A 71915-nucleotide genomic window follows, 5' to 3' on the forward strand; every position below is an offset into this window, starting at 1 on the left:
TCTCTCAGGGCCGGTGCTACCATTACGCCAAGTTAGGCAGCTGCCTAGGTCGCAGACCTTAGAGGGGCACAGCCTGAGCCCTGAGACCCCACCAGGATGAGCCTCGTTGGAGCATGGCCCAAGGCACCACAGCTAGCTCCACCTCTCCACCCCGGCTCCTCCCACCATCGCTGCTTCTGCTGCTGTGGAGCGGGGTCATGTGCTTGGCTTGCTGCAGGGTCCCGGCCAGCGCGCAGCCTCTTGTCCCCTGCCATGCCATGGTGCAGTGGTATTTGTGCCAGTTGAGGTTTGCATTACATCAGGACAAAGCAACTAAGAGGAACCCGAACTTGGGGGGGGGGAGATCGTGCACACATGTCCACCATGGGCGCCAGCCAGAGCTGGTGGGAGGGAGAAATGTGTTTTTGCAGGCAGTGGTGTGGCCACACTGAGGTGTGAGTGGAGGTGTGGGGGGGCGTTCTCATTCCTTTTCCTTGGGGAAAAAACACAGAAAGTAAAACTTTGCCTATCCCTTCCCCTTGCCGCCCTTGCCTCCACATTGACCCGTGGGGTGAAGGCTGTGAAGCAATTCTGGGTCCCTTCTAGGCGTATCCAAGCCAGCATTGCATGTCCCGCCCCCCCTCATAAGACAAAATTTGCAAATAGCAGGCAATGCTTTGAAGGGGGCTCGCAACTGGCCCTGTGTGACACCCCCCCACCATTAATACTCTTTCCGTGGCTCAGCTTTCCCATCCTCTGTGCCAGAGGTCCTTCCCATTAATTCCTGTCTCTCATTGCCCCTTGCACAATTACGCTGTGTCGCCCGCGGAGCCTGCCCTTCACTGCAGGCGCTGGCACTGGGAAACGACACTTTGCAAATTGGTGCGATTTCAGAGGAAGGCAGCCGTGCATCTCTGGAGCACATGACTGGCTGGCAGGTGCCTTGTTGCGAACACACGAGGGCACTCATAGGGAGGTGATGATGTCTAATCCCCTTTCCCAGTGTCTGCCCACGGGCAAGTCATTTTTACTCTGCCTTACCTGAGTGCAGGGGAAACCACCTGGAGCAGAAGCATGCGTGGTTGTTTCCAAAAGTCAGGTCGCCAGATCCAGGGGACATTCCTGGGGATTTGGTGGGTGGGGCCCGGGGTGGGACCTCCGCAGAGTACATGGTCATAGAGTCTGTCTTCCAAAGCAGCGGTTTCCCCAAGGGAACTGATTTCTGTCAACTGGAGATCCATCGTAATTCCAGGAGATCTCCAGCCACCACCTGGAGATTGGCAACAGTATTCAAAAGGCACCTTTTACCAGCCAGGTTGTGCCTGCATCCTCCTGCCTTTGGTCTTCTATGGAACAAAGCCAGTTCGGTGCTGGGACCAGTGTTTGTGTGGTCTTCAGCCAAATGCTTTCAGGTGGGGCTTTTCACTGCTAACCCCCACTCCCTCCCCCCACTAGGAATTGGTGACAAAATTCGCTAAAAGGCACGCAAAATGAGATTCTGATGTGCCTGAAATGGAAAGATTAAAGAGACTTAAATTTCAACATCATAATTAAAAGGATTTTTCAAAATGCTTTGTGTTTTGTGTTTTTGAGAGAGAAAATCAGAGATTGTTTATTTGTTCTCACAATTAAAAAAAAAAGAAATTTGGAAATTTCAAATTTTGTGTTTTTCATTCTTCCTAAAATTGGTGGGGGGGGGGAGAAGGTAGCCTTGCCTAGTGTGCAAAAAAACCTGGCACCGGCCCTGGACTCTCTCTGTGTCGGCTGCCTCTGACATAGACTGACTGTTAGGTTTCTAATTTGTAACATGTGGATCTTAAAATTGTAATATGCTGATTTTGCTTGTTGGGGAAAGGAGCAGGACATAAGCTGAAATAACAACAACAGCAACAATAATAACAATAATAGGCTGCTGCAACCAAAACGACAAAAGGTCTTATGGCACCTTAAAGAGAGGCACATCTATTGTGGCAGAAGTTTCGTCCTTTCTCCTTACTTTCTTGAAGAATGATCAAATACAAAAACAGAATGACAAAACTGGTATGAATCTTGTGGTCAACAGATCATGCTGTATTCAAATTCTAACCTTTTTTTAATACAGTGCCCAACACACCCAAGAGGCCAAGAAACCTTCTGCCAAATCAGCAAAGCTCTGAATGGCTCCAACTGCACTGAACCTAAAGTGCAAGAACTACAGAGACTTTCACGACAAATGCAAGGGTTGATTATCCAGGGGAAACGCACATTCCCTGCCGATGGAAACAAAATAGAAAGAAAGGAGACTTCCTGTGTGCAGAAATGGTTGGGGGTGCCAACTAGATGGGCCAAAATTGATATTTCTCTAGCACCAGCCAGCCCAAGTAAGGACATGATCCAGCCAGAGGTCATTTCGGGGGGGATCGTGGGGGATCGCAGTTCCCCTGGGTGAGGTACGGGGGGCGGGGCACATGACGAAGTACTGCCCCCTGCTTCCGGCCACCCCGCTTCCGGCCATCATTCAGCCAGGAGGAGGCAGGAGAAGAGGCCCAGGGTCTCTTGGACAGATCCTGGGACCTCCACCCAACCCCTTGCATGCACCTCAACCTTCCTCTGTACCCCAGCCAGACCCAGAGCCAAAAGCCTCTGCAAAGAGGAAAAAAAGCGTCCTTTTAAAAGTCCCCCCCCCTCCCCGTTTCTTTTAGAAAGGCTCTCACTCTGTGCTTTTCTGCCAGAAGCTGATATGGAGACAGGCAGAACGAGAGGGCCCCACCCCTATGCCCCACAGAGGAAAGCTCTTTATGAACGTATAGGATGCACACACACACAGGGAAAAGGGTTTAAAAGTTCTATGTACAGACTCTGTAAATGCCAGCCCCCCAAAATTAGCGCAGACAGGTCCTCCTCCTCTCCCAGGACCCTCCACCCCCAGACAGAGAGGCAGATCCTGGAGCCCCCTCCCTCTCCCCCCCAGCAAGCAGTGGCCAAGAGGAAAAAAGCCCCATTTTTAAAACTGTGTTGTTCTGCAGCTTGCCAGGAAGTTCTGGCCACAGTGCCGAGAGGCTGAGCCCCCCTTCCCCCCACACACGGGAGCATAGGCTACAAAGTTTTAACAGAGCACACACACACACACACACAGGAAACTCTAGCTGTTGTTAACTCCAAACAGCCCCACACCAAGCAGCCCCACAGTTCTAGCAACAAGAGGGAAAAAGCTGAACCACACAGACCCCATAAATTTACTTACATTTCTATAGGTTAACCCCCCTAACAGCGTGCCAATAAAGAGAAAATCCTCCTGAGCAAAGAACTGTTTGTGTGTTTCCCCAGCGAGACAGTCTGAATGAGCTCTCTGGAGAAACCAGGAGGGAGGGCCAAGATTCCCCAGCCAATGGGAGCGCGTGCTTTTGCAACTACTGTGCAAATATCACGTCCTCATAGGCCAGCAGGCCCCCACCCTCCACCAATGGGAGCTGACAATCGGACTGTTAGCACGGCACACGCTGCCTGAGAGACAGACACAGAGAGAGCTTCCCCTCCCACCTCTCCTCCACCCCCTCCTTCTCCTTCCTCCCTCCCTGCGGGCTGTCACTCAGCCCCACACAGCTCCGTGAGACAGGCCCCTCCCCTCCTCCACGCCTCCCCCCTCTCCTCCCCCCCTTCCTGCAGCCGTCACGCCACCCTCCTCTCCTTCACCCTCCTCCTTCCCCCCCCTCACACTCAGCTCCTTTCCAAGAGGAGGAGGGAGGCTGTTGTAAAAAGATAAGAAGTCCCCCATCACCGTTTAAACTAGCCAGCCGCTCCTGTACATGAAACAGGGCAGACTGCGCCTGACCAAGAAAGCTCGACGAATGGTCAAAAAAATTCATTAGCACAAAGCAATTAGCCTTTCCAACCACAACTGGGGTTACAGGGCTCCTTTCCTAGGCAGTGTCATTTCCTAGTTCAACTATGAGGAAATGTGTAGCAAACATTATACTGGATGCCAACACCACCCTTCCACCTAGAGTTTCAGCGGAGGATGTTGGAAGCTCACAGACTGACAAGGGTACTTTCACATGTGATATTCTTTAAGTGCTTGGGAACATCAGATCTCCCAGACAAACATGTTTGCTACATTAAAGTTTGTTCTTTGACGTTTTCTCTCTGATAAACTGAATTATAGGATAGATACAGATGACTTTTCACCTAGTAGTAACTTACCATGGTGTGAGTATAAGGGCATGTTAAATAAAATCAGCCATCTGCACTGTCTGCCGAGGGATAAGAGAAATCACTGTTACCACACATCAAGTGCAAATGTGTGGTAAAATGGCTTTCTTGACTCATCTCTGAAAAGTGCCAGATACCTATTTGTATTTTTGATACCTATTTGTATTTTTGATACCTATTAACATTTCCATGACATTTTGTTGCTTGAACTTATTTATTTTTCTTCTATTTAAATAAATGATATTTAATATTGTATAAAATTTTGTGGTCAAGATCAGAAAGCAAATCTGTGCTTAAGTGTAACAATGCAGTCAAATTAAGCATATATTTAATGTTCTTCCTTGAGGGAGATTTTCTCAAACTAATATCCATAAGAGTTATGCCTAGTATTTAATATTTAAGTTATCTTTTGTGCTTATGACATTGGCATTTACTCTCCTGCTACCTCATTGTCATATTGTTGTTATTCTTTCTGTAAACGTTTCTGATTTAATACTCACCTAGAATTTAATACACACATTTGTATAACCACTGATTTGGATGTCTTTTTGTTCTTGCTATTGTTGTTGTTTTGCTGTGTCCATGACGATGAAAGCTTAAACCTGTTACAGTTATGAAGCACAAAATAAAACTAGGAGAAAGACATTCTGGAAGTTTATTTTAACATATGCTTCAATACACTGCATTCAGCACAAGTTTATAAGCAGCTCAAATGGGACTTTAAAAATTGTATTGAACTAGGTGGTCTGCCTGAAATAGGTTTGCCAATTGCCTGGCGAGGGGGAAATGCCCAGCCCTTTTAGTACAGGCTTTATTTAGAGGTTTTATTTACAATGTGATACTATGAAAAACTTCACCTGCCCATTTCCACTCATTACAGGACATTACAGGGACAGGACATTTAATCCAGGCCTGTTGGCAACCCTGACCTAAAATCACATCAGTATTTGATTTTGGGCAAAATGCCTATACCTCCTTGTCTGGACCAAGGACAATCCCTCTCCTCAGGTGCTGAACTCACAACCACCTGGGGCTTTTGGCATTCTCACCAGGTCCTGGTCCTTTATTTAGGCTCTTTTACATCTGGGTTCCCTTTGAGGATGCAACAGACGCTCAGTGGATACTCCTAAAACAGCAGATTAAAAATACCTCTGTATTTATTTGAGTCTCTCAAATAACAAAGAGTGTTTGCTTGGCAGAAACCACTCACAGATTACAGCAATGGCAAAAACAACAACACGGTACTTGCGCTGGGCGGAGGCTGAGCCTGAAGCATTAACTCCTTGCTGGCTTCCTTCACTGGGGTAGTCTTCCAACCTGGCTTTCTCACCTGAAGGCTTAAGAAAGAGAGTCCACTCCAAGGGGAACAGTCCTCAGCATTCCGGCTTAAAGTCCTAGAGGCCTCAACCTCTGTCCTCTCTGGTGTGGCTGCCGCCCCCTTTAGGTAGCCCCCTTCAGCCAATCAGGGCGTAGTTAGATTAATTTCTATTGTTAGCTGGCAACCAGATAAAGGTGTCTTCTGCCAGCTGGTGAAGGCCGCCAGATGCTTTTAATTAATGCTCGGCCCAAGCAGGCTGCAACTAAACTGTGAAAACGTACAGCTTGCTGGCACTTAATGGAAGCCTCAAAATCTATAAGTCCTAACCCTTACACCTCCCCCACTCCATCGACACGGCCAAAGCCCGTGGCGGTGGAGTCACCCAGCAATGAAGCATAACATCCAAATACAAAGCATCCAAATACATACATAAACCAAGTAATAATACATGCAATGTAACAAAGTTAATTATGACAATAAAATTAAAAACCATTAAGAGGCAAAGTTAAACATAACATTTTTAGCAGTACGAGACTGGGAATACATAATCAGCATGGCAACACAAAAGTTTTCTGGCCTCTATAAAGAATCGTCTAAGGTGCTGTTATCTCACTTCCCTTTAGCTTAGACAACGCTGAAGAAGAATCTTGGGAAGGGTTAGGGGCCGGCTCTCCCCGAATACTGTGAGATTACTTTCATCCATTATTGCATGGAAACAGTTCGGCTGGGATGATCTGGGCATAACCTTTCACAGCCCATTGTAAAACTTGGTGATTGAACATATTGTTGGGTAAGCAGATTTTCATAGCACTCACTGTGCCCTTCAAAATGACAGAACGCTTTTACTTGCATAGTAGGTGTTCTTGCACTGCACCTTGCCTCTTCTTTCCCTTTTCAGAAAGCCCCCAGAGCCTCTCCCCTTTTCCTGCCACCGTCCCTCCTTCCCAGCCACCGGTCAGCCTACCTTTATCTGCCCCCCTCCCCCATCTTCAGCTCTTCCTCCTTCCCTCACTCGATCCTTCCCTCTCCTTGAGAAACAGGGTCCTGTGCCAGCCACCAGACTAGGCCAGGCCCAGCTGCGTGGTGTTGGCCGGAGGGCTGGTCTGGTCCCAGCTTAGGGTTGCCAGGTCCCTTCATCGCACTGGCAGGGGAATTTGGGGCCATTACAGAAGTGTGTGGGAACGCTGCACGATGTGCTGAAGTCACCCAGAAGTGACATCAGCTTGCTGGTGACATCGGGGGTGATGCTCTGCTATTTGGGCAAAACTGCATGGTAACAACAGCCTCAAACCACAGAGTTTTGCCCCAAAAACAGAGCATTGCCCTCCCCGACATCACTGATGTACTGACGTCACTTCCAGATGACATCAGTGCATCATGCATGGCATTGGGGGGGGTATTTCCTCCCACCAACCAGCTGGCCAGTGGTGGGCAGGAGCCCACAAAAAGGGGAGGATCCCCTGCCTCCACCTGGGGAATGGTATCCCTATCCCAGCTGTATAGTGAGTGTTAAATAGTGGCTTCCATGGATGAACAGACTCCCAGTCTAGTGATCAGCTCTACTTTATTCAGTGATTTCAGCCGGAACAAGACCGTAGACCAGAGCCTCAGCTCGGTTATATTGCCTGCAATGTCCATACCCCAACACACCCCACTCCCAACGACAGGCTATTGACAAAACTTTATATCTTAATTGGTTACTGCCAGAATCCTGTGGGTCTATTGTTATTCGGCTCCAAGCTCACCCTGTCTCTGGCAGCACAGTCCTGCAATGTTTCAGTCCCAATACATAACAGTGAGAAACCCCCAAGGACTTGTGGGGGGGCACCTCACTTTTGTTGGAAGTGAAGGACTTCAGGCTGTTTCTTAGCTTCAGACTCCACTGGGGGACTACAGAGATGAAAAGTGATGGATCGTTCAGGACCCATTCATCACATCCTTTCTACTGCTCTGCTGCTATCTTTTTGATGCGTAGATTGCTACTCTTAGGGAATCTTCCTTCTCGCCAATTTCTCCCCCACTCTCTCTCTCTCCATCTTACAACCATGAGAGCAGGACATGCTTCCTGCACCTCCATCCATCCTAGCTTGTTAGACTACATTAGAATCCTAGCTCTCCTCTATCCTGTCTAGAATGGAGTTCCTTACAATAAAGGACTCAGATTTGTTTGGTAAGATATCTTTATTTTCTACAGTAGCACACACAAACCAGGTAATTCAGCTGTGCCTTGTGCCTTGAGCACTCTTCTAATCTAATATTCCATCAGATTCCCTCTTCATGCCCCTCCCCACACTATTTCCTGTTTTTCCACTTCCTGGCCGCCCCCATGTCCCCACCTTTCTCTGTTTTGTTTTCTCCTTCCCACCCACCAACCAACAAACCTTCCTTCTGCCCACTATCAGCTATGTTTATTATTTGTTTATTTCATTTGTACCCCACCTTTCCCCACAATCTAGACCTAGCTAGAGGGAACATGCATATTACTCCCATTGTACAGTCACTCAACTGGCTGCCCATCATTTACCGGACTCAATTTAAAATATTGGCTATTGCATACAAAGCCCTTCATGACCTTGGACCTTCATATTGGCCATTACACACATGGCCCTTCATGGTCTTGGACCTTCATATTTGGGAGTCTGCCTGTCTCCCTATTCACCATTGCCCACAGCATCTTCACTCGTCTGAGCAGGGTCTTCTGGAGGCACCAACCTGCAAATGGGCAAAATCAACAACTGCCTGTACACAGTGCCTTCTCCATTGTGGCCCCCACCTTATGGAATGGGCCGCCTGAGGAGGTCAGGAAGGCTCCCACTCACCTGGCTTTCCACAAACTATGCAAAACTGAATTACTCAAGAGAGCTTTCCTACGCAGGTAATAGAGTTGCACTGTACTAAATTATTCACAACGTTACTTAGACAAATTATTAGAGACTGTGGTCTATAGTACTATCCTTAGTTTACTGAAACTAGGATCCTACTCTGTAATTTTTGCATAATTTAATGTGTCATGTTGAGACTTCTGCTTTGCTTCAGTTTGGTTTTTAGATTTCTGATTGGTTCCACAGCCCTCATTCTATAGTGTTTTTATTGGATACCCCATCCTGTCCATCTGTGTAATTCACCTTGAGCCCAAGTAAGAAAGGTGGACTAATAAATGACATAAATAAAAATAAAAAGCTGCTTGCATAATTTCCTTTCATGTTTATACTTACAACAATGCTGTGAGGTAGGTTAGGTGGAGTACATGTCACCAGCCAAATATCACCCACCAAGCTTCTTTTTTTTTTGTTATAAGATTTTATTGATTTTCCCAATACTACGGGTCATGGGGAAGGGATACTAATACCCTGTCTCTAAATCTAATGGAAACAGGGATTTTATTTATTTATTTTTATTTAATTTTCGACTTATATATTGCTCGGACCCCGGAGGGTCTCTGAGCGGTTTACATATAGCTTTATACCTGACTAGGGCCACATTTTTGTATGGGGGGGTGATAACCTACCAGCACCCCAGCAGCGGGCTCGGTTGTTGTTCAGTTCCTGGCGGGCTCTTTGGCGCTTCAACTCCTGGCGCCCAGAACATGTCTTAATCCACGGCTCCTTTCAGTGGGCTTCATCCGGTGCTCGGCAGCGTGCCAGCCGCAGCTTCGTCTCTGTCCCGCTGGCTCCACTGCGCGTGCCGCGCCGCGTCACCACCACACACCATGACTCCGTCTCCATCTCCGCCGTGCACACTCGCTGGATCGCCAGGGTCATTCTGCCGCTGCCACCGCTCCTGCTGCACGTCCTCGTAAGGAGGGGTGCCTCCTGCCACCTAGGGGCAGGTACCCATTTTATCTACTTGCATTTTTCTTACACGCTTTCGAACCGCTGGGTGGACAGGAGCTGGGACTAGGGCCGGGAGCTCACTCTGGCCACGGTGGGTCTCGAACAGCTGTAATGGCTGTTTGCTGTTGTTACAGCAGGCTAACTGCCTGCGCCACCGCTCCCTGTTTGGATTGGAATAATACATTGAAACTACTGGAATTGGGGACAGGACCCTAAAATCTTAAGTCTACATGTTCTAATAGGGAGATGGGAGGGAGAACTAACATGGTGATGTGATCTGGATTACATAGATATATAGCTCTCTCACCTAATATTACATGATTGTGGTTTTATATAAAAGTTATGCACAAAGATAATAAGAATCTGCTTTAGTTGGCTATTTTGCAACTAAATATAAACAATCATCTTAATTTTAGAGTCTTTTCTTCTTGTGTTTCTTTGATCTTCGGGGTTTGGGAGTGGCTTCTCCTTTCTCTGATTCTGACATCTCTGAAGAGTTGAAAGAGTTGGAACTAGTGCTTGATGAATCCTGTGAATAGGATTCTCCTTCATCTTCTTCTTCCTCCTCATTAGTTTTTGTCTTCTTTTCTTTCTTACTTTGCATGGGGTTTAAATATTGGTCCATAATTTTTTTTGCCTTAGGAACAGAGTCAATCTTAATTCTTTTATCCTTGTATTTAAAACTCACTCCTTCGGGGAATGCCAATCGATAGGGTATTTCCTTTTTTTGTAGAGCAAGAGTGAATTCCCTATAAAGTTTCCTTCCTTCAAATGGCAGGTGTGTGTGATGTGGCCGGCCTTCCTGCAACTCTGACATGTGGCATCCCTGAAGAAGCAGGAGCGTTGTTTGTGGGTGTCCCCGCAGCTGATGAAGAGCATTGGTGCGATGGTCTTGGCGTTGTGGCCCTGGTGCAAACCCGATGAGGCAGATGGGTGACACATCAGGGGCTGAGGAAATGATGGCCTGGTGCACTGTGGTGGCATGGCAATCGGTCTTCTGGTTGCCAGCCTCCAGGGATTTCTTGAACACCACAGCCTCCTGGATCACTTTTTGGAGATTTCTGTCCTCTTGGCCAATGAGCTTGCGATGGAGCTTCTTGTCCCAGAGCCCGAACACAAAACTGTCAAGGAGGGCTTCTTCGATGTTCTGAAACTTGCATCGAAGAGCCAGTCGGCACAGGGCAGTGACATAGGCAGGCAGGTGGTCAGGCAAGGGGCAATGAGAGGCAGGAATTAATGGGGAGTACCTCTGGCATGGAGGATGGGAAAGCTGAGTGACGAAAAGTATATTAATGTCAGGGGGTATCACATGGGGCCAGCTGCGCACCCCTTCAAAGCATCACCTGCTATTTGCAAATTTTGTCTTACGGGGGGGGGGATGCAATGTTGGCTTGGATAAATCTAGAAGGGAACCAGAATTGTTTCACAGCCTTCACCCTGTGGGTCAATGTGGAGGCAAGGGCGACAAGGGGAAAGGATAGGTAAAATTTTACTTTCTACATTTTCTTTCTGAGCAAAAGGAACAAGCACGCCCCCCGCGCCTCCACTTGGACCTTAGTGTGGCCACAGCATTTCCTGCAAAAACACATTTCTCCCTCCCACCAGCTCTGGCTGGCGCCCACGGTGGACATGTGCACACCAGGCCCGTAACTAGCACGGGGACCATGGGGCATGGGGACCTCGTGTTTCTTCTGGGCCACCTCCCTCCCGGGCTGTCCCTGAAGTGCCTCAACTTGCCACCTGCGTGCTGCGCTACCTCCAACCTGGCTGCCTGACAACTGAGCTCCTTGGACACTCCAGAGAAGTGGAATCCTTCATCCCCAGAGCTACCTTCTGACACTCCCCTCCCCTTTAAACTCAGCCAAATTGCCGCCAGCTCCTGCTGGCTTCTCTTCCTCACCATCCACCCTCTTAGCCACAGGACTGGTCTCTGTACTCCAGCCCATGTGCGCCTGCTTTAAAAACTGCCTGCCTCCCACCACCACCACCCAAGTCCCCCCAACAAGCCCCACAGGGGTTTTTCTAAGGGAACCATGGAGAGCGTGTGCCAGAGGCGCCGAGGGGCAGCCCTTTACTTGCATTCTGAGCGCGCGCTCCCTCCCAGCTTCCATGACCTTCATGACTGGAGGTGACATGCTGGGCGGTGGGGGGAGTGGAGGATGCCCCCCGCCACCACCTCCGTCGACCACCCCCCACCCGCCTCGTCCTCTCACCTGGCGAAGTGGCCAAGAGAGCATGTGGCCTGCCACCGCCGAAGGGTTACCTGGAACTTTTGATTAAATTAGCTGCCCCCCCCATGGCCCCCTCCTAAAAAAGTCCCTAGCTACAGGGCTGGTGCACACAATCTCCCCCCCCCCAAGTTCAGGTCCCTCTTAGTTGCTTTGTCCTGACGTAATGCAAGCCTCACCTGGCACAAACACCACTGCACTGGGGCCTGGCAGGGGACAGGCAGTTGTGCACTTGCCAGGGCCCTGCTGCAAGCCAGGTACATGACCCTGCTCCACAGCAGCAGCAATGGTGGGAGGAGCCAGGGTGGGTAAGCGGGCCTGGCTGCGGCACCTTGGGCCATGCTCCGGCGAGGCTCATCGTCCTGGCGGGGGCTTGGGCTGTGCCCCTCTGAGGTCTGCGCCCTATGCAGCTGCCTAACTTGGCCTAATGGTAGCACTGGCCCTGAACGTGTTTCTGTCTGCATGCTGAGAACAGATGGAATCACTTGGTGCTCTTTTTTTAACAATGGCTGAGATAAATTTACGATGGTTCACAAGGCATATCGTATTGGAAGTCAAAGTTGGTCATTATTGCCTTTTGTAGGCAGTGTCAAAGTTGGTTGTTATTGCCTTGTATAAGCAGTGTTTCCCCAGGTCGTTTCCATCCTGTTGATAAATCCCTCTCCTCCACTGAAATTAGGTATTCAGAAAGGTGTGAACAGTTACCTTGGCCCTTGCAAAATCCAGAAGCAGCAGCAAAATCCATGACATTGCTGCTAGTAAGACCCATGGGTCTTCCAACATTAGCATCAACAATCTCTCTTCCTTCTCCTACTAATAGATAATTTATTCACTAGCATTCCAGGTTTTACTTTGATTGGAAACAAAATGTGTAAATTCTTTCATGTGTGTGTTTTTAAATGGTTTCACTTGCTAGATTCCTGATTGAATTATTCTGCCTTTCTGTGAGAGCACCTTTTGTATCAATGAGGTAGATGAGCTCTTTGCTTTGGGGAAATAGGTGGGGCTGAGAGAGCTCTCCCAAGAACAGCTCTGAAAGAACTTATGACTGACCCAAGGTCACACCAGCAGCTGCATGTGGAGGAGTGGAAATCAAACCCGGTTCTCTCAGATTAGAGTCCACGCTCCTAACCACTACACCAAAATGGCTCTTTTATTAACCCTTTCCCAGCCAAAATAAACCTCAGTTTTTACACATTCCTCTCTGCATACCTGCCCAGAGACCATATGGTTGGGCTGGCGTCTATTAGTATAAGAATGGCTGTCCTGTTAACCATTGCAGCTTGGGATTTAAAAGGAATTGAGCAAGAAAAAAATGGTTCAACCTTTTGACAAGACTACCTGCCCAGACAGGTTAAACGTATCCTCTGAGTATTCGCAAGCTCAAATTCAACATCCACATAGAAAAGGGGATTTCGTTCTTTCTTTTTTTTACAGATTCCTATGGTGAAATGTCATTATACCACAGTGCTGGCTCTCAGAAAGGCTTTAGATCTCAAACATACTTTAGAAGAAGAGATTGGATTTATATCTCGTCCTTCACCTGGAGTCTCAGAGCGGCTTACAAACTCCTTTCCCTTCCCCTCCCCACAACAGACACCCTGTGAGGTGGGTGGGGCTGAGAGAACTCCGACAGAAACTGCTCTTTTTCAAGGACAGCTGTGCCAGAGCTTGTGACTGACCCAAGGTCACATCAGCAGGTGCAAGTGGAGGAGTGGGGAACCAAACCCGGTTCTCCCAGATTAGAGACTGCACACGTAACCACTTCACCAAACTGGCTCTCAGTCATTTAACCTCTCAGTCATTTAACATGCATTGGAGCTAACTTTCTTGGCTATGAATTAGGTCAGCTGATTTCCATAAATGTCTTCTAGTGTTTCTCTTAAAAGGTGACTACACAACTGTAATATGAATTGCAAGCTGAAGATCCCACGTATGTGCTTCTGTTTATGCATAAGGCAACATGTGGACTGTAGATTAATAATTAGAATAAGTAATTTTATCTGGAATTCTCTTGTATAATGCGTGAGCTGGAAAACTCCTGGCTGAAATCTCACCGCAGCCCTAAATTCAGCAGGTGGCCTTGAAGAAACCCTCATTCCCTCAGCATTGAGCATAATAAATACTAATATTATCAATTCACTTTTTCATGGTAATCTTTATAGCAGCCTAAGAAAGTCAGATAATAGTTTAAACATTCTAAACAATAGCAATGCTGTTCCCTAACATGAAACTCTCAAATAGACCTCCCATTTGCCTACCCAGGGTACATAATTACCAGCCCCCAGTCCCAGGTTCCTGGCCCTGAGAAACTAAGGAGCAGGAGGGAAAAAATGCAGTCTACATAGTGACACTCTAAGAATTCCCCCTAGTATCTATGGTGGAGACTATGAGAGGCAGCCTAAACCATCACCCAGAAGTGACATCACATCCTCTTCAAACTCCATCCTCTTCAGGCACCACCCCTAAAATCTCCCATTGCTTGCCATGGCAGTGTTGGGAACCCCACTCTCAAACCATGCAATGTGTGCATGTCATAGTTCAAGAAATTTCTTATACAATTTATGCATTTTTTGAAGTGAGAATATCTACTCTGAGGTACAGCAATATTATCAACAACAAATCAACCTGAAGAGTAAACAGGTTAACTGTTTTTTTAAAAAGTTGGTTAAACAACATTTGCCTTATTCCTTAATCATCCTTTGTCAAATTGTCATTAGATGCAAGCAAAAGTACTGATAAGCATGATTCAATATATGTGTTATGACAAATGTTTACTAATTGCTGATATTTTCTTCCTCCTCACCATAATGCATTCATTACACTAACCGGTCACTGTCAATCAGATACCCAATGTGAATAATTGTGGTTATTTTCAGAAAGTCCACAGTAGTTGTTTGTTTGTGTGTGCGTGTGTGTGCACATATAACTCTAAGCAGTTACAGTCTTCTAAACCCATTGACTTAGAAGGGTGCAACTGTGCATAGGATGGCACAGTAAGATGCAGATAAAGCAAGTTACTGTAGTGCATTCACCACTTGCCTGACTTCAGTAAGTTACTTCTGCTGTGTTCTCCATGTTGGATACTTTTCAAAGAGAACTCGCAAGAGTGTAGCTAGCAATGGACGCACTGGGGGGGGATACACTGGGAATTCATGGTTTTTATTTCTGGGCTTCAACAAGTTTAACAAGGGATATTATACCACTATGTACACACACAACATAAGGAATACAATTTGTATACAACTTACAACAAAAATGTTAACTCTAAAATGTTAGCAAAACAATAAATAGGGTCAAATTGTACACTGGCCATTTTCTTCCCTTATATACAGAATTGATGGCGTGGACAGGTGACCAGCTGCTCTAGTTGAGCAGCATAAGAGTACAGCATAACCAATTGCAAAGGCACTGAGCGAACAATTTTCCTTCTGCTTCTAGCAACCCAAGAACCAGACAAATATTTTGTTTGTCACTATAACAATAATTTAAAGAGGGAACATCATCTTCAGGCCAGTTGTCCTGAATTTACTTGGAAGGGGTAGGGGTGGGAGAGAGAACTAGGACATGCATCACGTATGAGCTGTAGCAATTGTGCCGCCATGTTCGTTCACTGGATCCCATTTTGCAAACTTTTGCTCCCTTGTCTGCTTCACAGCAAGCCAGAGCCAGCGGCAGACTCTCCCAGAAGGGCATGGTAGTGTATAAGACAAAATTAGACTGCAAGGCATGTAGGCAGGGTGTGCATGAAGAAGCAGACCACATGTTATGATCGGTACTGTATTGGCAATAATCTGTCACTGCAGCCATCAATACACAGCAAAATATATCAAACAAGCAAACACTGTGATTAAAAATGACAATGACATTTAATAAATCTTATGAACATCAAAATATATTACAAATGAAACTTTTACAACATTACTAAGGAAATTCTAACATTCTCAAGGAAAAGTCCACCATCCTCAATGAGCACCTGGTTATAAACTCATTTCACCAATCTTCCTCAGGAGTAATCCTATTATATTGAAAGGAGTCAGGCTATTTGATAAGAGAGCATTTGTCAGCCTATTTAAAAAGAAGGCTTGTAGCCGGGTAGAAAAGAGGACAAAAGAGGTCTGAAGTGCCACTCCTATAAACAACTAGAGAGCAATTGAGCCAGCAACTTGAGATAGAGAGCAATTGTTAGCCAATTGAAAAAAAAGAAGGCTTCTAGTCAGATAAAAAAAGAGGACAAGTTGCTACTACTAGAAATTAATTAACTGGCTTGCTCCTAATTCAAACACTTGAAATGGAACTAGAAGATAATTTGAAGAAAGTAAAAAAGAAGTTAAACTGTAACAATTTGAAAATGGAACCAGAAGATAATCTGAAGAAAGTAAAAAAAGAAGTTAAACTGTAGCAAGAGGCTGACTCCTTTCAATAATAGGATTACTCCTGAGGAAGATTGGTGAAATGAGTTTATAACCAGGTGCTCATTGAGGATGATGGACTTTTCCTTGAAAATGTTAGAATTTCCTTAGCAATATTGTAAAAGTTTCATTTGTAATATAATTTGATGTTTGTAAGATTTATTAAATGTCATCATTTTCATCACAGTGTTTGCTTCTTTGATATATTTCCTTGCAACTGTGATCCCCTTTTTTGGTTTAATCAATACACAGCAGCCAGCCTATTAAAGCTCAACATGGGCAACACAAGAGGAAGACAAGGTTCAGACTGTCATTCTTAAGGCTATGCCTAAAAGCAGAATTTCCCCCCCAAAGTCAAAATAAAACCAGCATGTTGTTATAGATGGTGTCTAAGACCAAATAAAAAGTCCAGGTAGAAATAAACTAAAAGCCATATAAATATTCCACATGGAAAAAAAGATCTGCCTGCTAAGTTTATGCTTTCAAAAAAAAGTAAATCATTTAATACCCCAAACTTTGCTTATAAGAAAAAATGCTAAGCAAATAATTCCAGTTGAATTGAAGGAAAATGAATGCAATCAGTATTTTCCTTGCTTATCTATTAGGTATCACATTTCTTCAACACCATTATAAAATGTATATTTTAGCACACAGTCAGCATGCTCAATGTGTCTCTCCATATTGTGGAGCCACCACTGGGCAGCCAGATAGCCAGATCATTTTATATGGAGATCTTAAACTCTGATGAGGACAATTACAAAAGTATACTAAGTAGAAGAAAAAGCCCTCAGGTATTCCTAGCCCAGCAGGTAGATTAGGAATGTATTCTGTATCAAATAACAGCATCAGTTCTGGATGGTGATCTACCTCCAAATACTGCAATGAAATCCAGGAGCAGACAAACCATATAGGTTCTCAGGCTACCTGCTAGAAAATGCCATTGTACCTTGCCATGATGGAGCGTACTTCAGCTTTGAGGTCTGTTCACTCTTCTGAAGAGTTACTAAAAACTGAATATTCTGAGCAATGTCACAGCAAGATTAGTTTTAAATTCTATGAGGTTAATGTTTTCATCACCGAATGTAGATTGAACATGGAATCAAAATATTTAATTAAATGTTTAGTGGTTTCATGACCAGGTACCATAAGATATACAAGTTGTAAGCTAGCACATTTTTTGTGTTCAGATCCAATGCTAAGTTTCAAAGCTACTCCTACCTTTATCCTGGCTCTCAATAGAAAGGACAGCAAACTTGAATTATTAGTCCACTGATGCTCAAAAGGACATTTAATTTGCCCATGTACTTGCTTTAAAAATTATTCAAGTATTCCTTAGCTGAAATTATTGTATTTATGAAAGCAACAATGACAAATTAATTCAATCTTTTTCATAGCATAACCAGATCCCCCTTTTGTTTGGAGCATTTAATATCATATCATCAGTGTTTTTTTTACCATTCAAGTCACACAGTCAACTTATGTTAACACTAGAGAGTTAACATTACAGAGTGCATTTTAATCACCACATCATGTACATGTAACAAAAAGACTACATGTAAAATATTGTGTGAGACAATGCAGTTTCAGATCCTCAATAAGAGGCTGGGTTTCGAAAATAAACAGGAAAGTCCATAAATGGGTAGAAGGATGAGTAAAGAAGCACCCTTAAGTGGGAAAGGAAAATATTACTGATGAGTGAGTACCAATGCACTGAGCTGTTTTACTAGTGCAATCCCACTGCTTGTTTTATAAACAGTCCTGATAACAGCAGATAAGGCAAGTTCTTGACATCTTAGGAAATGCTAGTGTTCCTCCACCGAAACTACACAGTAGAATAACATGGCACTGGGCTTGTTTAGAACATTTCCCAGCTCAGCCTTGTGGTTTGAGTGTAAAAAGAATCAAGTATTTGCTCTAAAATGGCATTACCCTTAAAAATACTCGTTTGAGCTTTCTGCAACCTGATAGCATTTCACTTTCAAGGCTCAAGTGCTGAGTAATATGCAACAGCAGCACACAACAGCAGATGCTCTCGTGGGAAGCCAGGAGAAACTTATTTACCAGGAATATGACAGGTTCAACAATTTAAAAAATATAATTTCCAGTCAAATGAAGTCTCAGAAAGCTAGTTAATAACTGGCAGAGGGAAGAAGGGTGATTGTTGATCATGGTACCCAGATGCCTCAATGATCCCACTGTAAGCAAGATCCCCCAAATTCCTCTCAGGAACCGGAAGTCACTTACATGGCTTCTCTCTCTGCCTCTACATAACATATGAACAAAGCCTCAAATCAAACCGAACATGGCTCCTCTTGGGGTCTTTCAGCACTGAATTTAGGAGCCTGCTGAGAACAAAAATCTCCCTCCCCACTCCTGCAAAAAGAACACCAGTAGTCTGCTGAAGTGACAAGACATTTTACCAGAGCAAGGGAACAATGGATCCAAGCCACAATGTACTGCTCCTGTGCAACCTTAATAGGAGCTTTTAGGTCCACATTTAAATGAATGGAAGTTATACAGCAGCAATGTTAAGTAGATTGTTCCCATAATCAAGTATGGCCTCCTTTGAAGGAGAACACATACTCCAAATAATTCCCTGCCCTCTGGACATGGGTCAGCCCAGAGCCACCAACACATGCAACAGTATGAAGGCCTAGATGCATCAGGGAATTTTCACGTGTGTTAAGTGGGGGTACCACCTCATGCTATTCCTGGGGATTCCCAGTGTCCCAAGAGCAGCATTTCGGGGGGCATTTTGGGCTGCAACAAGAGAGGGGAGGCAGGGAAGTCACAAGCCATAGAGAGAAATCCCTTCCAACGACAGAAGTGTCCTTGGAGATCTAAGCCAAAGTCTATGCATAGGAACAGCCTATGCTAAAGGAATGGAAAATTAGACATATAGGTATTTGTGGAGAATGTTTAGGGAATTCAGAGAACTCCACAAATCTGTAATAACCACTCTTTGCAAAAAAGAGTGAAGTCTGTAACAGTACAACGTGAAACAATGCAAATGGCAATATACAAAGCAAAAGAGGACTCTCAGGATGTGAGGTTCCATTTGTCTACTTACAACAAGGCTAATGTGATTAAAATAGTCACTCACAAAAATGTCTTCTTCCTACACATTTCATTTTTACACAGGTTACATCCCAGCAGCTTCTCTTGAACAAAATCTGGAGCACCATCAGTCACAGTGACAAGCTCACAATCACCATACAGCTTAGAATGAATGTATTATGTTACGATAACAGAGGACGTAAGGGCAGATGTGTTTTGTGTAATATCCATGTCACAAATGATAGCCTTCATAGCGACTTCTCCGTCAACTCCACCTTAAACCTCTCCAGAAATAAGGATCTGTAGATTTTGGCCAAGTATTAAGCCACACGCTGATAATTATTGCAATACCACCATCTTTACTGAAGCAATGAATCAATCACAGCTCCTGGCTTTGCAGAACGTTTTCTGTAGGGGAAAGAGGAAAACTTAAGTCTAAGTTTATATAACTTATAAGCACAAGAGAGATGGTAATGCTTTTCAAATCAAACATGAACAAAAGATGTGAGCAAAAAGAAGAGAAGAAGAAGAGACTGGATTTATACCCCGCCCTTTTACTCTGTATGCTCATAATTTTTTTTTGTTATAACCATATGTATGTGGCTGGTCTAGCAACCGTAATAAATTCTACTACTACTACCCTGCCCTTCACTACTCGAAGGAGTCTCAGAGTGGCTTACAATCCGTTTACCTTCCCCTCCCCACAACAAACACCCTGTGAGGTAGTTGGGGCTGAGAGAGCTCCCTTGAGAACTGCCCTTGAGAGAACAGTTCTGAGAGAACTTATAACTGACCCAAGGTCACACCAGCAGCTGCATGTAGAGGAGTGGGGAATTAAACCCAGTTCTCCTTGGTTAGAGTCAGCATTCCTTAGTTCAAGTGATTGCAGGAGAAATCTCTAAAGAAGCCTCTTCAAAAGGTGTGTGTAGTTATCATGTGACAAAGAAGAACGTGCACACTCTGAACTGATAAAATTATTGCTCCTACAGCTTGAGTGCTGTATTCAGGATAGGTGCACGGCATAAGTAAGACCCAAACCAACACTAGGTAAGGATGAGGGTGTGGGTGGAAGAGTAGCAAAGAGAGCCAGTGGCATGGGGGGGCCCACAATCACCGTCACTGGAGATAGGCAGCTACAGTGTGTGCGCACGTGTGTGTGTGGGGGGGTAAACAGACTGGTTCAAGTGAAGGGGAGTGAAGCACTTGACTGGCTCTACCCAGACCATCCATTATGCTTTGGACTGGCCCTTGGCACTATCCACTTCACATTTTATACATTCTAGTGACCTAGAAGAATAGACAGGCAGTTGGTTTCTTTTTAAAATTCTAAGACTGCCTTTCTGCCACAGATAATTAAAACATGAATCATTCCATGTTTTAGCTAACTCAAATTAGCTTTAAAAAGTGTCGTTGTCTACAATAGGAATAATCCAGCCTGCTATGGGTCAGTAGTGCCACAAGACACAGTCTTCAAGGATGTAAACATGCAAGATTTGTTCATATGCAGAGGAAAAAAATTATTCCACCTGTGATGTCAGAATGTGTTGGCACAGGTCCTTACTGGAATACCATGGACAGCACATATTCAACCTGTGCTGTGCCAGCTCCACTGGTTCCAGGTGGAGTACTGAATCAGGTTCAAGGTTCTGGTACTACTGACCCTTAATGCCCTAAACGGTCAAGAACCTATGTTTCTTCTGGACCGCTTCCTCTGGTAACCCCTCCAAAGAGTATTACGCTCTGCAGAGAAAAATCTACTGGTGATCCGCAGCCCGAAAGAGATCCAGCTGTCCTCAATCAGAGCCAGGGCCAAAAAGGCCCTGGCTCCGACCTGGTGGAACTCTCTGCCAAATAACATCCATGCTCTGCAGGACCTAATGCAGTTCTGCAGGGCTTGCAAGGTAGAAATGTTCCACCAGGCCTTTGGTGGAGGACAGCGATGTGTTCCACCTCATCTGGCACTCCATCTCCCCTGTTTTCTGCCCTCCCACAAGGCAGTGGTGCAATTTGAAGTTTTTAGCACCATCTGGTTATGTGTTAACTGTGTATTATTTTATTGTGCTGAACTGTTTTTATTAATTTATTAATGTGTTTTATGTTGTTCACCGCCCCGAGCCTTGTGTATACAGTGGAGGGTAGTCTAAAAGTTTAATTTATAAATATTTATAGATTATCTTCATCAGCATCTCTGCTTTTATGGTGGTCAATGCAGCTTTCATCTAGGGTGGGACCACAAAGTTAAAAACAAAGTAATATATAATTTCTTTGATGTCAGAATCCACCTAGCAGGAACTTTCTCTTGGCAATATTGCAAAAGGGATGCACATGGAATTCTTGCTGACAGTGAAGAAAACGGGGATGGGACAAGCAAGCAACAGCTCCCTCTGGGCGAAAAATGGTATTTCACTTCTAACCTCCTGCCAGTTTTGGGCCTCGATCTTCCTTTTGAAGTCCTTGGTCTCTCAAGCTTCATCAGAGACTGTCTCAAGCTTTCTTCAGTGTAAGCTAGATACACATGGGAAAGGTCCACCTCAAATGGCTGAATGGGGGAGCAAACAAACATTGTGAGCAGCACATCACATGTCAAGCCAAATACATCCAAAGTTATGAAATTAAAAGGTAACTGCAACAAAATTGGACCACATTTGTTGTACATTTGCAAAATGGGCACTTACATCTTTTTCTTTTTTATCTGGCACAGGAGTCTGTTTTCTCATGTTATTTCCTGTGTATGCCACACATTTCTTAAAAAGAAAAAAGTAAGACGTCAATTGAGTACTGCACTACTCTAAAGGCCTTTATTTTGAGAGACTGATGGCAATGGTTAAACACCCAAACAGATGGGAAAACTGCTAGTTAAAGTTTCCCACCTTTTTGTTGCTTTATTGGGGGGGGGGGCTGATTCAGTACCTGCTCTAACACTTCCTTTGCTAATTCCAGATTCTGACAGATGTTTTTTCTTCTAATCTTTTCATTATCACAATTTTGTGGGTTGCAACACTGATTACGGGAAACACAACAAGCAATCTTCAAAAGACAAACTTGCCTTAATATGGAAAATAAAGCAAAGGCAGCAAATTAACAGTGCCATCCTAACCAGACAGTGGGTAGCCATTTTAATTTGTAGTAAAACAAAATCTGAATCTAGTAACAACTTAAAGCATCTTACACAACATTTTCCAGGGTGAAACCTTTCATGAGACAGTTTACTTCATCAGATAATTTTTGTATCTGACAGAGTGAGCTTTGTCTATGAAAGTTTATACCCTGGACACCTGTTGGTCTTTAAGGTACTACTGCACTCAAATTTTGCTCATTCTAAACAGAGCTACACCCATTAAAGTAAATGGGAATAAGGAGGGTATAACTCTGATTAGGATAGCAAAGTAAGAGTTTCTGCAAGAAAGGTGGACTATATACAAAGTAAACTAATGAAGTCACACACTGCTTCCCCAGCAGCTGCTCGCTGACCCTGTCATTTTAATTACCTGCAATTAATTAAGAAAATATAGGATGTTGAGCTGCAAGTTCAAAATTAGTAGAGAGCAGCTAAAGGATCAGCTCCTCACTTCTCCATTACACAAAGCAGAATGAGTGGGGATCTCTCACCAATTTAAGGTGAGGTAGTCTGTGTTCGAAAGCAAGAAATTGCAAGTAGATAAATAGGTACCGCTTTGGTGGGAAGGTAACAGCGTTCCGTGCGCTTCGGCATCTAGTCATGCCAGTCCATGGACCACAGAAACATCTTTGGACAGTGCAGGCTCTTCGGCTTGGAAACGGAAATGAGCATCACACCCTAGAGTCAGATTTGACTGGCTTTCGAGCAAGGGAAACCTTTACCTTTACTTAGTCTGTGTTCCAAATTTGTTCAATACAAATTAAGGCTATCATCCTATACCAGGGGTGGCCAAACTTGTTCAGCGTAAGAGCCAAATAGAATAAATGTCAGATGTTTGAGAGCCACAAAACATGAACAAATATTACACGCACGTTTTTATTTAAAAACATGCAAATTTGCTTTTTTATTAACATTAAATAAGACTGCCAAAAATAAAAACAAAAGGGGTAAAAACACATATTGATAATGATATTTATTTGTCCAATGATATTTATTTGTTTGCTAATGATATTTATTTGTCTAAGAGAGAGAGAAAAAGAGAGAGGTGGAAAGAAAGGATGAAAGAGGTGGAAAGAAAGAGAGAGAGAAACAAAGAAAGCAAATAGGAGGGAGGGAGAAAAAGTGTGCCTCCCCTTTGCTTCCCCAACTGCCCTGTCGGGAGCCGCACAATATGTGTGAAAGAGCCACATGTGACTCCTGAGCCGCAGTTTGGCCACCCCTGTCCTATACTGTGTAGTTGAGAGCAAGCTGCATTAACAAATAAAAATTGAGCTGAAGTAGTAAAGGATGTTTCACCTAGCAGAAATGCCACATGTTTTATAGATGATAATGAAAAACCAAACACACAATGAACTGGATCCTACAGTTCAATGGACACTTCTGCTGGCAACACAGACTGCACTGATGTAAGAGGCTGCTTTCAACTAACTGCTTTCTCCTCTTCTGTTTTACACAGCTTTTCATATGACATAGTTTTTTAATCCACACAGAAGTCCTAACCACTGGCATTGCCTTTTTGGTGCTCATCATCAGCTGCTGAGGGAAAGGGAAAGCAGGAAAGATCTGCCTCTGCCCAGGCCTTCTCTGGTACTGCACAGGATTCAACCCAACGTCTTTACAGAAGCACTACTTTCACAACAGACAGCTGCTGTTTTTGCATCTTGCAATACATCTTGGGAAGCATTGGCAAAGTCATACAGATGTTTTTATCCAGCATCGAAGATAAACCTTCAGGGAGCACTGAAACTCTACATCACCTGGCTCCCTTGTTAGAGCTGTGCTTACGTACCAACTGCCATTCTCCAATGTCTTCATTCCAGTGAACATAGTTTTCAATCATTTCCTTGAAAGCAATGAGAAAAAAACCCTAAATTCACATCCTTGCTCCTCACTACGAAAAAAGGTAGCTTTTATAACCACATAAACCCATTTCTAACAGGACAGCTAAAGCCAACTGTAACAAGTCTGTCATACCCTACCACCTTTTCTGCTTCCCACGGCTGATAAGGTTGGGTCAGTATTTATGCTACAGGAGACAGGTGGTGGTTGAACCCTTCCCCATCCCCATCCCCCTAGCCCTATTCCATTTTGCTTATGCACTGTTTGAATTCAGGACATTGTGTGGGAAATAAACATATTACACAGTTGAACATTACAGAACCAGGGCTATTTTTGGGCAGGAACGCACAGGAACGGAGTTCCGGCTGGCTTCCAAGTTGGCCACGCCCAGCATGAACGTATTAGCATAATAGGCCACACCCAACAGCAGAAACTCATTAGGATTGGCTACATTAGGGGTGTGTGGTCTAACATGCAAAGGAGTTCCTGCTACAAAAAAGCCCTGGGTTTGAACAACAAACACGGTAAACAGAATAACAAGCAAAAGGTGGGTGTGGCTGGATGAGCACACGTCTGGTAACATGGGTGTGTGGCATAATATGCCAATGAGCTGTGCTGTCATGGGTGTGGCCTAATATGCTAATGAGTTTCTGCTGTTGGGTGTGGCCTATTATGCTAATGAGTTCCTGCTGGGCTTTTTCTACAAAAAGAGCCCTGACAGAAACTATGATTCTCTCTTAGGGAATTACTGGCTGTTACTGAGAAAATATATCAGGACAAGGACATTTCAGTATTACTGAGTCTTTTGAAATGAAAATGGGCTTCCTTGATTTTTGCACCTGATAGTCTTGAGGTATAAAGTTGTCTATGATGAGCATTTGAAGACGAAGCTCCCTGCTGAGCTGTCGAATGTTCTCCAGTAAGCCTTCAATTTCTCTCTGATGTTCCTGTTGCAGATCTGCCATCTATGAATACAGAAACAAGCCTCAAACAATCTACATCTAGAATCTGCTGATAAGAATTTTAGAATATCGCTGATCAAGATTCTTTTCCCCTGCACGTTAAATTTGTGGTAAAAATACATCAAGATTATCCCTTCAGTTTTACATACAGAATGTTACTGTTATGTTCAGAACCGGCCCTGCAGACTTCTGTCTGTTTAACTCTCCATCAGTGGCCAATTGGGTTATTTTCTACAGGTACTTTCATAAAGTCCACTTCGCAGGCCTGGAAAGAGGTAATGATAAAGGACTGCTACTGTGCTACTCTGCACCTATGATACTGGCTGTTCTAACACTGCATATGCTGCAAAATGTTAGAGTATCCTAGACAAATTAGATCCCACTTGACACACACACAAATGAACTGGTTTCTATAAAGTGAAGTGCAATGTATCAAAAAAGCACCAACAATTTCTCATCGCCAACCATTAAGCAAGTCCATGTAATCGTACTTGCACATGCCCCCCGCTTGCTGACTTTTTCCTGCTATTTCCCCCCCCCCCCAGATCCGGTTTCAATTGTAACCTCTTCAGGGTAGGGAATCTCTTTTTTAAAATACTCATCCTATCCAACAATAGCACCATGTACACCAGTGGAACCATATAAAGAAGTCAATATTTAAGAAGTGCATTGTTAGCATTGTCCAGTAAACAGATACGGTATTCATGCCAACTTATGTAACCCTGTATATCCACAGAGAATAAATCCTTGGTGGTAAATGTGCACATGTACGATCATATAGCAGTTCCCTTTTCACATTACTACGAAACAGCACAATAAACCATGCAGCAAGGAAGGCCTCCACTTTCATCTGCTTGCAGCCCTGACTTGGATAGCACAGGCCCGATCTCATCAGATCTCAGAAGCTAAGCAGGGTCAGCTCTGGTTAGTACTTGGGTGGGAGACCACACAGAAGTCCAGGGTCACTATGCAGGGGCAGGCAATGGCAAACCACCTCTTTTAGTCTCTTGCCTTGAAAACCCTATAGGATCACCATACGTCAGCTGCAACTGGACAGTACTTTCCACCACCGTCTGCTTACAACAGTACTTGGAAAGAGGGTTGCTCAGTTCCTGTCATGAAGAATCATGCTTAATTTCTTTTGAGACTGACCTCTGACTTTGCAGCCATTAGCATAGTCCAGACTTTCTTCAGCTTCTTGGTTTTCCCTTGTGCTTCCTCCTGAAGGCTGGTGTACTTCTCCTCTATGTCCAAACGTTCTTGCTATTTGAAAATCATTAAAAAGGGCCATATTAAAATACTTGGGCTCACTGTGGTACACGAGGACCAAAGCATTCTGCTGACATGCTAGTAAAAGGACACTCTGTAGCATGGACATTTGCAACTGTTTTTATAAGACATGATGCTTTTACAGTGTCTTCTGCTGTAGAAGCGTATGCCAAGAAGCCTATGCTAGTAGGGAAAACCCTGTTTCATCTTTCAGGCATCATCACACTAAAAGATTAGTCATAGTCTCTCATCTCTCATTTTAAACATGTATAATTTTCCGTAAGAAAGCAGTCAGAAGTATTGCAGATAGTTTAAATTGCACCTCTTTCTCCTCAAGTTCCTTACGGAGCTGCTCAGCTCTTTTCCTTCGTTCCTCAAGCTCCATGTTAGATTCTTCTAGAAGTTTCTCCTGTTCCTCTGCTTTTGCCAGCAAATCCACACCTCCCACTATCACTTTCTTCTCCAGGGCTGACAACTTCTCTAGGAGAGACTGATGTTCTTGCCTGGACAGAAAAATTAAGAAACAGGGAAATAAATAGGGTTCCTGTGAACCAGGATTCTAGAAACTCCAACTTAACTTGAGCTACATACACAGTGCTTTCCTAATGTCCCCAAGTGATATTAAACTGGAAGGAAATACAAGGAAGATCTGAGTTTGGTCATTAGTTCTCTATTAACTCCAGCCACACAGAGCAGGGCCTATTTTTTGGCAATTCATTCTATCTGCTGAACACCACTCAAGGCAAAGAGGTAGTCTTGCCCTCTGCTCTCGAAAAAACTCTCCTACTAGTTTGCATTAAGCTTGACAGCAAAGAATAGCAAAGAGGTTCAGCCTAAATGTCCCAAGTTCTACCCCACTCATTTCTTATGTCCTCAGCATTTTCTTTAAAAAGAAAAAAAAAAACCTGGGCAGCCTGAAAATATCTCAGATAACAAAGTCCCATTGTTAATTCTTATCTCTCACATTACAAACTGATGTTTGACAAGGCCAAATATACATTTGTGGCATAGGGATACTGCACATGCCTAAAAGGTTGTATGTAGGCATGGAGTGCATGCCTGGAATGTGTTCTTGAATACCTATAGAGTGTGGGAGATGGCTTCCTTTTCTTTCCCCATTTGCTAGGCAGGAATAATGATGTAGTTTGTGTATGTGGGCAAAGGGGATGTTTCTATATTGTGAGATGTGTGCACTTGTGTTTGGAAGCATCTGAAGTACTTTTGGGGCCTCTAGATATGAGAGCCATCAAGACTGGAAGCATTCAAAACATACACTATTTGACTTACAAACCATGTAGTCTACATGTCAGAAGTATATTGCCCAACACCTTCTGGAAAATTCCAAGGACCTGTCACTAGGCAGGCTTTAATGGTCAGAACAAGCCTTAGCTAGTGTGTCTACCGAAAATTAATCACTAGCGATTTCTGCCACCTTGAGGTTTCATATTCCAGTTTCAGGAACACTCACTGTGCTTTGAGAAGGTCCTTCTCTCGCTTCTCAAGTTCAGCCCTGGCTTTGTTTCGTTCTTCCTCTTCCATGTCAAGCTTTGTTTCAAGCGCTTTCCTCTCCTCATCAATTTTGGCTTGCATCTCCATCATCTTGTCAGGAGAAACCTTCTTCTTTCCTTTCAGGGGAGTTTTGGGCAAGTTTAAATAACTAAAAACACAGTATATACTAATAACACAATCTAACTAAGGTTGCCAACTCTGGATATATTAGGGGGTGGAGCCTGGGGAGGGACAATGCTGTAGAGTCCACCCTCCAAAGCAGCCATTTGATCCTGGGGTTCCTACCCCTATTGCTTGAAAATCAATTGTAATAGCAGGAGATCTGCAGGTCCCACCTGGAGGAGGGCAATCCCAAATCTAACACAACATTATTCTAATAATGCATTCTCAAATGAGGTTGTTTCTTTCATAAGGGGGAAGAGGATCAAAAGGATTACTGTTACTATTGGAACTTGGCAGCCATAAGAATTTAAAAGTCTATCACACAATCCTGTGATACATCTCAGTTCTGCCAAATGCGTTTCTGGTGGTTTACTAGCAATAATACATTTGATCAATGCCCTTAGTAAGGAACCCACATAAGAATTTTTTATCTGACAGCCCTACAGAAATTCTAATTTGTTTACAGACATATGTGAGACTGAAGGAATATGGAAACAACATGTGCTAGTACAAAAAAATTGTAATACAAATATATTATACAGTAATAAGGGCAATTTGATTGATACCACAATTACTGACACATACAAGATTATCTGGAAATGAACCAACTGGCAGAACATACACGCACAGCACTGTAAAACAATGAGTCAGCACTGTAAAACAAAACAAAAAAAACAGAAGTTGTATAGCACTAGAAAAATACACTACTGCATGAAAGAATACATTAAATGCTGAAAGAAAAATGAGTAAAATCTATCAAGCAATATGCAAAGCCAAAAGAAGAGCTGATTAGAGATAGGATAAAAGGGGAAAATAGATATTTTTGTTTTCCCCCGTTTTGCTCTTTCCCATATTACATTCTGATGCTTCTAGGCCAGAGACAGAATGATAACCTCTGTAGCTGGGGAAAAAATCATGTATTGCCTTTTTATAGGGAAGTCCCTTATAATGTCCTTGCTCTGTCTCACATGGCTATATCTGCTTAACGTAAAACTTTATTTTAGGAGTGTACTCTGCGTTGAGTTCCAGACTGTACTGAATTCATCACCTTAAGGCTGTCAAGTTATTTTGTATTACATATCAGTTCTGAAGTAGCTTGATAGGGAGAAAGCTATGCATTCTGAACAAACCCTTAGGCAAAATTCTTTATACTGTATTAGATGGAGTGCAAATCAAACACACCAACCTGCTTGATCTTGCATTTTAAGAGGCAAACAAATCGCAGAGGCAGCACACGCACAAAGAGGAAGGGGATGGGGAAGGAAGAAAGAAAAAAATATTATTGCTGATTTGTGTTTTTTTTTAAAAGAAACAAAAGTAAAAATTTTAATCTAAATCTTTGTGAACACAGATAAGAGAAAAGAAAACTAGCAAATTAAAACACCAAAATGCAAGATTAAATGTCCGCATTGCTGTTTCATTTCTATCTTGAAACAGGATAAGCATCCCACACTGATACGGTTTATCTGATATTCAGATCATTGCAGGCTAACACTGCTTTCCTGTACAATGTTATGCCAGTTCTACTCATGCCCTAAGAAACATCCAAGAAACATCCACTGGCCCTAGAATAAAACTAGATGGTTCACAGTGGTCAATTTGTCACACATTCAATTAAGCTTGCCTGGTGTTTGATTTAATTTGACAGGTCAAAGGTTGGCATCTCATACTATTAATCACATATGTTTGTATTTATTTTCTTTCTTTTTCTGTCATCAAGTCACAGCTGACTTATGGTGATCCTGTGGGGTTTTCAAGGCAAGAGAAGTTCAGAGGTGGTTTGCCTATGCCCACCTCCACATCACAACCCCAGGATTTCTTGGAGGTCTAGCATCCAAATACTAGCCAGGGCCGACCCTTTTTAGCTTCCAAGAACTGACTAGATTGGGCCAGCCTGTGCTACCCATGTCAGGACTTCTTCATTTAAAGGAGAGGATGTTCAAAAATCGTTAATGTCAATTTGCTAACAGATTCATTTAAAAAAGAGAGAGAACTTAGATGCTTCCAGAGAAGAAAAGTGCCAAATTTTTAACAGGTGTCGTCAAAGGGGGCAGGGGATGCAATGGAAACATGCAACATGCACAAAAAAGGTTGTCACATGGGGAAAAACATTTTTGTTGCAATTTGAAGGCCCAATCCGTGTTGCAGTCATTTCAAACTGGATTTAATTTAAAGAACAGTCAAGTGTTCTCCAGTTTGGAGCATTCCGTTGCTCAACATGCTATTCCACCTAACCACCCTAATGTCATGACCAAAAGAACATTTGTTTCAAGCGGTTCATGGAGTGCCTAATCAAGCCTCTAAGACAGAATTACAAATCAGTGACATTTATGTGCTTGTGAGAGATAAAATGCTGTAATCCAGCCGTTCCAATGTGCCCAATGAAACCCACAGACACACAGGCTCTCCCCCATGCACTTCTATAACAGAGAAATGCCTAGAATGCAGGCTAGGAATGTCACTGCACATCTCCAGAGTCCTTGCTTAGACTCTGGGCCCTGACAATGGGATCAGAAGTCATCTATTGCTTATCCACAAGAATCTGAATTATTTGCATTAGGCAGATACCATCTAACTCCTTTCCCAGATCTACAGCTAAAAAAAGATTGTGAACTTCCTATTATAATATACATTATATAATAAGCATTATGCTAATAGGTTAGCTCAGCAATAATACACGAAAAACAGGAACCAATTCTGTTCTTTTCCTTGGCTTTCTACACAAGCAGCACACTAATGTGCCTTCTGTTGTCCTGAAATCAGCTAACACTGAGCCTCTAAAACACACATTTTTGTTTTTAAAGTTTGAAACAGCAAAGGAGAAAGCATGCTTTACTCAGTAAAAGGAGGAGAGGGGAATCCATGTGTCACTCTGAACAAAATTAATGTAGGGGCAAGGAGCAAAATGCAGCATCAAAAGAACAAGTGCACAGGTTATGGAAAGGCCAAAGCTTCACTGGATGACTTAAGCACTCCCACTCACTAGTGAAGGATTTATCCAGAGGCTTCTCTATGACAGAGCATGTGGAGTCTGAACTACTGCTGCTGCTACTGCCTGGAAAACAGAGAAGTGGGCCCCATGGAAAACTCAGAAGAGAAGAAAGAAGATGAAGAAACACACAGCCAAGCATCAGTTTGAAAAGACAGGAAGCAAAAAGATCCAGCAGACTCGTTGAAATAAATCTCATTCTCATACCTTCCTTAAAATGCTTTTCTGTACAACCACCATACTGGGTAAATAGAACAGCATGCATGCTGACTGGTTAATAAGTGGTCCAAGTTGTTTTTTTAGTGTGAAATCACAGCAGACAACTGACAATTGTCTTGGTCTCAGTGGGGGGGAAATGCAGCTGGTTGTATCTTCCTTCCACAAATAGTCCATGCATGGTTTAATAATAACTGACCTGGCACCCAAAACTATTTTAACTGTGACTAGCTCGATCCTAACAATTCCACTGGGAAGAAATCTGGAGGAAAAGGAAAGCTCCTTTTCTGAATACAAATCAGGGAACTCTTCAAAAAGCAGCAGCATATTTGCCGTGAGATAGACATCCATTTTGATTAACATGGTCTGTCTGTCACTTCAAGCCCTACTAATACCCCCTACCTCCCACCCAAGCAATTCAGTGCATCTTCTGGTCCTGAATACCTGCTGCTGTTGTCACTATAGTTATTAGAGCCCTCCAACAGTCATTTTCTTTAAACTAGACTCCTGCTACCCCTATCCACATCAAAGACGATGATGGGTATATAACGTTGAAGGACACTGCCTCCAAATGGCTTGATATACCTTTTATTATAGCACGGGGAATGGAATAAATTGTCCCATAAAAACCTAACCAAATTAATGATGGTCTTCTGAGCTGGCATCTCAGACAATAACTGGTAGCTGTTGTTCACAGTCAACAACAAAAGGAACCAAAATAAATTGCTAACTAATGCAAGCCACACTCTTGTCTTCATTCCACCAAGTACAACGCAGGCTCTTAAGGTCTCAACAACTAGTACTTTGCTCTGAATCTGGAGCATAACTGGACAGGCAGAAGCTGCTTCTCTGAATTCAGATCATGGCAACTCTCAGGATTGTTTTTATCTACCACTGTACCAAAAAGAATCCACATAAGAAAGATGAGACCTGAGACCTACAGACTACCACAGTAACATGCCAACCTAAGCAGTAGACATAAATCCCATTCAAACGTCTAGTAGAACAGTAAATGCATAGCCCTGCTAATAATAGCCCTGATTTAAACAGACATGGTATAGGACTTTAGACAGTGACATTAAGAGAGGTCCTCACTCACAGACTCCTCATCACATGTACACATAATATATACTGTTCAGCTTTGATATTCAAATGAACTATAGTGGTGTTCTTTAGTGGGTCCAATATCCAATCTGCAGCTAGGTCCCATGTTCAAGTAACTGCAGACTCTCCATGTTTGAGATTCTCTTCTATCTGCTATAAGGGGTGCAGATGAGAACAAGTACATACAGGAGCCCCAAAGCCCATTCCTGACACCACCACAAACAGAGACCTATCAAAAGAAAATAGTTTCTTCATTCCACCTGCATGTAATTACTTCAAAATTCACATAGTAAGAGAACTATGCCTTCATACCAGTTCTTTTCAAAGGATATTTTTAAAAGAAATATCCAGATACCATGCCAAATCAGGGTGCACTCTTTAAATGAATTTCAGGCTTACATACATTTAGGCTGAACTGAAGGAATTTTCCCCATCTGACAAAATAAGTGAAAGTCAATGAATGGTCCAGCTGACTTTTTCCTTTAGAGAAATTATTCTTAGAAGCAACATGAAAGAAGACTCACTACAATGTTCTCTTCCAAAAGAAAGATGCACAACAAATCTTCACTTGCAAACCATGTATGAATGTCAGTTATGGGAATCAGCTCAGCTACAAAAATAAGATCTAGGCACTAGCACCAACACTCATTCATTGAATTAAGCCCCACTGACTACAGTGGAATTTGCTTTCAAGTAACATCCCTAACACTGGGACGTGTGCTCAAAGGCATAGCCATCTAGTCCAGGTGATCTGAAATATAGGAACAAATCTGCAGCCATCTAGATACAAAAATAGCCAGACAATATAGGCCTTCACTGATATCCGTTTCTAGTCCAATTAATGTGACATTACTGGATTCATAACCCACACCCTCCATTCCCATGTCATCTGAAAAAACATCTTAATATACCAATGTAGTCATGAACTATGAACAGCCTTGCTGTCATTTGGGACTCACTGTATTACAGAAAAAAAAAATTACCACCAGCTACCCAAGTGGAAGCAGATCTGAATTGTTTTCTTCTTTTTAGTGCAACTTATCAACCTAAACCAAATCTCTCCAGGAAAGTCTTTTTCTAATTTCGCCAGAATAACTGCAGAAAGCTCTACCACTATGAAGGCAATATAGTTAAAATGGGGAAAATCACAACTGTTTTTAACCATCTTACCCCTTCGTTTCTTTCTCTTTTCTCCATCCTCTCCAATTTCTCCATCATCATCTTCATCATCATCTTCAGAGCCACTTGATTCAGAGCCAGAGATCTCTTCCCCTATGGTATAATTGGGTTTATTATAGATACACAGGCCTTCCAGCAACTGTTCATTTGCATAATTTTATTGCATTAGATCCACAGACTTTGTGGGCTAATTTAAAGCACCCTGAACAATTCCAAGGGCTCACAAAATAGGGCTGCAAAGAACCCAGGCAGATTCTGCTGAGGAAATCAAGGGGGAAAGCCAGACATAGTTTACGAGGGTAGATATACGTAACCCTGATCTAGATCACTGTTATCCACCTCAACTTCAATTTAGTGTACCTCTTTTTCATCTTCAATTGTAACTGGCAAGCAAACTAAGAGTGAGGAATGAGAGGTGACACAATCCAATGTTAGATTCAAGCAGGGGTCGTTTGGGGCCAGAGCGCGCCAGAGCACCGCTCCGGGAGCCCAGGAGCAGGCACAAATGGCGGTGGCGGCAAGCCCCGCCCCCAATCTCCTTCTGTTTAGAGTCACGCCGCAGCAGCAGCGCTATCCCTCCATTGTATTCTATGGCCCCACAGAATACAATGGAGAGATCGTGCCGCTACTGTGGTGCTACTCCAGAGAGAAGGGGTTTAAAGTTTAAACCCCTTCTCTCTTCGCTCCCCCCCCCCAGTCCGCCTTGGTAGGCAGGCTGGAAAAGCAAACGGGGGGCATCTTCAAAAGCCTCCCCTTCCCCAGCCAGCCCGCCAAGGTGGGCTGGGGGAGGGAAGCGCAGTGGTGGCGCGATCTCTCCATTCTATTGTATGGAGAGCACTAGGGAGCACATGTCAGTCGTCCTCTTGCCCCTGCCGCCCAAAGGACTCCACATGGCGTGGGCCCTCCCACCTCTGCAGCGTAGTTTGCTGCTCTGCTCGCCCTCGCCTTAACACACGAAGGACTAGGACGGGACGCATGCGGACCTTGGGTAAGTTGAGAGTGGCGATGTCGCCACTGGAGCAGTGAGGCCACAGGCCAGTGGCTGGCCACCAGCAGCAAAAGGATCCTGCTGCCTGTGCCCCTGGGCCTCCACCGCCCACTCGCCTACGGTCTGCTGCCCCCGCCCACCCGCCTCCAGGTCCCACACAGTTCCCAGCCCAGCTAAAGCAACCGCCGTCCTCCCGGGCCCCTGGGCCGCCTGCCCGCCTCCCAGTCCCACACAGTTCCAGCCTGGCTAAATCACCCAGGCGACGCCCTCCCGGGCCCCTGCTGGGCCTACCCGCCTACCCATCTTCCAATCCCACGGGTCTCGGTCCCAGCCCAGCGGGTCCCGCTGAGGGGCTTTCCCAGTGCGGTGGAGTCACCGCGCTGGAAACAGAATGAGGCGGCTTCAGCTGCAGGTAAGACAAGCGGAGCCAGATGGGGCTGAATGGACCTCTCACTCGCTTTCTTCTTAGCAGGGTTACACACACACACACACGCTTATTGGTTTGCTTGCTGAAGTTTGATTTATTTATAACATTTATTAGCAGCTTTCCCTCTTCGCGGAACTCAAGGCAGCTTACTCGTTATGGTTTTTTGGATGAGGTGGAGAGAGATGTGCTGGCCCTGTGGGCGAAATTTCTTTTGTGATCTGGTTACAGGGTTGATTTCTTTTATAAAATTTGTTGAGCTGCGACAAAGCTGTTGGTCAGATCGGGTTACACTTCCCATTTGCAAGTGCCTATGGCAAGCTCCATCTCTTTCCCCCCATATATATTCACCTCCTTCCTCAGAGTTATGGGGGGGGGGGAGAATCCAAAGCCAAGTTTGGAGCCAATTTTCTCTTCCGCTTCGAAACCTGCACCAAAGCTGCCAGCAGCAGATCTGCCCAGTGACTACTGACACAATGCGGAGTCCCTCTTTCTGATTTGGAGAGAAATTCCCCCCTCGGCCAATCCTGGCTCTCGCCCCACATTCCTCCCCGCCTGACTCACTTGAAAGCCGGTTGCCCGCAGAAATGGACTTGTGGCTGCAGAGGGAGGTTGTCGTGTTGGGAAGTGTGTATGGCTCAGTGGTAGAGAATGAGCTTTACATGCAGAAGGTTTAAGGTTCAATGCTTGGTGTTTCCAATTGGAAAGTCTAGGTAGTAGGTGATGTGAAAGATCTGAACCTGAGACCCTGGAGAGTTGGCTTTCAGTTAGAGTAGATAATAGTGCCTTTGACAGACCAGTGGTCTGGTTAGGTATAAGACAGGCTCATATGTGGTGTTCTGATTTTAAGGTCTGCAGTTACTGTATTGTGTGGAGGGGGATCAAGACAGGTAGTTGTGTTAGTCTGTCTGTAGCAGTAGAAAAGAGTAAGAGTCCAGTAGCACCTTAAAGATTAATAAAATCATGAAAGCTCATACCCTGCCATAAATTTTGTTAGTCTGGACTCTACTGGACTCTTGCTCTTTTCAACTGTGTTATGTGTGTGGAGGTCCACATGACTGATGTTTTGTGGTGTCTGCATATACAACTCCAACTGAGTTAACAAGGAATTAGACTTGTTAGAAAGGGTAGGTAATTAGCAAAAATACAGAAGGAAAATTTATTGTATAATAATAATATTAAAGAGACTTAAATTTCAGCATCACAATTAACAGGATTTTTCAAAATTTGTGATTTGTGTTTTTCTGTTTGAGAGAAAATCAGAGATTGTATTACTTGTTCTCACAATTAAAAAAAAAGAAATTAGCAATTTCAAATTTTGTGTTTTTCATTCTTCCTAAAATGCATTTATGTTTGAAAACTGGTGGGTTCAGGGGGGGGGGGTGTGTGTGTGCAGAAGGTATCCTCGCCTAGTGTGCAAAAAAACCTGGTACTGGCCCGGGGGGGGTGGGGGAAGCGAAAGAAGGGGTTTAAAGATTAAACCCCTTCTCTCTGGAGTCATGCCGCAGCTGGGGAAGGGAAGGGGAGGCTTTTGAAGATGCCTCCCCCCCTTTTTGCTTCCCTTTCTGACATCACTTCCAGTGAAGTCAGGGGGTGTGGCATATGCTAATGAGCTATTATGCTAATAGTTTATTAGGTATGCTAATGAGCTCCTGCAGCTCTTTTTCTACAAAATGCCCCCTGGGTTCAAGTACCATCTAACAGGTATATCTAAACACCTCTTGGGTTTAAAACGTTAAATATTTAAGCTACCGGAATGTCTGTGTATGGAAAGCTCTGAATGCATTTGAGAACATTTAAAAGAAATGCCAGTCCTCGTTGCTAATCTCCGTCAAAAGAAAGGACCGGAGAGAAACAGGAAAATCAAACAAGGACTCAGGGATTACCTTCCTCCAACTTTTTCTTAAGCTCCTCAATTTCTTTTTGAAACTGGCGAAGCAAGGCATCTTTAGGGTCCTCGTTGATTCTAGCCTTGTTCTTGATGTTCTTGGCACGGTTGGCGTATCTCAGAGTGCTAATGGTCTCATCATAATTGTAGTCTGCAGGGCCAATGTTTGCACACTGAGAGATACATGAAAAAGTTACACACGTCAGTTTACAGAAACAAGGACAGGAGGAGGACAAGGACAAAATGATGACGAGAAACTGTTACTGCAAGCAACTTTGTCTCCTAAACCCATTAGACTGGATGTGGCTAGCCCATTACCAGAAAAGGACGTACCTACAAATATTAATATTTAACATATGAATAACATGCCATGCAATTCTTTAAAATAAATCATTTCATCACAAAACAGTCATGAGCTGTCTTTCAGACACACTTATTTTCAACTCTCCCCCAACCCCCATTGCTATTGTATCCCATTATTACCATCATGGTTTTGGAGTTACCACCAAGGGAATCTTGTAATAGTCGCGTCAATTTAGAGTTACGGTAAGGCACATGAGTACTCTTTCCGTCCACCAATGCAGAAATCACATTTCCAAGGGTGGAGAGAGAAAGATTAATTTTTGTAGCTTCCTTTAGTCGCTGCCCAGTGGCTCCAGTTTTTGCTTGCCTTTCTGATCCCTACAAGAGACAGAGAGTACCTTTACAAGGGATGGAAAACGCTTTCTACAAACAACAGCATAGGGCATGTTATGGAACATGTGCAGCAAAGCATCTGGAAAGAGAAATAAAGTGGTTGCCAGACTGAATAACAGAAAGGAAGAGGAAAAGCTCTGATTAATCAAAAAGTACATACTAAATATGGTCTACAGCATCTTTTACAACTGGACAGGAAAAGGAACGACCAAAGACATTTTGCCACCTCAAGCCAGCTGCATTGCACAAGTTGGTAGCTGCACTTCAGCAATATTGCAATGAACCTGGGGAGCTCCTCTCAGATTCTGTACTACTTCATTAATTTCCCCAAACCTAGTTGCCTCATTATAGTGCCACTTGGTCTGCTTGTATGATTGGACCAGTCCGGCACAGAAAGGAGAAAGGAGAAGAGCTACTGCACTACAGGAAGACAGGACAAAACAGCCATTTTTTATTTAAAGCTCCCAACCCTCACTGATGAAGGGATAAGCAGACAGACCACAACAGCTGTGTATTCTAGAGACTCATATGTTAGGAGTCACACTCAAGTTCTACCAAGTTTTTTAATCTCATGACCAATGGTTGCCACAAGCAACTGGACATTTCAGCTGCCCTAAAGGACCAATCACATTTTCCCTTAGATCATCACAGTACACTATTCCTTCTTCCTCAGTTGTTTGTACTGAGAAATAAGTAGTGTAATTACTGTCTTGCAAAACTTAAGGAGACTACTCATCCATAGCTATGTTCTGAATTCATGGTTTAAAAATATGTCCTGTTTGGCAAATAAAAGTGGTTTACTTAGATGCTAAAGTCTTAAAATTTATAGATGGGCCTGTGTGGATGTACCTAGGTTTGTATGCACCTGATTTTTATTCTCTGCCAATTGAGCTCCCCCCACAATGCAAGTTATGGCATTTCATCTCCTGTGCTAAGACACTGGCCAGGACAGATGCATTAGAAATGTATACCAGAACTTACCGCAAGATCTACTAGATGCAGCTTTCCCATGCGCACATGTATATTCCCATCAATGCCCTTTTCGCTGCACTCAATTGTGATTGTAAAGATAGCATGGGAACGGGAACTGTGTTCATTCATATTAGTGGCACCAACAGACCCTATGTAGACAGAAAAGCCAAAGTAACTTTAACCTTTAACAGTGACATGTATTGGGCCAATGAAGAAACACTGCTCTAAATCTCACTGGAGCAAATGCTAAACTTTGCACAGCTTATAATTAAATGCAATATTTTAAACACATTTATTGTTGTCTTTAGACCTTATTTTTTTAAAATCAAAGTTATATGTAATAATTACTGTTTCCTTATTACTTCAAGCTACCATCCTATATATATGGACCTGCGGTGGCTCAAGTGGTTAAGACGCTGAACTGCAGGCTGTGGAAGGTCAGTAGTTCAGCGGTTCGAGACCCGAGTGTGCCGCATGATGGAGTGAGCTCCCGTCTCTAGTTCCAGCTCCTGCCAACCTAGCAGTTCGAAAGCAAGAAATTGCAAATAGATAAATAGGTACCACTTTGGTGGGAAGGTAACAGCGTTCCGTGCGCCTTGGTGTTTAGTCATGCCGGCCACGTGACCACGGAAACGTCTTCGGACAGCGCTGGCTCTTTGGCTTTGAAACGGAGATGAGCACTGCAACCCTAGAGTTGGATTCGACTGGCTTTCGAGCAAGGGAACCTTTACCTTTACCTTTACCATCCTATATAGCTTTTATTGCTTTAAGGTGCTGCCTGGGAGAGTACAAGAAATAACTGGGGGGAGAAAGAGAAAAATTGTATAAGGTGGAGCAGTAAAATTGTTTGCTGGCACTCTTACTGCACAGTTTGTGGGTCAGCCTTGCATATATTCATGCAACAGGCCATAAATCGATTTAGATCTAGCTCCCATCCTATACACTACAGATGTACAGAATTCAAATATCAAGAATCCACTTCAACGTCATCTAACTCACAAGCTTCAAATACATGGGAAATTTGTCAGAGTGAACTGCAGTGAAATTCGATCTGCATACAGCCTAGATACTTGACAGTTAGTTAAAAACCTATCTGAAACAGAATAATAAAACCTTTAATAAAGAACTTAAACTTGTGATTTTAGAAACATTGCTACTCAGATCCACCTCCCACTCCAATATAGGGGCCCAGGCAGCTCATTAAAATACTACAGAATAAATCAAGCTATAGTAAACAGTTAAACGTCCACTGAATTATCCATACAGCAGTCCTACAATAAAAGCTGAAACTTAATGACTGTTAACCAATGGCCCTCTTCAATAAACCCACCATGGCTGCGGTCACATGGAGCAGTAGCCACGCTACTGCGACGGAAGATAGGCGGATTTTCTGGGCGCAATCTCACCGCCACATCTGGGAAGCGTAGAGCTCCCGTGGCAAACCCGAGGCTTCCCTCCAAAGATGCGCGGTTAAAAACTAGTACCTCGGAGGTACTAGTTTCCGGAAACCGCGGGGCAAGGGCGGGCGTCTGATCGCGGTTCTGGTGGCATCCGGCGCCCGCCCATGCCCCATTGCGAAAAGGTTTTTTTTTCCTCGAAGTCTCCAGGGATGCGCACAAGCACCCAATGGGGCATGCGCATACTTCAGGTTAAAAAAACCCAACACAATCCTGTTTGCCGCACCGCTTCTTTGGCGCGTTGTGTGATCGGCACCTCCCCCCTAACCACGGGACCTCGACAGGACCACGAGGGGACACCTGATCGTGCAGCTGCGCGTTATTTAGCTGCGGGGCAAACAGCCACGCCTCCCCCCCCGCAATATCCGACCCGTGTGACCGGGGCCCATGTATGCTTTCCTGAAGATGGAGCTAGTGAACACCTGATTGTTTTTTTCTATTGTTTTTTTCTTCTCATACAGCCCAGTTAAAAGAGTCAATGTCACACACAGGAGACAGAGTACTAGATGAAAATAGAAAGTCATGCTCGAAGACCTGGTTAGTCATGACGCACAGTGGGTGGCCCTGAACAAGTTACCATCTCTCAGCCTAACCTACTGTGTACAGTCGCTAACAAGATAAAATGGAATAACCCCCTGTACATCACTGTGAGAACTTTGGAAAAATGCACTTTCAAAATGATCAAATCAAATTAAAGCTATTTCTTTTATGTCAAAGAAACTGTTTTATAAGAATGCAAAACCTTTAGGTGCAAAACTGTCTATGTCAGAAGTAACAACCAAGATCAAGAGTATTAACTAGGCCGCTTCCTTCAGCTATGTCACAGTTGGCCATATGTAATAAACACTATGACAATCCAGAAAGGGTCACAGGACCACCAGACGGACCCATAAACTTACGGTTTTTGTGTCCAAGTGTCATAATTCTATCCATATCATCGGCATTATTTACAACATAAGCCGAAAGATCTTTGATATAGACACCCACATCAGGCCGTTCTTTAACCTACAAGACCAGGGGGGAAGAAAGTCAAGCAATTTTTTTAAAGAGGTGCTGAGAAAGTACATTTCAGAAATACTGCTCCCTGTAACCTTTGAAATTACAAAAGTAGTTGTTTCAATAATAATTTTAAATGTTTGGATCCTAACCCTTTCTTCTGTTTCTGCAGAGCTGTTCTTCCATTGCAGAGGCACTCCTCCTTCACAGTGCACATTCCTCTGGCTCTAGGTACTTTCAGCTCATTGCCAGATGCTGGTCTCATAATGAGCAGAAAGTACCTACCTCCGGACAAGACCCTCTGCAACAGAACATCCCCTCAGTAATGGAAGAACAGCACTGCAAAAACAGATGTCCCTAAAGGAAGGGTGTTTATTTCTAAAGAGGTGAATATGTGGCAGAGGGACCCAATTAGAGAAACATGCGAGAGTTCTGTTGGATACCACATCTATTCACTGAAGGTAAAAGGGGTAGATGGCAAGCTCCGCTGAAAGTAACTTAGAGCCATGCCCCAGAGACTATCTTGTCCATTCATCATTTCCCAAGTTACTACACAATTGGACAGAGAAGGGTCCTGGTTCTCTTATGACTGAGCCTTTCAAAAGATATTCCAGTAGAGAGCTTCTGAATGCAGAGCAGCAGAACAGTATGTACAGAATGAGCTAAGCTGATGAGGTCTGCCACCTTCTGCCAGCTAATCAGCTTACTCATTTCTTAGACACTCTAAGCAAGAAATTGAAAGACTGCAGGATTCGAGTCAGTGGGATTTTAACATCAATTGATTTCAAGTGACAAGAATGGCAGAAGACATGAATGACTAAACAGGAAAATAAATCAGTTAAGGACAAGGAATATCCGTTACAGATATGAAGCTAGCTATACTAGGAGTGGATTTGTTAACCACTACTGACTAAGCCATACTTTTACAACCTTCGTTAGAAAAGTAAGGAGTTGTATAATTTCCCCCAGTTTGGCTAAAACGTAAATGTAAAAAGTTACACACACACAGAGACATTTTAAAGTTCGGGAGCTGGAATGGGGGCAGCAATTCTAGATACATTTCACTTTGCAAGCAATGACTGAGGAATCCTTTGTTCTTACTTCCAGCCTCTGTGTCTGATCTTTCCCCAGCAGGTCACGCACTTCCTCATTGTAAATTTCCAAGTAAGAGACTCGAACCAAAAACCTGAATTCATAATGCCAATCAACAGGAGCATCATCAGAATTAATTCAATCTTACAAGGAAACAAAAGCAAACACACACCGGCTTGGTTAAATTTTATATATATATCACCACTACAACCAGCCAAAAGGAAGTTGGAATGCCATTCCTATCAGAAAGTACCAAGGTATTTGGGGTTTATGACATACTCCTGAACACCAAAAATGGGGGGGGGGGGGGAGAAGAAAAAAAATAAAGGATGTTTACTTCCATGCCATGCTGGTGGTATTTCCACAGGCACCCTTTGTTCTCATTAAGTACAAGCACAAAACAGAAGTAATAGGGCTAGTGGTCGGAAAAGGCAAGGAGGTGACCTACCTCGTATCTCCTTCTGCTTTTGCAATGTGCCCAAATATATGAGCAAAGGAATTTGGAATGATCCCCCTGAGTTCTGGTACAGCACGGACACCTTCCATAGTAAATGTTTTTCCTGTTCCAGTCTGCCCATAAGCAAAAATGGTACCTGCAGGACAAGAACAGCACTAATGATTAATCATAAATGAGACAGAAGGATTTTTAATCCCCTTTTTGGCACTACCAGAACCATTAGGGCAAAAGAGCATAAACAGAATCTTGCACTCATACATTCCTGGAAGGGGAAGACAGGTGTATTCCAGGCCACAGCACTTATCTGTGGCTTCATTGTTGCTGCTGCAACCCCAGATGAAATGCAGTGACAATGGGGCTTACAAATGGCAGGATTTCTCCATGTTTTCCATGTTACTATAGCTGATGATCCATTACATAGAGAGCAGAAAACTCATGGGCTTTTTTGTGCGCTTGTGCTGGGCAATATATCAGTGTTTCACTGTCCAAACATGCTCACTGCCACCTTTCTGTTCCATGTATGTGTTACTTATCTATGACTGGTGGATACTTTTCCATGGGAACACCTGATTGGCTGCTTGCCCAGGTCACTTGAACTGGCTTTAGCAATAAGCCATTTAAAAATGGAAATAATACATGGAGCATGCAATTGAATTAAAACGACCAGCCTGACGTGTTGTTACAGTGATTTATCAATAATATGCAAATATTTGTTTTTTTCTAAATTCTGCTGCCTTCAGCACCTCCCAAAATGGTGCAGAGGTGGGCAGCTCCTTTTAAGCAGAGCAGACCTTTCCAAAGGGCAAAACATAATTCCAATGTGTATCTCAAAGGAACACTGGAGCAAAGGTGATTTACAAAGCATGGGGGAAACTGCAGAGAAAAACCACAACAACAGAGGCTATGCAATGAATACTGTTACTGTGGCCATAATCTCTGTGATCATGTAAACTGCATGTGTATATCACATACTTCAGGGACCTCTATATGGCGAGAAACACATTGCACACCCTTCCCCTAGGAAAAGTTGGTGGCATACGCAGAAAACCAAATGGTTAGCATGCCTGCTTATACTTGCTTATACAAAGATGGTCAAATTTGAGCCCGACAGTTTCATGCATGCTTTTGAAGCCTGACAAATTAGGGCCAATGTGGCACTCAGCTCTGTAGCCACCCTGAGCTGGCCTCGTCTGGGAGGGTGGGGTATAAATTTGATAAATAAATAATAGTCAGAAAATCCGGGGGGGCAGGTCACTTGGGGGGCAGGTCACTTGGGGGCCATTCCTTCCCTTCCAGGGACCCCCTGCCCCTTCTGGTCAGTTTCACTCCCCTCCAATCAGCTGTTAGGTTTAACAGGTGATCTGCCAGACTGAAACTGACCAGAAGTTTCAGGGCAGCTTCCCTGAAAGAATCGGTGACGGGCAGGGGTAAGGAGTGCAGCAGGGATGGGAAGGGTGTCTGGCACCCTCCCGGGGTGGGGCAGAGATGATCTGTGATGGGGCTCCACCCACAAATGCCCCACCATGGCTACAGGCCTGCCTGGTGGCACTACAGCTGCATGCAATGTTTGCTTGATAGCAAAGTACCACTGAGTGATAGGAGTGCTTAACCCTGCTTCTGTCTATTCCATTTTCTCTGGAAGCTCTCCCCTCCAACCCAAACATCAACAGTCTTTAGGCTCATATTAATGATACAATGTGGGTCTGGGACACTGCAGTGATGGAGAGGAAGAGGAGAAAAACAGCTAGGAGAATTTGGGGGCAGTGGGGAATCTGGCAGAAGTATTAAGCACTTCCTTTCCTCTGGCCCTTCTTTGCGTCCTCCTGAGGGTGCTTTGTAGCAAAGAAGGGACTGTGATGCCACATTCACAGAGCTGCTGTATAACGTTTACTGTAGTTAGGCCGTTAGATCTACCAAAGAAGGAAGTACATAACTGGCTGCATCCACACATAACGATTGGCTACTGAGGCATTGTTTCATTCTGGCAACCATCCAGAGCTGGATTTTCCTTCCTGAGCAAGCCAATGCAGTTGCAAATGACTGCTGTAGTGCAGCAGTAGTATAATATCCAACAAGGTGTGGATGCAGCCATTGATAAACAAGTCCTGGAAGGAAAATAAACTGCTGACCAAGAAACACACAAGTCTGTGACAATCATAAAGCTAGAAACTCATTATCACTTTTTGAAAAAATAGCTGAAGGGATATCCTGAGATTGGGCATGTGAACCATTTTTGAGAGCCAGTTTGGTGTAATGGTTAAAAGCAGTGGACTCTAATCTGGGAGAACCGGGTTTGGTTCCCCACCCCTCCACATGCAGCCATCTGGGTGACCTTGGGTCAGCCACAGTTCTCAGGAGCAGTTCTCTCAGAGCTCACAGGGTGTCTGTTGTGGGGAGAGGAAGGGAAGGAGATTGTAAGCCAGTTTGGTGTAGTGGTTAAATGTGCGGACTCTAATCTGGGAGAACCGGGTTTGATTCCCCACTCCTCCACTTGCACCTGCTGATGTGACCTTGGGTCAGTCACAAGCTCTGGCACAGCTGTCCTTGAAAAAGAGCAGTTTGTGTCAGAGTTCTCTCAGCCCCACCTACCTCACAGGTTGTCTGTTGTGGGGAGGGGAAGGGAAAGGAGTTTGTAAGCCGCTCTGAGACACCTTTGGGTAGTGAAGGGCGGGGTATAAATCCAATCTCTTCTTCTTCTTCTAAGCCAGTCTGAGACTCTGAGTGAAGGGCAGGGTATAAATCCAACTCTTCTTTCCACAACAGTTTAACAAGCCAACAGGTATTTTAATGTAAGGAAACCTATACTTAGGAGTTCAAGCACGTCTCCACAACAGCCTTTCTAACACAGGGTAAATTTTTACATTGTTTCATTCTCACTTATGCATACCCAAGTGCAAAAGAAAAGCAGTACCATTAGCTGCACATACATCAAATAAAGTGTAGAACATATGTTTGATCCTACATGCATGCACCCTTCACAGCTGGAGGTACTTTAGCATGCATACCCTTTGTCCCACAAGGAGAACTGAATGCCTGCAAGATGGAAAGCTGGCACAGCATTATTCCATGCCAATACCATCCTGAGCCCGTGCAGGTGCCAAACACAGTGATCAGAACAACAGATCCCATAAAATTCCATAGCTCAGCTGAGCTTTGGCATATGAAACTAAGGGCTTTTCCACATTCTCATGTTCCTCACTTGTTTGTTCCTGTTTTTTTTGGGGGGGGGGGTTTCTGTTCCATGTGTATTTTGCTCCCTCTGGTGGCTGACTCGATACTACATCGTTTTATATCCAGCAAGAAAACCTGTGTAAATTTGCAGATTTTTATGCCGAACATAGGCCAATATAATATCGAATTGACCACTAGAAGGAGCAAAACATGCATGGAACAGAAACAGCCCCCCCCCCCAAAGTAACAAGAACACACAAGTGAGAAAAATGAGAATGCTGAGAAGCCCTAACCCAGGGGTGTCGAACTCATTTGTTATGAGGGCTGGATCTGACATAAATGAGACCTTGTTGGGCCGGGCCATGTGTGTCATAAAATGTAATGCCAGGTAGTGGAGATATAAACTTTATAAAGGAAACAAACACAAAGGTGTTTTTTTTACTTAAAATAAAAACATGCTTAAACATTAGCACTCTTGCAATATTTTGTTTATTTAACAGTGTCTGATAACTGACACCTCTTGCTTTGAATTATTGCATCAAAATGTCTGTGCTGTTGCAATCTTGAGTATGCTGTTCAGGTGTGTATCTGTAAGCTGCAAACATACGATGACACAGCAGCAGCAGAACTAGAAGAAGAAGCAGAAGACAGCCAGTTCTACTGTGGGCCTGAAAGAAACCCTCCGGGGGCCTGATCCAGTCCCCAGGCCGCATGTTTGACACCCCTGCCCTAACCTATACATTTGAATCAGTCTGCAGCTCCAGCTACAGTCTGAGTTCTTGTGGGGTGGCTAAAGTAGTAAACATTTTGCTTCAAGACAGACATTCAACCACAGCAACTGCACACCAAATTTCTAGCTTGGGCCTAGTTTTTAAAGAATCAAATCTGAACATAGATACAGAAATACTGAAGTAAAACAATAATAATAATTTGTTCCAAAAACCTCTAAACGTCCTACCTTCTGTAACTTAGCCACTTCTTGCCTTAGGCATGCTAAAGGACTGCATCTTTAGAACTAGGCTTGCCAGCCCCCCCCCCCCCCCCCCCCCCAGCAACCAGTGGAGTATGAAGTCAGGGTTTCCAGATCCAGGTTGGGAAACTCCTGGAGATTTGGGGATGGAGCCTGGGGAGGACAGGGACCTCAGTGGGGGACGATGCCACACAGTCCACACTCCAAAGTATCTATTTTCTCCAGAGGAAGTGACTTCTGACATCTGGAGAAGAGTTTAATTCTGCGGGATCCCCATGTCCCACCTGGAGGCTGGAATCCTTATTTAGAACTCTCCCCAGCTGTCCCCTTCTGTTGCCATCTTCTGCCAGCAGGTAAAGACTTTCTGGTTTGATCCAGCATCCCCTCAGTGACCCTTACTTCCTGTCCTATGTTTTGATTGTTGTTTTATGTTTTGTGTTGTGTTTTACCTTAATTTAATTATTCTAATGTTTTTCCTGTTTGGTTTTTTTAATGGCTCTTAAGTTGTGTTTTATTATCTGTGTTTTTAATGTGTTAGGCATCTTCATGGTCCTGATGATGGCAGAAAAGCAGAGTATGAATTTTGTACATAAACAAATAGGACACTCCACTGTAAGTCTTAACCATCTCTGTATGTTAAAGTACCTACTGAAATTAACAGAATGGGTTGGATCCTGACTAGCATTTTTGCAGGTGCAGGGACTTCTACTCACAGAGTGCAATTTCCCCACCTCTCTCCCACCCATGAGAGTCCAAAATACCCCCCAAAACCCTGTTCTTCCCCCAGGAACAGAATTTCAAGGGGCACTTTGGGCTCCTGCAAATAAAGAAAATATTACAGTTCATGAGTAGAAGTCCTTGAGTCTGCAAAATCACTGTTGGGATCCAAGCCAATATCGCCTCAGGAACACTCTAATTTTGCCATATGCAACCCAATCAGCTATTTTTGTTCAAGTACTCACAAATGTTTTGCTATTCATGAAAAAGAGTGTATGATTTCAAAAGAAATCAGATGCTTATTAACTACTAAAAAAATAGCTAATGTGAACAGCCAATCAGCTTTACAAATGCCCGAGAAGTTCACAACACAAGTCAAGACCCACCAGAACTGCATGGGTAAGAACACAAGGTTTCTGTGACAAAGAAAACAGCAGTGCATTAATCTGAATATGCAACTGATCTTGGCATGTGTACTTAGGGCCTCACCAGAGAATGGTTTTTAATATAATAATTGCATGGTTGCATATTCAATTGCTGCATGGGATCCAGACCGCTTTCCTCTACTTATTACTTCTGTTACAAAGAAATGTTTGTTTTACAGCATTTGAATTGCAATACATTGTTGTTCACAAAAGGCAATCTTCCTGTCTTGTGCATAGTTCCTCAATCTGCATCAAACATCTCTCACAAATAAAAATAAAGAATCTTGTAATTCTCTCTTCCTGGCTTCCCACAAAAGCAAAATTTAGGATGACAGAAGGGCAGACAGTAAAAAATCCCAATCCTTCTGAACAAGTCTTTGAAGCAAAGCAGAGCATCTCCTCTTCTTTGTCTTGTTTCATAGGGCCTGGATGTGGTAGTCTGAGAATTTCACACACCAAAGCATGCAGACAGGAGGCAGGTTGCATGAAAAAGCATGCCAATTAGTCAAAATAATTTTTCCTTTGCCAAATAAGAAAACAAGAAATACTGAAACAAAGTTGATATTCCAATATTAAGTACAACACTAGAAGCAAGCATCTACATATATAACACTGTGCATTTGTAATAATGAACAAGCTTAACAGTGCAACCCTAAAATAACTTTCCTGAAGGCCCCATTGAATACACCTGAATAGGATTTTGAATAGACCTGTTTAGGATTGCACTGGAAGGACAACACAGAAGACTTTATCCTTCAAAGGCCACTCCTACCCCTGCTACCACTACTGCCCCTTCATACAACCAGGAAGCACTTACCATTATATCCTTCCAGAACAGAGTCTATAATTGGCCTTGCCGTTAAGTTATAAACATCAAGCTGCTTGCTCTCTGGTCCAAAAACAGTATCAAATGTAAATGTCTTGGGAGGTTCATTGGAAGAATCTGTTTTGTGGACAGTAATGGTGCCTCTCATCTCATCCACATTAACAGCCATCTTGTAACACATTGCTTTCTCTCGTTCATTGAAAGGCCGGCAGCGAACGACGACCTTGACATTGTCAGAGTTGTCAGGCTTGTCCGGCTTCTCTGATTTGTTAATCTGCATTTTAAAAAGCAAATGAAAAAAAAGAAAATGAAAAAAGAAAAAAGAATAATTTTAACCGTCTAGAAAGCACTTCTTAGGTTAGCTGGAGATCATTAATCCACTTTAGAAGAGACCTGTTACCAGGGTTTACAGTTCTGCACCAAGTTAAATTGCCACAGAAGACTGCTAAAACTATCAAAACAAACAAGGGAACACGAGCAATGTGTAAGATTCAGCTGTAGCAAATGTCTGTTGTGTGCATGGTCATCAGCGGATTCACCTTAGATATTAGAATAATCAAGCACCCCCAATTGTAGACTACAAAGACCACCTTCATCGCTTATTTCCTTCTACTACGTAAACTGATCTGAGTTTCTGACTTGTTTCTATGAAAGACACATCTGACAACAAGCCAGTCAGCGTAGTGAAACCCACAAGAAACAACCTGTTTTATGTTTCACATACATGGAACAATTCTGTTACATCCTGGAATATGATAGTCTTCCAGAGTTTTCTTTTCATATGATGTCTTCCAAGAAACCTCCAGTGTTACTTTAACTCTCCCCCCCACCCCCAGCAAAAAGACAAAAACCAGATCTGCCTTTTTAAAGAGGCATGTGAGGAAAACAGCACGCGGCAGTGACATCTCTCTCTTAAAATGATGTGTGTTGAATCCTCAAAATGCTTCATAAACTCTGAAGTTCTGTTGGAATTGAGACTTTTGAGAAAAACTATGGATAGGATCAGACTCTAAGTTACATGGCTACACGTATGATCAGTATGATTTACAAATTTGAAAAGTCTTCTCCAGTTGAACAGAACACATCTGAATTTATTACATTTATTCTTTAATTAAAACATTTCTGTCTTGTGATTTCCGCAGAGTTCAAGGTGGCTTACAATATTTTTTAAAAATCCAAACAAAACCAGAATAAAATAACAGACCCCATATCTGTCCCTCGCTCTGCCCATAAAAGATGCTTCCCATTCAAACCCTTCAAATGCCCTCACAAATGGGCAAACTTTGCAGCACCTCCTGAAGATTTCCAAAGAGGGGGGATACCCTCACCTCCTTAGGGAACCCATTCCACAGAACAGGAGCCACAATGGAAAAGACCCGGGCTCTAGTCAATGCCATACGGGCTACCTTAAGTGATGGGACAGCCAACAGATGATGCCTGAAGACTTGTAGTTGGCACACAGGCACACACACAGGAAGGTTACAATTCTTCATATATGTGGGTCCCATGTCATGAAGGGCTTTAAAGATCATAACCAACATCTCGAATCGAATTCCAGAACAGACTGGCAACCCACATAGCTGTTTCAAATGGGCAACATATATTGCCAGTGGCTGCGGTGGCACAAGTGGTTAAGATGCTGAACTACAGGCTGGAAGGTCGGTAGTTCAGCAGTTTGAGACCCGAGTGCCGCATGACGGAGTGAGCTCCCGGTCTCTGGTTCCAGCTCCTGCCAACCTAGCAGTTTGAAAGCAAAAAACGGCAAGTAGATAAATAGATACCGCTTCAGTGGGAAGGTAACAGAGTTCCGTGCACCTTGGCATTTAGTCATGCTGGCCACATGACCATGGAAATGTCTTCGGACAGCGCTGGCTCTTCGTCTTGGAAACAGAGATGAGCACTGCAACCCTAGAGTCGGATTTGACTGGCTTTCGAGGAAGGGAAACCTTTACCTTTACTAGTCCCTGACAGGAGCTGAGCTGCCATATTCTGCAACAGTTGTAGTTTTCCAGTTGTCTTTAATGGCAGTCCCACATACAGTGTGTTGCAAAAAGCTAACCAGGAGTTTACAGAAGCATGGATTAGTGTAGCCAGATTGGCTAAGTCTAGGTAATGAGAGTTGGTGAGCCAGATGAAGCCAATAGAAGGAGCTCCTGGCCACCATACCAACCTGCTTTTCAAACAGCAAAGGAGGGTCCATGAGCACCCCCAAGCTCGTAACTTGCTCTGAAAAAGCCAATGTCACTTCATCTAAGACAAGTGGATTCAATCCCCCTAGAATATCAGCCTTCCCAACCAGCATTACCCCTGTGATGTCTGGATTCAGCTTTTTCTGCCTTAGCCACCTGATCACAGCCTCAAAGCACCAGTTCAGAACCAAGAGGGATGTATCTGAAGGACTGGATAATGAAATACAAAACTGGGTGTCATCTGCATATTGAAATAGCCAACCCAAAGCTCCAGACAATCTTGTTCAGCACCCTCATATACATATATTAAAGGGCATGGGTGAAAGAATAGAACTCTGTGATACTCCACAAGAAAAATCCCAGAAAAAAGAGCTGCCGGAGACCCAGGCCCTGCGGGACCTTGTGCAGTTCTGCAGGGCCTGTAAGACGGAGCTCTTCTGCCAGGCTTTTAAGTAGGAGCCACCACTACCTTAACATCATTACCAACTGGCCCTGGGAGAAGAGAACGACAGCGCCACGTGGAACTGACATCACCAATTTGGGAGTACCATCTTTAAGACACCATCTTTTTCCTGAAGTTTGTTCCGAAACATCTAGAGCACTTATAATGTTGTAATATTGTATTTATTGTTTTAATCTGTTTTTATGTATTGGCTGACGCCCCATTTGTGAGCCGCCCTTAGCCTGCTTGCGGGGAGGGCGGGCTATAAATTAAAATAATAAATAAATAAAACCAGTTGATTCTGGTGAAGACTCTTTGTGTTCAGTCAGACAGAAAAAAGTGAAATCACTGAATATACCCTTAAGATCAATTCCATATTCCATCTGGTGGATAAAAATGGAGTGGTCAACTGCCATCAAAGGCTGTGGAAAGATCTAATGGTATCAAGAGGGAAGACTGTCCCCTGCGCAACTTTAAGCAAAGATTATCGTCTTGTGCAACTAAAACCAAACCAGGCTGAAATGGGTCAGAAGTAAATGTGTCATCCAGAAAGCCCTGGAGCTGCTCTGCCACCACACGCTCTATCACATCACCTTACTTAGAAAAAGTAGATTGGATAATGGCCTATAATTGGCCACCTCATCTCTAGCCAATGAAGGTTTTTTGAGCAGATGTCTAATAACGACTTCCTTCAAGGGCCTACAGAGAGCCCCCTCAATCAGGGAGGCAATGACAATTTTCACTAATACCTTTTTACCTGCAAGATTTTAAAAATCAGGACAGGCATGGGTCCAGAGTACAGGTGGCGGCACTCACACACCCAAGGACCCAGTCAGTATTCACAGGCATAATCAATCTGAAGTTACCAATAACAAAAGAATAAGCAAATGCTTTTGACACCTAAGGTACCAGACCTACTCTCAGCCTGGCCTCCAAGGCAGGATGGAGGCAAGAGATTTTGTCAGCAAAGAACCTTGCAAAAACATCAGAGTTACAGGCCAATTTTTCATCACTGGCAGGATCAGACTTAGGTGCTACCGGGTGATCAACCACTTTAAACAATTGACCTGCGCAATATTCTGCAGATGCAACAGTGGGACAGAAGAAAGTGTTGTTCGCTGCCATCACTGCCACCTCATAGGCCTGCAGATGGGTTCTGTGATATGTTCTGTCTGATCCATCCTGAGTCGTCTGCCAGCATCACTCTGGTCATCTTCCAGTCCACTTCACATCACCCCTGGTAAGCTAAGAAGCTGGGGGTTCGCAGAGCATGGAAGAGGATGCCAAGCAGCACTTCTATCCATGGCCCCAGCCAGCCCATCAGTCCATGCTGCTCGCCATTAAATGTGATCTCCATTAGACTTAACCACTTAGAGAGCCTTGCTTTGGAGTGGCATATAAATTTAAGCAAATCAAGTTGCATGCAGCTTTCAAGAAGACATAAAGGATATCTGCTCTCAGCAATGAGCCATATACATTGTTATACATAGAAAAGGAAGGAGGATTTTTAATTAGTGTCTTAAATAAATTCTAGTTTTCACATTCCTTAAGCAATTGTAATGAGAAAGTAACTAAATGCTTCTTTTTACATTTATTGATACACACACTATTAGTAATAAGCTTAAATAGATTTTCTACCACATTTTATTGAAGGCAGTCAAAAAGTCTTGGGAACAGTTAACAGCTCAGTATTTGTAAAACACATACTTTAACTCTTTTTAAGGTGATCAACAAAGTTTGGTGTTCGGTGTCATCTTTACAGCCTTCCCCCTACATCTCTTTCTAACTCCCTCCCCTTGTATGGAAGAGCCTAGGACCTCAATGACGTGTACAACTGCCAGGGCCAGGGGAGTCTGCAGAAGGACTTCTTCTTTAAACTGACCTCAACCATTAGCCAACCATATGCCACTAATGAAATGGAGAAAATAAGCAAGTTGTACTAAGAACATGAATAACTGATAAATTCTGCTGCTTAACCCAAACTGTGTATAACGTATATTGTGATTATCTGTCTTCAATCCAGATCAGAGGTGCACACAGACAGTCTGGATTGCATCTGACTATCACTAGCTTGTCATCTAAAAAATAACTAACTTTGAGACATTGTTACCAATTATTTCTTTTTAAAGAAAAGGACCAAGAAGGAGCCAAGCCTTTCTATATTTATTTTCTTTAAAAGATTAGATACCTGCCTTTCTTCCAGTAAATGTGACCCATGGTGGGTAAAAAGAATAAAGCGATCTCTTACAATTACAAAGTACACTAAAAACATCAACAAAACTAAAATTAAATTCAACAGATCAGTCATCAAACATATAAACACTACCATCCTAAAACTATAGCCCAAATAGTTCATATGGCCCTCCAATCCTATACGATATTAAGAAACTTGAAAGGCTCTCCTGAAGAGTTCTGTAACTCTCAAAAGCTTACACCCTGATAATCTTGTTGGCACTGGACTTGAATCTAGAAATTAAAGGAATGCACATACTCAGAGGGACTATCATTATCTTTAATTTTCCTAGGAAAGACCTATTTCACAGATAACCATAACATAAAAACCTGAACCCTGAATTTAATTAAATTCCCAGATTCAACACAGTCATTTAACACTCATGGTAAATGCTGTTGTTACAATAACAGATTTGCTTTATGTTAGCATTCAGGGCCCAAAGCATGATTCTTTGGGCCCAGTACAAACCCAGTACACCCAATCCCATATGTGTAAACTATGTCATGGGGGGGGAGGCCTGTTTTAACTCCTTTCATTAATGAATAGACCATACCAGGCTAATCTGCTTCCAGCCTAGACTAGTTCTATCCTCCCCCATACACACCTGCTTGTGTCCTGTTTGCACTCAAATATCCAAATAGCACCCCCCTTATTATTACTCCATCTATCTCATACATGGAAATTTATTTCAAAAACTGATCAGTGTATGACTGCCAACAGGCCTCGAGAAAAACATCCTGGCCCTTTGTAAAGGCTTAGTGGGATGTTATTTACCAGGCAATGCTACTTACCTCCATGCTATAAAAAGCACCAACTGCCTGTTTCTACGCATCAAGCCTCTATTAAAAGGGACCAGATATTATTCTCCAGGCCTGTCGACAATCCTAGCTCAGTAAAGCACATGAGGTAGGTTTACCAGTTCCAGGTTAGGGAATTCCTGGAGATTTGGGGGGTGGTACCTGGGGAAGGCAGGGTTTGGGGAGGGAAGAGACCTCAGCAGGGCATAATGCCATACAGTCCACTTTCCAGTGAAGCCATTTTCCGCAGGGGAACTGACCTCTCTGGTCTGGAGATCAGTTGTAATTCCGGGAGATCTCCAGGCCCCACCTAGAGAGATTGGCAACCCCAATAAGAAGCAGCAACGGCCATCTCTTCCACCCTTGCTAAGGCGCCTCCCTCTGAACCCAGGGAAACACGCCTCCCACCTTGGGGCTCTCAGCCCCAGAGAGTCCAGCCAGTGACCAATGCCCTTCCCCTTAGCCATCCTCCGTCCAGCCCTAGGCCAAGCCCGGTCTCCGGCACAGCACCGCGCCTAACAACGAAGCCACAAGCCCGCAAGGGGAGAGAAAGGAAGAAAAGGGCCCCGACGGAAGGGAATGTGAGTAAAAGCGGGCTAGGTCCCGGTCTACTTTCTCACCGGCATCCTGCCTCCTTGCCTGCGCTGGAGTCAGCTCCGGCCCGAGGGGAGAAGGAGGCAGAATCAGATGCCCACAAAAACGATACCCGTCGGCTTTGATTCAACTGCAACAATGAAGAAGAGCATTGCGCCTGCGCAGGCCGGATGACAGCACGGGCAGCCCATCCACCCCCCGTTCGCGTCATGCAGAGGCCTCTTAACCAATGAGCAAATGATCACTTCCGGCGCTCCGGCGCTATTGGCCACGAATAGTAGCCAGTAAGGGAAGGGAGAAACAGAGAACGGCAGAAGCAGCGGGCCGTTGCAGAAGCTGGAGGAAGGGAGGGATGTGGCACCCCGTTAGCCGGAATCTGGTAGAGAAAGGAAAACGCGACATGATGACGGTGGTGATGAAAGCAAAAAAAGAGGGGGAAAGGGGTGGAATGGAAAAACCTATTTTAAACCACTGTTACTTTGTAGATGTACTCAAGGTTTATTCTACAGTCTAGGTAAGTTTGGACTCTGTCGGAAGACTGCGTGGGTGGAAACGCAACTAGAGGGCCAAAACCTTGGTGGAATCGCAGCTTTCCAGACAGTGGGTCGTGGAACGCTATGATTTGACCGATAGCCTGAACATTTGGGGGAAAGGCCCAATGCTGCTTGCGTCCGTTTCTTTCCTGCCTTCATCCTGCACCAACCTCCTGTTGTACACTGCGCATGGATTCTGTGTCCACTGTAATTTGTGAACAGGACTAAAACAAATGCAGGGAGGGGAAGTTAAGAATGTAAAGTTCAGTCTTTGCTGCACCAAATGGCTGACAAATGATTCTTTGTCATGAAGGAAGCAATTCCACTCAAAGAATGCTGTTCACTTTGGAGAATACTTTGGAGAACACTTTCATCTTTTGGTCTTCAAAGCCATTGGATTTAGAAAGTCCTGCTTATTTGCTGGTATAGAGTCCTGTATTTACACTCTGCACTACTAAGGAACCTTAGGCATCACAGAAAAGAGGGAACTAAAATTAATACATCCTTGACTAGTATTAACTAAAAGCTGGCCGACTTTGAAGGGCTGTGGGAAGGCTGTATTGCATAGGGACATCGCATTCTGTGGTAGAAACTTCATGAACCAGTACCCACTTCCTCAGCTGCATGAAGTGTTACCCTCATGTAGTAGAGGGTACAATGGGCACAAGACAGCACAAAGACTGGGGAGGAGGGTGTAACCCAGCAATCCAAGAAATGAATGTGTTACTTCATTTTTTACTTATTCATTTATTTTTGAACTGCTGGACCTATTGGCATATTTATTTAACTGCCCGTCACCATAATTCTTGTGCTAACACTTCATGCATTTGACAAAGTGGGATCTGACTTGGAAAAGCTTGTGCCCTAAGACCCTTCATTTTCAGCAGTTTTATTTCTTCTAAAGCATGAAAGAATGTTGGGAGAGTGGAAGGGAATATGGAGAACTTAGGTCCTGACCTGAAGAAAGTGATGCTGGAAAGCACAGCACAATGGTACTTGGATTTTTAAAAAATGTTTCCTACTGTTTTATTACCCTCAAAGCCAGGGGCATGTGGCTAGAAACAGAAATTAAATGAAATATATCAAACTATCAAATTACAAATAAGTTATTACATATGTTAATATGAAGAATAATCGCATGATAATATGGTAGTATGGACAAAATATGTCATTAGTGACACCATCACTGGCTATCAAAATTTGAGTGCAGTAGAGTCTTAAAGACCAACAAGATTCCTAGGATATAAGCTTTAGAGACAGCCAAAGCTCCCTTTGTTTGATGAAGGGAGCTTTGACTCTTGAAAGCATATTCCCTGGAAATCTGGTTGGACTTTAAGATGCTGCTAGACTCAGATCTTGTTCCTCTACTGCAGACCAATATAGCTACCCATGTTGTAAGTCTCAATGCTTCTAGATGATGCTCAGAGGTTAAGTCAGTCATTATTATGGTTCACAGTCCATTCAGAAGCAGAAAAAACACTATTATAAAACTACATAAAATCTCAGAACACATCATTCATCCTAATGTATCTTAACAGTTCAGCATTTAGAACCCAAGTAGGCTATACACAGGACATTAACTCAGCCTGTATTTTAATTGCAGAGAATTTCTTTAGTCACCTCCACAGTAGTTCTTTGGACAACCACACCAGTAAGATCTTGAGAGTCTTCTGCTCAGAGAACAGGGTTTTTTTTATCAGCACAGGTACCAATACATTTAAGGGTGCCTGTATGTTAAAAAAATGCAAAGCAATGTTTCACTCAGGTGAGCACAGCAAGGACAAAATCTATAATCAGATTGAATGTTTTTGCATCTTTCTGTCAAGAGTGCAGATGGTAGCATGTTAGATCTAGCCAGTGGGAATGCATGGCAGTATCTAGGATCAGTTAGTGTTGATAGATAATATGCATATTGATGTGGGATCACTGGAGATAAATTGAATAGTACAAGCTTTAACCAATGGTTCTTGAAAATCAGTATCCTTTATATGGTCATTAATTGCTAAATTAACTTTACTTAGTCCCATGGATTGTTTAAAAGAAGCAGAAAGACCAAAAGTTGTCAGTTTCTCATCTCTTGGGTTAAGCCAAGTTGGAATACAAGGATCAGTCATTAGGCTGTAAAGAAAATTGTTCTGATCACTGATAAACAAAAGTTGGATTCTAAATATAAAAGCTGCTAGCCAGGCCAAATTTATAACTGATATGAGTCCAGTTTCTAATCTTAGGGCCTGGAAGGTAGGCACCTAGGGCACTTTAAGGATTATTCCCAAGAATTTGAATTGAATTAATCAGTAGAAGGAGTAGCTGCTTGCACTCAAACTGGAGCTGCATATAGTAGCTGATTGGTAATCTTAGTGGAATATAATAATGCCACTGGAATATATGGAACTCCTATTATAAAAAGAATTGTACAATTGCTCCAATCACCCATTTGGCCTTTAGGACTGATTCGATTTGCAATTTCCAATTTAACTTGCCACTGAAAATAACCCCCAGGTATTTTTCGACCTAATTTGTTCAGTTTTATATTCTCCTATCACCTTTCTATTTGGTAGGTGAGAAGCAGTTCCAAAGGTGTTAATTTTCTGCTGAGAGCATTAAGAATTTGAAACAGCCATTTATTTATTTCATTTAATTTGTACCCCATCTTTCTCCTTAATGGAGACCCAAAGTGGCTTACTGTCAGCAAGCTGCCAATATGTCTTTCCCATGCATATGAGATGTGTCTATCCCCCCCCCTCCTTCCCTGGACTGGCTTAGACTCTTGTGCGCATGTCCCCCCTCACCCTCATGCGCTCATCTTCAACTGCATTCCTTTCCATGTACGCTAGCAATGCTTTGAAGGAACCTTATCTGCCAAGGCTACAGGTGGTTCGCGTTTGGAGGCTTTTTGCTTAGTCTATAATGAACAGTAGTGTGAGAATAGAATAATTGTTTAATCAGCTACAACCATTGCTTTCTCAGGGTTTGGGCACGCGATGAGTCCTCAGAGCGGGCGCGGGAACCATATCTATTGGCCCATGTTATTTTGAACTTGCTTTATTATACCTGTCTCAAGCACCTTGTGTTATTCTGAACAGAGAATCTGTTCTAAGTACTTCATGGCTTCAATAAAATAAAACCTTCCTGCAAGAGTGTATTTCATGGTTTGCTGTGAGTCTGACACTTACATTGTTCTCCTGTCTTCTAAATTGTCCTCACAACTCTGTGAGATAGCTTAGGTTAGGCTGAGATTGTGTGACTGGGTCAAGGCAGTGGGGATTCAAACCTGGGTCTTCAAGATCCTAATCTGACATTCAAAACCAGTACATCACAGTAGTTCTCATGGAACCTGTAGCTCTTCTGAGCACTCTTCCCCAATATGGCACCCACCATACGTTTCAGGAAAGTGGGCAATCTTATTGCCTTGTGAGCTTGTGGTTGTTGATAAGAGGCTCCTACACTAAAACTGCTGCCACCAAAAGGACGGAAGAATAGGTCAGCTGCAAGCCTCGAGCCATTGTAATGGATAGGTTACGTTCCGCCTCTCCCTAAGAGTGATCAGTGGGAGCTGACAGAATGTTGGTGAGTTGACAGTTGGAAAACAGCAGTTAAAAGAACAGGTGGGGGTTGGCAGCGAAGGAGCTGAGAGGGAAAAGAGTATGACTGAGTGAAACTATGGAGAAGAGCTGCCTAGAGCTGGCTGAAAATAGTTTGTAATAAAAGATCCCAATTGCAGGATAGGACCACAGTTCAAAAGTTAAATGGAATCAAAACACTTTAACTTCTACCTTTGTTTCCTCAGTGTTATGTTCAAACCATAAATAAAAGTTAACTTCTTGTTTTGTTTAACCCCGTGGGCTTTCTGTCTCAGAGAAAGAAACACACACACACACTCATTAATATCTTGGTTCCATGCGCCTCAGCATTTAGTCATGCCAGCCACATGATCATGGAAATGTCTTTGGACAGCGCTGGCTCTTTGGCTTGGAAACAGAGATGAGCATCGACTAGCTTTTGAGCAAGGGAAACCTTTATATGTGTAATATAGGATATGAATAAATGTTAGCAGCGCATGAAACAGTGTTTGAGCCCCAGCTCAATAACTGTGAGTGAGGGCCTGTTATTAAAGGGGGCTGGGCTACCCTCTCTGCTGATATCTCTGTGAGTGAGAGAGGATCCAAGAGTGGAAATGGTCAAGACTCTCTGTGTATTTTAAAAGAGACAAGAAGTGTGGCCAATGTGATGTCCTGGCCTACATGTAACCCAGAACCTGAGGGAAAGGGGTTTAGAGGATGGTAGGCACCCTATGAGAGTGGAAAGGGCCATCGTCTCCAGTAGTCCCTAGCCCCTTCTCTGCAGCCTCCACGCTCTCATCCCAGCACGTGGGCAGCTACCAGGAGGAGAGCAAGCTGGCTGCAGAGAAGAGAGAATAATATCACCAGCCCATCAGTTATGCAGGAAAAAACAAGCTGGACACAGGAGGGTGATGGTGGTTTTACTCTCCTTTTTCCATGGCCAATTGTTTGTCCTCCAGGTGCTTTGGCAGTCTCACTCTCTCACCTGAGCTGCTATGCCTCTGTGCCTCATGCTGAGAAGAGGGTGAGCCTCATGCTGAGAAGAGGGTGAGAGGGGGCACAAGCGTCCTGTGAAGGGAGGCTTCATCGTACTGCTAACTGGCTCAGAGCAGCCTTCGCCAGGCCCCTGGGGGGGGGGGTTGCGAACCTGCGCACCCCCTTCTTCGGCTGGAGCGCAGCTTCACCCCCGGGTGGTCCAGGAGGTGAGTCTGCTAGCGTGCCGCCATAAACCGGAAGTCGACTCTTCTTTCTTTATGCTTACGAAGAACGCCGAGAAAGGGTGCTGGTAGGACATCCCCCCCCTAAGAAAAATTGTGGCCTTAGTTAGGAATCAACTACATTGTGTAGTACATTGTGAAACGCTTTGAGACCCATTAGGGGTCATGGGCGGTATATAAATCTCATGTAAATAAATAAAAATAAAATAAATACATTGCCCCCTTATTTTTATTCAACACCCCCCCCCCAATTGCACCCAAGGCTCCTACCGCCCACCTGGATCGTTCCAGCGCCCACCGGGGGGCAGTATTCCCATTTTGGGAACCAGTGGTCTAGGAGGTCAAAAATAATGCTTTCAGTCCAATTATATGCAAGATCACAGTTCCATAAATCCCACTGAATTCAATGAGGCTTATTCTCAAGAAATTGTGAAGACTGCATCCTTTATTTACTTCATTTGTATCCCATCTCTCTTCCATTAAAGCAGTGTACAGAAGATTCACAAAAGGTCTATCATCCATGCAATGGACATATAACTTATCCATAGTATCTTTCTTATAAAATGTCCTCAGATGCTTTCCTAAGGCATAATGGTTTAAGTAGTTTCCTGGAAGTATATCAAAGTTCAGTTCAGGCCTGAAAGGAAATTCCAGTGTTGGTGCTGCCATTAAAAGGGCATAATGATCTTGTGGGGGCTTTATCCTGATTTTAACTGGAGGGGGAGACTCTAGAACAGCGATGGTGAACCTTTTAGAGACTGAGTGCCCAAACTGCGACCCAAAACCCACTTATTTATCGCAAAGTGCCAACATGGCAATTTAACCTGAATACTGAGGTTTTACTTTAGAAAAAACAACTCATACATTAACTTAAGATGATTCAAACAAAGTAAGGAAAGCAATCCCAAATGCTTACATTTACTTAAAATTATTTGGCAGAGAATTCGACACTTTAATGATGGTCTGGGTCTGGCTGGGGCGATGGCATCTGTGCCCACAGAGAGAGCTCTGAGTGCCACCTCTGGCACCCGTGCCATAGGTTCGCCACCACCACTCTTGAAAGAAATAATCCCTGGTATGATCTGTGGTTAATATGCATCCACATATTCCTACGCCAGTTCACTTTGCTACAGGCATCAGCACAGCCATAGATCACTAAGTATTTGCTTTCTAAGAATGGCCCAAAAGGACCTGTTGTTTTGTTTTCATGGAGGGGGGGGGGGGCTCAGTCCACTAATGTCCTCAGCAGAGCTCAAGATATCCTAATGATCCCCTAGGAGATTGGGACAGCCCTGAAGCAGAAACTATGTAGGTAATAATCCCCTAGGCACAAAACACTCATAATCCACTCGTGGGGAAGAATGAGTTTTAAACCCCCAAGGGGAAACAGCAGACGGAGAAAGTGTCGACCCCCACCAACACACCTTCGCAGGTTCTTGCAAAATGCCACGTAGCAAACATGATCTGGGCCCTGATCAGGCTCAGGCATCCCCCAAGATTCAGCAGGGGAAGGCGCTGTGAGCAACCCCCAAGCACAAAGGCGGAGCCTGGTGCCGTCTGAATCCGCCCTTTAAAAAACCTTTCTTTAAAAGACGCTTCCAGAAGGGGCGCGTAAACAGCCAGAATGCCGATCTGGACCTAGTGAGGCTGGAGGGTTGCCCCGGGGCTTGGAAGGAAGAGGGGATTACGCTCTCCTCCGTGCTTCTTTTTAGTAGGGGTCATTCACTTCCCCAAATGCTATGGTCAGCAGAGACGTTTCCTCCTCCTCGGAGCCAAGCGGCATGAAAGAAACAACAAAGGCGTGAAAGGCAAAGCCCCTACTTAACAGCCCGGCTTTCTAATGTCCTGCCCGCCCCCACCAGGGAGGTAAGATGCGTTCCGGGAAGAGGGAAAGGAATGTAAGGGTTACATTGTGAGAGAGACGTCAGGGCACACCAGTCACCCCTGGGGAGGGCGCTTTTGGAGACATGTCCGTTCGCTATAGATTCGTTTCTCTTACTTTCTAGGCATTCTGCTCAGGAATTTTCTCTCCAGATGTGGTGGCTGTTGTTATTCCTTTTTGTAAAGTGCCAGCCAGTCATATGATCAGTGTCATGTGTCTCCTGTTGTTTTTCTTTCATGAAAACGGAAGGAGGTCTGTGGTTTGGCTGTCTCTCCTTGGGCTGCTTGCTTTCCGGGCTTCTTTTCCCCCTTTGTGCAAAGCAGTTTTTGAGGTTTCCGGTGATTCCAGGAGCACTTCACCCATTATTCCCCCCCCCCAAAAAAAGAGGTTGAGCTAAGTTTCAGTCCAACACATTATCAAAGGTATTAAGGAGATAAAAAAATAAAAGTCAAGTGGCCCCTTAAAGAACAACAGAAGATGGGCACCCAATCATTCTTTCCATCTTTTGGATGCCACTGGGGTCCAATTGGGACATATTGATGTGACTTGTTTTTTTAGTAAAAAGTTTGTGGCAGAAGTGAATACTTTGAATCCTTCTGATTCTGTTACTAGGGTTGTTACTCTGTAGTGGAGGTTGTGAACTTTCCAATTTCCCGGGGGGGGGGGGGCGGGCTGGGGCTGGGGCAGAGGCATTGCTTTGCTAGGAGCAAGGGTGGCTCCCGGGGGAGGCTGAGCACCTTCCTGAAAATTTCGGCGGGAGCTGACGCCCCACCGCCCCCACGAAGATTACGCCTATGTGGTAGAATGTCCTGTGCCATAGAACAAATTTAGGGTCCAGTGGCACCTTTAAGACCAACAAAGGTTTATTCAAGGAATGACCTTTCGTGTGTCAGGCACACTTTTTCAAAAACATTGGAATGGTAGGTAAGGTTCAGACTTCTAGACAGGGACTTAACCTTATCTACCATCTCAATGTATTTGAAAAAGTGTGCCTTGCACATGAAAGCTCATGCCTTGAATAAACCTTTGTTGGTCTTAAAGGTGCCGCTGGACTCTAAATTTGTTCTACTGCTTCAGACCACCTGGACCTATCTTCCTGTGCAATGTCAGACTACTATTATGCTTGGAATGTGTTATAAACTCCTTACAAATAGAAAACCAGTAAGCAAGCAAACCCTACTGGTTAATTTTATTTTATTTTTTGCATGGAGGTTTAAAAAAAAACACAAAAAAACTGAAAGAGCATTCAGAGCTGGAGATCCCAAAGATCTCCAGTATTGATTTTGTCAACCTCAACGCTGCAGAGTTTGGCTATCTGGCTGATGTACTGAGTACCTTGTGCACTGGCAGATACCCTGCTGAGCCTGCCAGAGGCCGTGTCGGGTTGGGCCTTGGAGTTCCCAAGATTGATGGTTCTGGGGGATTTCTACTCCATGCCGACGTGGTTGCCTCTTTGCAGGCCATGTACCTGGTGTCTTTCATGGCAGCACTGGGACTCTCTCAGATTTTTTTCAGGTTCCAGCATCAAGCAGGCCACACACTGGATTTGATCTTTAGCAAGGGGATAGACTTGGGTCTGGTTGCTATCAATACAGTGCCATGCTTGTACCACTTTGTCCTGAAGACCCATCTGGGTGTCCCAACCCCTCCCTGCATAGGCGGTGAGCTGATTTATGCTGCATAGGTGGCACAGAGACTGATGGACCCAATAGGGTTCCAGAATGCTTTGCAGGATTCGATGCCTCCTGGCAACTTATTGGACGTGTTGACAGATGACTGGCATAGCTGTCTTTCTGAAGCCATTGACAAAATCGCTTCCGATGCTCTCTTCACTCCCATTCCAAATTAGCACCATGGTATTCCCTGGATCTTCGGAGGATGAAGCGGGAGCTTAGACGGCTAGAGCGAGTTTGACGATGGACTCATGACGAAGCTACAAGAACATATTTCATATATCAAATTGGAATTTTTTTTGGCCGCCCTTCCCTGCTTGCACAGGGCTTAGGGTGGTTCACAACAGTTTGGTTCAATACAGTGTAAGATAAGTTAAAACCATAAACACACAATATTTAAAACATTCAGAACGTTTAAACATTTTAAGAACAAGATGGCAGTGTTAGCATTCAGTCATGGGGGGAGGGTGCTAGGTGGATGTAAATAACCACCGCTGGCCTCAACCAAAGGCCTGGTGGAACATCTCTGCCTTACATGCCCTGCAAAACTTTAATAGATCAAACAGGGCACGGATGTCAGATGGCAGAGAGAGCCACCAAGCTGGGGCCAGGGTGGAGAAGCCCCTGGCCCTGGTCAAGGCCCGCCAGATATCTTTTGAGCTGATGACCACCAGAAGGTTCTTGTCCGCTGATCTGACTGCCCTTCAGGGGACATACCGGGAGAGGCGGTCCTGGAGGTACATAAGTCCCTGACCATTAAGGGCTTTAAAGGTAAGTACCAAAACCTTGAATCTGATCTGGTGCTACACCAGCAACCAGTGAAGTTTGCGCAGCACTGGATTTATGTGTGCCCTCCATGGGGTCCCTGTAAGAACCTGTGCTGCCGCATTTTGTACCAGTTGGAGCTTCCGGGTCAGTTTCAAGAGTAACCCTACGTAAAGTGAGTTACAATAAGCCAGCCTGGAGGTGTCTGTTGCATGGATTACTGTGGCAAAGTCAGGGTGAGACAGATAGGGGGCCAGTTGTCTGACTTGGTGCAGTTGGAAAAATGCCTGCCAGACAACATTGGCGATCTGGGCCTCCATAGATAAAATGGGGTCCAGGATCACTCCCAGACTCCTGATGGTTGGTGCTGGTGTCAGAGGCACCCTTTCAAGGCCTGGGAGCTGGCTCGCCAATGCCAAGCCACCCCTCCTCCTCAGCCAGAGAACCTCCATCTTAGTTGGATTCAGCTCCAACCGACTTTGCTTCAGCCATCCAACCACAACCTCCAAACCCTTGGCCAGATTTTTTGGGGTGGAGGATGGGTAGCCACCCATCAGCAGGTATAGCTGCATGTCATTGGCATACTGGTGACACCCAAGCCCAAAACTCCAAACCAGCTGGGCAAGGGGTGTATGTAGATATTAAACAACATTGTGGAGAGGATCACCCCCTGAGGCACTCCACATATTAGTGGATGTCTAGTTGACATCTCCCCCCCCCCAGCACCACCCTCTGTTCCTGACCTTGGAGAAACAAGATCAGCCACTTCAAGACTATCCCATGGACTCCTATGTTGGCAAGGTGGTGGATCAAGAGATCATGGTCGACCACATCAAACGCTGCTATAAGATCTAACAATATCAGCAGTGCCAACCCACCTCAATCCAGCTGCCTATGAAGGTCGTCCACGAGGGCAACCAATGCCGTCTCCGTCCCATGGCCGGCGTGGAAACCAGATTGGAATGGGTCCACTGCTGATGTTTCATCCAGGAAACTCTGGAGCTGCTCGGCAACTGCTCTTTAATTACCTTACCCAGAAATGAAAGATTCGAGACTTAGTAGTAATTGGCTGGATCGGTAGGATCCAGAATTGGCTTTTTCAAGAGTGGAACAACCACAGCCTCTTTCAAGCCCTCCAGGTAGACCCCTGAATCCAGGGACAGATTAACAATGTCTACCAAGGGGCCTCATATACCTTTGCTGCTGGCCTTCACCAGCCACGAAGGACATGGGTCTAGGAGGCATGTGGTTGGCCTGGCCTAATAGCACCCAGAATCCAGCAGCATTGGTTCAGGAAAGCCGATTGAAAGTTTCAAGAACTAGATCCAAAGGTGGCCATGGGGCCTCCAGTTCACTTACTGTATCAATAGTGGCTGGGAAGTCACAGTGGAAAGACAAGACTTTTTCTGCAAAAAAGCTCACAAAAACTTCAAAGCTGACCCAATTTCCTAACATTTTGGTTTTTCTCAGTAATAGGCATTAATGATCCAATTACCCTAAATAATGGCACTGATGGTGAGCGTGCAGAAGTGATGGAGGCTGCAAAGTACTTCTTTCTAGCCTTCACTGCCATCTTATAGGTGTTTATGAGATGGCAGTGAAGGCCACAAAAAGGAATTTTATGGGACCTCAATTGAATCCGCTAGCTCTTGCCCAGCACAATTATTTAGAGTAATTAGGTCTTTAACTTCCCTTTCAGACGGAATTCAAAATGCTAGAAATTTGGCAATTAACTGTGAGGCTTTTGCGAGCTTTTTTGCGGCCAGTTTGGTGTAGTGGTTAAGTGTGTGGACTCTAATCTGGGAGAACCGGGTTTGATTCCCCACTCCTCCACTTGCACCTGATGATGTGACCTTGGGTCAGTCACAAGCTCTGGCACAGCTGTCCTTGAAAAAGAGCAGTTTGTGTCAGAGTTCTCTCAGCCCCACCCACCTCACAGGGTGTCTGTTGTGGGGAGGGGAAGGGAAAGGAGTTTGTAAGCCGCTCTGAGACTCCAAGTGAAGGGCGGGGTATAAATCCAATCTCTTCTCCTTCTTCTAAAATCATGTCGCTCTGCTAGGATCTGCCTCTGAACATTGATACAGTATGAGAATTGGAGGTCCCTTGGCTGTCTTCAGTTTTGGTACTGGACCAACTCAGCTGACTTTCCCGGGCCAATGTTGACAGGATCCTGGGTGCTGTGAAGCCTATCACCGGCCTCTGTGACCCATGCCCATCATGGCTGGTGAAAGCCAGTGATGATGGAATACGGGCCCCTCGGTGGACATCGTAGATCTGTCCCTGAGTTTGGGGGTCTTTCTGGGATAATTAAAGGAGGCAGTGGTGAGGCCGTTCTTAAAGCAACCATCTTTGTATCCCACTGATCCATCCAACTACGGCCCAGTATCGAATTTATTGTTCCTGGGTAAGGTAGTTGAGAGAGCGGTGGTGAAACAGCTCCAGGTTTTCCTGGAGAACACTTCAGCTCTGAACCTATTCCAGTCTGGCTTCCGCCCAGCCATGGGATGGAGATGGTACTGATTGCAATCACAGAAGATCTCCAGAGACAACTGGATAGAGGCAGGTCAGCACTGCTGCTATTATTCGATGGGACAGCAGCATTTGACACGATTATGATCTGTTGATCCACCACCTTGCCAATGTGATGATCTGTGGGACAGCCTTGAAGTGGTTTGTCTCATTTCTCCAAGGTCGGGGGCAGAGGGTGGCACTAAGGGAGAAGGATTCACCACGATAACCTTTGGTGTGTGGTCAGGCCTGTAGCCAGGATTCAGTGACTTGTGGGACAAAATTTTTTTTTGGTGGGGCTGCCATTATTTGCCATAATGGAGGGGTGTTGGCGCGTGCCCCTCTCCCTCTCCTCCAAGATTTAAAGGGCTCTTCAGCTGATCAGTGGGGAGCACATGGCCCACCGATCAGCTGGAGGGCCCTTTAAATCTTGCAGGAGGGAGCGAGAGGGGCGTGTGCCACCCCCGCTTCTTCTCAAAAGCATGTAAAGGATCCCTTTATATGCTTTTGGGAAGAACTGGGGGGGGGGGCTTTAAGAAAGAAGCAGGGGGACGTTTAAGAAAGTGGGCTGACTTTTTAAGGAAGGGAGCAGAGCCCCCAATAGCCCCAATTGTAGCTATAGGCCAGTGTGTGGTGTTCCCCAAGGGGCAATCCTCTCCCCAATGTTATTTTAACATCTACATACACTCCCTCTTCCAGCTGGTGTGGAGTTTTGGGCTGGGTTGTCACCAGTATGCAGATGACACCTAGCTGTATCTGTTGGCTGGGTGAATACCACTCCAGATATTTTGGCCAAGGACTTGGAGGTTACGGTTGCTTGGTTGAAACAGAGCCAGCTGAAATTAAATTCATCTAAGACGGAGATTCTGTGGATGGGCCGGGGAGATTCGGGGGTTAGGGAGCCAACTCCCAGTTCTAGAGCACTGTGCCTTTAACACCCGTGCCAACTGTCAGAAGTCTGGATGTGATTCTGGATACCTCCCTTTCAATGGAGGCCCAGGTCACGAATGTGGCCAGACTGGCGTTTTTTCATCTGCACCAGGTTGGGCAATTGGTCTCCTTCCTGGCTCACCCTGATTTAGCCACAGTGATCCAAGCAACGGTCACCTCCAGACTAAATTACTATAACTCACTCTATGCAGGGCTACTGTGGAAACTTGATACTGACCTGGAAACTCCAGCTGGTCCAGAATGCAGTGGCGTGTGTTCTCACAGGAACCTCATTCAGAGCCCACATCCAACTGGTGTTCTGCCAGCTGCACTAGCTCTGGGTCAAATAACTGGATCGTGTTCAAGGTTTTGGTACTAACCTTTAAAGCCCTAAACGGTCTGGGACCAGCATACCTCCAGGACTACCTCTCCTGGTACATCCCCCAAAGAGCATTACATGCAATGGATAACAACTTAATGGTAATCCCTGGCTGGAAAAGTATCCAGCTGTCCTCAACCAGAACTAGGACTTTCTCTGGTGGAACACTCTGCCGAGTGAGATCCGGGCCCTGTGGGATATGATGCAGTTCTGCAGGGCCTGCAAGACAGAGATGTTCTGCAAGGCTTATGTTTGAGAGCAGCAACGGTTTCCATTCTAGCCTGGCCTCCCTCCTTTCCCTTCCCCCCTCCCCCTTTTGTGTCTGTTATCCCTTTATTTGCCTAATTGGAGGATACTTATTCTGCCCCTCTGGATAAGGGGCACTAGGTCATGTTTCCCTTTCATTTGTCATCTTATTAGCTGTCAGTAGTATTGTAAGAATTGTTTTAACAGTTTAATTCTATAGGTATTGTTTTAGAAATATTGTTGTTACCCACTCTGAGCCCTGTTGTACAGGGGAGGGCGGGTTATAAATCTAATATAAATAAAACCTTGCACAGTAATGCTCTATATTCCTGGTGCTTGGGGACAACAGTGGGAGGGCTTCTGGAGTTCTGGCCCCACTGGTAGACCTCCTGATGGCACCTGGGTTTTGGACTCTGTGTGACACAGAGTGTTGGACTGGATGGGCCATTGGCCTGATCCAACATTGGCATCTCTTATGTTCTTAACCTGCCTCCTGTAGTCTGCCCTGGTGCAGTCCATTATATGACTTCAACATTCTGACATCTCATTCCCCTGCTTCCATAAACCAGGCCTACAGAGCAGACGTTAGAGGAAAGCTGCTGAACTCAAAGAGCTTGGAGGTAGCTGCCTTGCATCACAGAGCTCTTTCAACATGGTAGCTGTAAAATATGCCCCACTTCTCACCCAGAATAGACAAAAAAGGGGTTGAAGAGAAGATTAAAAACAGAGTGGTATTATGTCTGCAAATTTCAATAGCCAGGGTGGGGGGGCAAGTAATGTGTCATGAATGTAAGGTACTCGGTCATGTGGGATTAAAATTAACCACGGTTTCTGATCAGCGCAGCACAACTCGGGGAAATAAGGAGCTGCTGAGATAAGATTTGTCACCAATACTAAAAGCTTGGTGCTCTCAGTTGTCCAGTAAGATACATTCAAAATGACATCAGTCTCTTAAGCTCACATATTTACAGTGTGCGTCTCTGAGATGACTGGAAGCAGACCCTTGATGAGCTAGACTGATTGGGGGAAAATAATTCTTTTTGGTTGCAGGTAGCGGTTCCTACTGAGGAAACAGGCCTGGTCAGTTGCTGTTATGAAGTGCACAGGGCCTTCAGAGAGTGAGAAATTTGCCTTTGTATTGGAGCATGCTCTAGCCAGGGAGGCAAAGATTTGGAAGGTGCCCATCTTCCAAGATTTCACACTAAAGGTATTCTCTTTCAAGCCTCATATGAAAAGAGTGTAACATTTGAGTCATACTTGTGTATGAGAATTATCCTCTGCCAGGCCCTGTTTTTTTGTTTTTTAAAAAAATTTGGATAAAGAACCCAAAATGGTAAAAGGAGTGCCTGTACCTTTAAAAAAAACATAAGCCCTCAGTGGCCACTACTAGGCACTCACAGCATTCTAGGCCTGGTTTCTGTCAGTAAAAGGCAGTGGAAGAAGGCAAGGCCCTTTCAAGGATCTTTTGGCCTTTGAGGGGAGGACTCATCAGGGCCAGGCATGGCAGCAACCAGTGGGTGACTGCATGACTCACCTAGGCTTGGCTGCTTGCTACTGTTCAACAGCAGCCAACGATGACAGCCGATGTGGTGTAGTGGTTAGAGCTTCAGAGTAGGGTCTAGGAGACCCAGATATGCTATGGAAGCTCAGTAGATGATGTTGTGCCACTCACGTACTTTCAGCCTAACCTAAAGCAGGAGAGGAGAATGATGTAAAATGTGTTGGTCCCCATTGTGGAGAAAGGTGGAGTATAAATTAAATAAATAATAAATATAGCTGAAGATGGAAGGCAGATAAAAGATAGGATGGTGAATGGCTGAGAAGAAGAGAATGAGGGCAGATCAATGGGAGAGGATATGGGGCTTGCTAGGAGGAAAAAAAGGTGAAATAATATGGGGAGGTAGATACAGGGGAAATTGATATGACCCCCACAAGTCCTTGAGGGGTCCCTATCATTGCAAGTGAGCCTGGTGGAATAGTTGGCACCACACAACTGTGCCATAGTTTTCCTAGGCAGAAGCTGCCAGTGAGGGGGAGAGGGAAAACTTAAGACAGAGGGGCAAATAAAGGTAGGTTGGCTGTTGGGTGGGAAGGAGAAAAGGAAGCAGGAACAGGGAAGAGGCTATGGGGGTTTTCAGGGAAGCGAAAGAGGAGATAGTGGGGGAAGGGGGAAATGAGATGTCCCCCACAAGTCCTTGTGGGTTCCCGCTTCTGTGTGTGTGTATATGGATATTGCACATAGCAATGGAATCTTCTCCATTCTGCAAAAGACTGAACATTGTTAGCAGTTTAACAACTCTGTTATTGCTTTGTTTAATTGTATGAATCAGACCCCTCTTACTCTTATGGGGTGAGGGAAGAGGGACTGAGAACCATAGCTGACCCTAAGCCCTGCTTCTGCTTGGGCTGCAGAACACATTCCTCTCGTGCTGGGAGCTTTTATTCATGCAGGACCAGCATCTTTCAATGAACCAGGCAGCACCTGTTGCCAGAGGAAAGCACTATGCAGCAGAGGAGCACCTCTGTAACAGCTGAAGAGGAGTGCAAGCAGAAATAGGATCCAAGCCCATGTCCTGATACAATGGACAATTTTCAGCTTCAAAATCCATCCGGGGGGGGGGGGGAATCAAAGATCTCTTTTGTGTGTGTGCCTATAATGCTATATGTGGAGCTGCGGTGGCTCAAGTGGTTAAGACGCTGAACTGCAGGCTGTGGAAGGTCGGTAGTTCAGCAGTTCAAGACCCGGGTGCCGCAAGACGGGGAGAGCTCCCGTCTCTAGTTCCAGCTCCTGCCAACCTAGCAGTTCGAAAGCAAGAAATTGCAAGTAGATAAATAGGTACCACTTCAGTGGGAAGGTAACAGCGTTCCGTGCGCCTTGGGGTTTAGTCATGCCGGCCACATGACCACGGAAACGTCTTTGGACAGCGCTGGCTCTTCGGCTTTGAAACAGAGATGAGCACCGCAACCCTAGAGTCGGATTCGACTGGCTTTCGAGCAAGGGAACCTTTACCTTTACCTATAATGCTATATGCCGACACTACAGAATTTCTTATCATGATCTTTATATTCAGCCTTATTTCATATCTCACTTTAGGGCACAGACATTCCTCCATTTTATTATGAGAAAGCTGTTTTGTGGATTGGAGAGTTAAGCTCACTGTTTCAGTTTTGCTCTGGAACATTTGCCTTGGCTGCAAGCATTCTTAACCGGTTATTGGCATCAGTGAAGGTAAGGAGGCTTCGGCCTCTCCTCTGTCGGTTTGACTTGCAATAAAAGCCTCCTCAATTATCTATTTTTATGGAGTACAAAACAGACATTCTGTTGAATCAGGTCCAAATCTGAAGTAAAAATCCCATAAGGAAGGGGCTGTGGCTCAGTGGCAGACCATCAGCTTTGTGTGCAGAAGGTCCCAGGTTCAATCCCTGGCATTTCCAGTTAAAAACTATCAAGTGGGAAATGATCTGAAGGACTCCTTCCTGAGACCCTGGAAAGCTGCTGTTCCATCAACAGTAGACAATACTGACC

General features: G+C 44.4%; 2 protein-coding genes and 1 non-coding gene across 5 annotated transcripts in view; 2 read left to right on the forward strand and 1 right to left on the reverse strand.

Moving 5' to 3' along the window:
• Nucleotides 1–19224: 19224 nt before the first annotated feature.
• On the reverse strand, nt 19225–48721 carry KIF3A (kinesin family member 3A). 3 transcript variants are annotated; one of them, XM_015429106.1, is made up of 18 exons: nt 48433–48721; nt 42324–42468; nt 41885–41969; nt 40687–40792; nt 38340–38479; nt 37146–37343; nt 36661–36835; nt 33354–33455; nt 30858–30929; nt 29061–29069; nt 27672–27828; nt 26526–26706; nt 26087–26197; nt 24812–24937; nt 23923–23976; nt 21691–21759; nt 21430–21554; nt 19225–19423 (listed from the first exon to the last, which is right to left on the reverse strand). In XM_015429106.1, the coding sequence occupies exons 1-18, from the start codon at nt 48719–48721 to the stop codon at nt 19375–19377; spliced, it is 2193 nt and encodes a 730-aa protein (XP_015284592.1). In that variant the 3' UTR covers nt 19225–19374. The 3 variants fall into 3 exon arrangements, with proteins under 3 accessions (XP_015284592.1, XP_015284599.1, XP_015284606.1); XM_015429113.1 differs by lacking the exon at nt 30858–30929; XM_015429120.1 differs by lacking the exons at nt 29061–29069; nt 30858–30929.
• A 12886-nt stretch (nt 48722–61607) lies between these two features.
• Nucleotides 61608–71915, forward strand: part of CCNI2 (cyclin I family member 2) — an 18148-nt gene continuing 7840 nt past the window's right edge. Inside the window, exons 1-3 of the mRNA XM_015429162.1 lie at nt 61608–61872; nt 69440–69596; nt 71484–71618. Of these exons, the coding sequence (XP_015284648.1) occupies nt 69483–69596; nt 71484–71618 (249 nt within the window). The 5' untranslated portion in view covers nt 61608–61872; nt 69440–69482. The remainder of the gene's footprint in view (nt 61873–69439; nt 69597–71483; nt 71619–71915) is intronic.
• TRNAT-UGU lies at nt 71753–71824 on the forward strand. The gene has a single exon. It is a non-coding gene; the product is annotated as a tRNA-Thr (tRNA).

This window comes from Gekko japonicus, unplaced genomic scaffold, assembly GCF_001447785.1.
Source record: "Gekko japonicus isolate JY-2015 unplaced genomic scaffold, Gekko_japonicus_V1.1 scaffold768, whole genome shotgun sequence".
NCBI lineage: Eukaryota > Metazoa > Chordata > Lepidosauria > Squamata > Gekkonidae > Gekko > Gekko japonicus.

What these genes read in the sequence shown, in the direction of transcription:
- KIF3A (XM_015429106.1), bottom strand. Translation starts at nt 48,721, where the DNA reads ATGCAGATTAACAAATCAGAGAAGCCGGACAAGCCTGACAACTCTGAC. An exon ending in AAAGAGAAAGAAACGAAGGG is followed by an intron (nt 30,930 to 33,353) that starts GTAAGATGGTTA and finishes TCTGTTTTCCAG; the next exon opens with GCAGTAGCAGCAGCAGTAGT. An exon ending in ACATTGGAGAATGGCAGTTG is followed by an intron (nt 21,760 to 23,922) that starts GTACGTAAGCAC and finishes TTTCTTTTTAAG; the next exon opens with AAATGTGTGGCATACACAGG.